The sequence below is a fragment of the Pinus tabuliformis genome, chromosome 5_2 (assembly GCF_031772625.1).
Source record: "Pinus tabuliformis cultivar Carrire ecotype Pingquan chromosome 5_2, CPIR1, whole genome shotgun sequence".
In the NCBI taxonomy this organism is placed as follows: Eukaryota; Viridiplantae; Streptophyta; class Pinopsida; order Pinales; family Pinaceae; genus Pinus; species Pinus tabuliformis.
In genome coordinates, this window is record NC_142306.1 from 798,178,443 (window position 1) to 798,250,531 (window position 72,089).

Genomic DNA, 72,089 nt, shown 5'->3' on the forward strand with positions numbered 1-72,089 from the left:
TACTTGGCATTTGAGAAATAAATATTTGCTGCAGTTGTTCTTGAATCAAGCACTACATAGAGATGGAGGAGGCATATTTACACGTGAGGTCAATTTTCTTTGTAAACTCCAGATGACATTGTCAATACTTCACTCGAGAGCTATGCTTCTTTTGCAGTGATCCGCTCAATTCGGAGATATAACGAAATACCAAGAAATTGAACCAGATCGTTATGTAGGACGGGACATGCTACCTGGTGGATCGGTCACTTACAAATATTGTGGGCACACTACTCCCATATGATGAAGTGTAGTAGTCCAAATCTCATCATTATTTTCTTCTAGAATCCTTGAAATACGGATTCAACAGAGTGGATTTGCAACACTTGATCCTATGTTTCAACCTTGCCTCATATGCTCTAGCTGTTGAGATACACCATGGAGAAATCATCACGAGACTTGATAGGGGTCGACCATTACAATTCCAAGGGCTTGCAATTGAAGTAATGATGTGTTTTCAAGTATTAGGGAGTCGATTCTCAGGTGCAAGGAAGTAATTGACAGAGACAAGATAGTATTGCAGGGTTTGTTCATTCTATGGCAGCTACCATGAAAATAAGTGGTGTTGGTCTTGTACACTACTAGATCCAAAAATAAATAGTTGTGTCGATCATCATATATGGGACAAATGAACTGGAAATTTCACCATATTGTTCAGAATATTGGCATGACTGGTGTAGTGCGTTGCAAAAAGAACTCTGGATTCAAATGCAATGAAGCTCTCAATGAGAGGTAAGAAACAATCACCTATGGCTAGCTCTGCTCACCAATCGCACTAGGCCAATGCCACTGAAAATAAGAACCCAGATCCACTATACCCAACGATTTAGGATCATAATTATAGAAGGTCTCCATCATAGTCCATAAGCGTTGTCATATTCCTTAATTTCGACTTCGCAAAAGACATTAGGATCAGTGAAGCTAAATAAATTTACCTCCTCTTTGAGCTCTCGGAGAATGTCGACATCCCGCAACCATGCACAAAATTTCATGGTTATGTGAGACATAGACTGAAGATGTAGGAGATCATCTAACAAATAATCCAATAGGGAAGGAATCACCTCCTATGATACCACTGATTCGGAGATTGGGGAGGGCCCCATGGTCTTAGTAATTGTCACACCAAGAAAAGAAAAAAAGTAAACCAAACCAAAAATAACTCATGAACTAACTTTTATTAAACCAAAAAATGATAGTTACAACTACATTGTGTTGGATAATCTATCCTCTCACAAAAAGAGGCTTGTTATTTATAACATTTTTTAGTGACATTACAATGGATATAAAAAATGGTTGGATTTCCATTTGGATCATTACCATGTTGGAAATAATACTGAGAGGGGGGGGGTGAATCCGTATTATCAAATCAATATAACTTTTCATTTCCATATTCAAATTCATAAACCGTGAATAACTAGAGTACTTATGATTCAATTAATCCATTAAATGATGATATTTAGTTAGTGCAACAGAACTTCATTAGCCATATGAGCAGTAAACAAGTGCAGTAAAGTCATCACACACAAGAAGCACACATGAACACCATGATGTAAGGTGGAAACCCAATGTGGGTGAAAACCACCTGTTGCAAGTCTTCTCAATCTTTCTTTTAATAAGAAACTTCTTTTACAATGGTTCTGTACGGGTACAGTCTTATACCAGTACGCAGGCTTCTACCTGCAGAAGGCTAAAACCTTCACTCGTTCTCTAGGTTCCCCTGGAAGGGATCTACAAACCCCTTAGCTCTTGTACTAGCTGATCCATTTACTAGTACGCAGGCTGCTACCTGCAGAAATGCTCGTTTTCCAACTGCTACTGGAAGGGAGCTACCGCCCCCTTTGCTCTTGTACTAGCTGAGATACTAGTACGTAGGTGCCGGCCTACAATCTTCTCTTCTTCGGGTACCACGTTTCATACATTTTCAGACTGGATACTCATGGAACACATCATCATAATCTGAAAGGCCACGTTTCCTCCAATTTTCATACTGGACCCATCAATATCATTGAAGCACAAAATCAATCAAACTTCTTAATCACCCAATCACCAGATCATTACATATACAAGGATAATATGTGTGTTAGCAACCAGATCTAGTCCATCAGATCACATAAAGATAAGTCATTAAGAACTTGATCCATTCAACCGTCAATACTGAAGTTAAACAAAATCATGTTATTATCAAAACTCAATACCAGTAACCAGACATCATTTCAAACCCAGAACACTGCAAAAACGTATTTCAATAACAGGTACGCAACTTCACCAATAGAAAGTTGCGGGTATCCACGCTTGTTCTTTCTTCGGATCTGCGAGTATCCGCACCTGCACACTCTGCTGATCTGCGGGTATCTGCAACTGCTGAGTCTTCTGATCTGTGGGTATCCACACCTGCTCTAGTCTCTGACTTGCGCACCTCCGCACCTGCTCCTGCGTCTCACCTGTGCACCTCCGCACTACGCCTGTCTCTGGCCTGCGCACCTCCGCACCAGCTCGTGAGGCTTACCTGCGCACCTCCACACTGCACCTGTCTCAGGCCTGCGTACCTCCGCACCTGTGGTGTGTCACGCCTGTGGACCTTCGGATATAAACAATTTATCAGTTTTCAATTATAACCCAAACTTCTAGATTTACAGATCTGATCGTGCGCCCAAGAGATCTCGACCCATTAGTAGATTTGTCTATAATACTCAGGTTTCTCCTTGATTCAGATCTAGCTATCACTCACCAACCGATCACCTGAAATTCAGATCTTTATTTTCTTTAGATATTCAAATCATTAGTGCACAGCCAAATGATCTCCTTTCCTTTTTATAGATAAGCCCTTACTCAAACCATGGACCAAAACCATAGAAAGCCAATACAAGGGACCCAATACCAGGGATCAATAATTTAGATGCAAAACCACGGACCAAAACCATAGGATCAAAAACTGTCAAACTAAATACCATGGACCAAACATAAGTTTTCCCACGTGCGTGCGCTTTTCTCTGCATGAAAGTCTGTGAACTTTAGGTCCGCACCTTTTGTTCGGAACACCTGCGAACATGTCCACAACTTTTGAACGGCGCACCTGGGGACCCAACTGAGGACCGCATCTTTGTATATAGGAACCTTTGGATCTCTCATTTTCTTCATTCTTTATAATCTGATCATCAACTCTTTGCTACTGACTTGTTGCACTATGATCTGTCATCTGTGTGAGTTGCCATCAAGGACAACACTTGAGCCATAATGCCAACAATCTCACCCTTTGGACTTGATGGAAAAGCTAACTTGTCATACTAAGGACTTGTCATTTGATTCCTTGGAGCTATCCTGCATCCCATGTATTATGTCACATCTGATATCTCTTCTGTAGATTCATCTGATTGTATATATGTGAGATGTTCTTCTATGAGTGGGTTGCCATCAAGTACAACACATGCATCATAATGCCAACAATCTCCCCCTTTGGACTTGATGGCAACAACACCAACTCACTCTCCCCCTTTGACATCAAGGGCAAAGGGCGGACCAAGATATTCTCTTTCCTTGATAAACATTCTGCTGTCCATACTCCCCTTGAGTATCTGCTGAAATCTCTGAATGAGCTCCCCCTTTGTATATGCCAAGGTGTACCAATCTGACGATGCTCCCACTAAGTACTATTGAAGTCTCTGCTATGCTGAAAAGTGTTGTTCATGCTCCCCCTGACTGTAAGAAAATTCTGCAAAAAGATGTTCTACAAGAAGAACATGACTCTATACATCATAAATGACCTTCCTATCACCAAATACTCATCCATCTCCCACCAAAATGGGGATATACCAAACTTGACTCATCCACCCAATCAAGCACAAGAGTATAACATCATCCATCCTAGGCATAGTGGGGAAACCAATATAGGTTGTTAAATGACCTTGATTACGAATGGTGAATGATCAGCTCCATAAGCATCTGCCAATAGCATCTAGACCAGCAATCCTGTATATGCCCATTAGTGTAGATAACATCATCCTATGACAAGATATGCCTGCATATAGATATCAATTCATTCTCTTGATCTAGAGCATTATAATATCATTATCATATGTGCAAGACACCATAGCCACCTCATCAATATCAAGATCTGCATGATCCAAGTATCATCACTTGGGAACATCTGCATCAATCAACATATGTAAGCATCAACCTATCATCATATAGGTAAGAACTCATCATCATCATGTCTCCAACAATGCAACTTTGAGTAATCATTCATGTATCTAGTACTAAGTATCTTGAGCGCCAAGAACTATAGGAATCCTGCATCATAACTGTATTATATGGTCTTTATGCATATGAGTGACTCATCATCAAGCAATGAAGATGTGTATTCAAGATTTTTACTTCTCCTTATCCTTATGAAGATCACCATGTAAACACCATATATATATCATCAGAGAATCAACCATAAATTTGATCAACTATGTAACCCCAAGAATCATATGAGAACAATATATAACCATCATCACCAAGGACCATAATGCCAACAATGCATTCTTAAAAGCATAAACTCCCCCTGAACTTGTGCCATCTGTTTATTATCAGATCTTGAGCATGCATATATTAGCAAGAATTATTAAGACATCATCATCATCAAGTTAGGCACAAAAACACTTCTAAACATCTTACAAGTGTCAAGACATTCCCACACAACATCAACAGATTGCAACCATTATGAAACAGAGCAAATAATGGACTGAATCATATTAGACCCCTTTTCTTGAGTCTATCCCACTAACATATACGGGACTGAGTAGTAACCAACTCGCGTATATGGCGACTTCCCTTTATGAAACTTGCATATGAGATTTAGGACACTGAAGTTTTACACTTTCAGCTCCCCCTGAGTCTATTATAACTATATATGGTGTTGTGCCACATCTTCCTGACTGTTCCTGACTGTACTTCCTTCTTCTTCCATATCTTCAAGTGTGATGAGGTTTTCTCCTTTTGGTGTGATGCCCGTACCTTGCTCTTGCATTCCTTTGCTATATGTCCAAGCTTGTTACATGCATAACATCTTACATGTTTCATATTCCTCCTGTAGCAATCAGCAGCTTTGTGACCAAACATATTGCAAGAAAAGCAATAACCATTAAAGTACCTGGAATGTGATGATCTTTCTGCATGATGGTCTTGAACCACTCTTCTTCTGCATTTGGCTGTAACATGTCCAACATTATGACATACATAACATTCAACCTTATTCATTGGAGGAGTAAAAGATTTTCCTTGAAGAATTTCTTTCCTTGGCTATTGATGGGGTTGACCTCTCATTTCCTTGTTGAGAATTTCAGATTTTGCATTAGATTCCCTTGTCTTACTAGATTCACCTTTAATAGATTCATAAAAACCAAGACCAGCTTTGATAGTAGGAGACCTTTGACTACTAAGAATATCATCAAAAATCTTAGTACTATCTCAAAATCGTAAGAGCTTATCTTTTTCTTCTAACTTATCTTTTAGCATATTTACCTCAACTTGATGTTGCTCTTCCTTTCAAGATACCACTTCTTCATGTTTTCTTCAGCTTTTATTCCTTCTTCCAACTGATGTCTTAGATTGAGAACTTCATTTTTCTTGTTTTTCATGAGCTTGGAGCAGTTCGTTATTCTGCTTCTTTGATTCTTCAAGATCTTCCTTTAGCAAGAGGATCGTAGCTTCAAGACTTTCATAGTAACTAGATCTATCTCTGAGTTTCTTGATTGTTGTGCTCTTCTCATTGACTTCATCTCTTACTGATGTTACTTCATCCTGCAACTTTTGATATTTGTCCTTGAATAACTTCCTTACCCTGTTTCCTTCCTCTAGTTGAGCTTTTAGTTTTGTAGCTTCTTCTTTGAGGCACATTCACTTTTGTTCAATAGATCTTGTTGATATCTAATTTAGTCTGTAAGCCTTTTAAATTCTACCTCTATTTGATATCTTTATTGTTCACCCATAAGAGAAAATTCAGTTGTTTCGCTATAAATTTCATCCTTGCCAAATGGATAGATACCTGTATCACCAGAGGATAACAAATTCATACTTGATAGATCATTTGCTTATTCATCTTCATCATGAATTGATTCTGAATCTGAAGTGCTTCTTCCACATATTCCCCTATCGATACTCCCACTATCATAGTTCTTCTGAGATGTCTTCTTCTTCTTAGGTGCTTTCTTCTTAAGCTTCTTTGCTAATGTTCTATGGATCTCCTTCAAGCGATCAAGCTTCTACCAAAGGACCTGCTCCGATACCAATTGTTGGAAATAATACTTGGGGGGGGGGTGAATCCATATTATCAAATCAATATAACTTTTCATTTCCATATTCAAATTCATAAACCATTAATAACCGGAGTACTTATGATTCAATTAATCCATCAAATGATGATCTTTAGTTAGTGCAATAGAACTTCATTAACCATATGAGCAGTAAACAAGTGCAGTAAAGTCATCACACACAAGAAGCACACATGAATACCATGATGTAAGGTGGAAACCCAATGTGGGTGAAAACCACCTGCTACAAGTCTTCTCAATCTTTCTTTTAATAAGAAACTTCTTTTACAATGGTTCTGTACTGGTGCAGTCTTATACCAGTACGCAGGCTTCTACCTGCAGAAGACGACAACCTTCACTCGTTCTCTAGGTTCCGCTGGAAGGGAGCTACAACCCCCTTAGCTCTTGTACTAGCCGATCCATTTACTAGTATGCAGGCTGCTACCTGCAGAAATGCTCATTTTCCAACTGCTACTGGAAGGGAGCTACCACACCCTTTGCTCTTGTACTAGCTTAGATACAAGTACGTAGGCGCCGGCCTACAATCTTCTCTTATTCGGGTACCACGTTTCATACATTTTTAGACTTGATACTCATGGAACACATCATCATAATCTGAAAGGCCACGTTTCATCCAATTTTCATACTGGACCCATCAATATCATTGAAGCACAAAATCAATCAATCTTCTTAATCACCCAATCACCAGATCATTACATATACAAGGATAATATATGTGTTAGCAACCAGATCTAGTCCATCAGATCACATAAAGATAAGTCATTAAGAACTTGATCCATTCAACCGTCAATACTGAAGCTAAACATAATCATGCTATTATCAGAACTCAATACCAGTAACCAGACATCACTTCAAACCCAGAACACTGCAAAAACATAACTTAATAACAGGTACGCAACTTCACCAATAGAAAGCTACGGGTATCCGCGCTTGTTCTTTCTTTGGATCTACGGGTATCCGCACCTGGACACTTTGTTGATCTGCGAGTATCCGCAAATACTGAGTCTTTTGATCTGCGGGTATCCGCACCTGGTCCTGTCTCTGACCTACGAACCTCCGCACCTACTCCTGCGGCTCACCTGCACACCTCCACACTATGCCTGTCTTTGGCCTGCGCACCTCCGCACCTGCTCGTGAGGCTTACCTGGGCACCTCCGCACTGCGCCTGTCTCTGGCCTGCGTACCTCTGCACCTGTAGTGTGTCACGCCTGCGGACCTTTGGGTATAAACAATTTATCATTTTTCAATTATAACCCAGACTTCCAGCATTACAGATCTGATCGTGCGCCCAAGAGATCTCGACCCATTAGTAGATTTGTCTATAATACTCAGGTTTCTCCTTGATTCAGATCTAGCTATCACTCACCAACCGATCACCTGAAATTTAGATCTTTATTTTCTTTAGCTATCCAAATCATTAGTGCATAGCCAAATGATCTCCTTTCCGTTTTATAGATAAGCCCTTACTCAAACCATGGACCAAAACCATAGAAAGCCAATACAAGGGACCCAATACCAGGGATAAATACTTTAGATGCAAAACCACAGACCAAAACCATAGGATCAAAAACTATCGAACTAAATACCATGGACCAAACATAAGTTTTCCCACGTGCGTGCGCTTTTCTCTGCATGAAAGTCAGTGAACTTTAGGTCCGCACCTTTTGTTCGGAACACCTGCGAACATGTCCGCACCTTTCGAACGGTGCACCTGCGGACCCAGCTGAGGACCACATCTTTGTGTATAGGAACCTGTAGATCTCTCATTTTCTTCATTCTTTGTAATCTGATCATCAACTCTTTGCTACTGACCTGTTGCACTATGATCTATCATCTCTGTGAGTTGCCATCAGGGACAACACTTGAGCCATAATGCCAACAATCTCCCCCTTTGGACTTGATGGAAAAGCTAACTTGTCATACTAAGGACTTGTCATTTGATTCTTTTGAGCTATCCTGCATCCCATGTATTATGTCACATCTGATATCTCTTTTGTAGATTCATCTGATTGTATATAAGTGAGATGTTCTTCTATGAGAGGGTTGCCATCAAGTACAACACATGCATCATAATGCCAAAAATCTTCCCCTTTGGACTTGATGGCAACAACACCAACTCACTCTCCCCCTTTGACATCAAGGGAAAAGGGCGGACCAAGATATTCTCTTTCCTTGGTAAACATACTGCTGTCCATACTCCCCCTGTGTATCTGCTGAAATCTCTGAATGAGCTCCCCCTTTGTATATGCCAAAGTGTACCAATTTGACCATGCTCCCTCTGAGTACTACTGAAGTCTCTTCTCAGCTGAAAAGTGTTGTTCATGCTCCCCCTAACTGTAAGCAAGGTCTGCAAAAAGATGTTCTACAAGAAGAACATGACTCTATACATCATAAATGACCTTCCTATCACCAAAGACTCATCCATCTCCCACCAAAATGGGGATATACCAAACTTGACTCATCCACCCAATCAAGCACAAGAGTATAACATCATCCATCCCAGGCATAGTGGGGAAACCAATATAGTCCGTTAAATGACCTTGATTACGAATGGTGAATGATCAGCTCCATAAGCATCTGCCAATAGCATCTAGACCAGCAATCCTGTATATGCCCATTAGTGTAGATAACATCATCCTGTGACAAGATATGCCTGCATATAGATATCAATTCATTCTCTTGATCTTGAGCATTATAAGATCATTATCATATGCGAAAGACACCATAGCCATCTCATCAACATCAAGATCTGCATGATCCAAGTATCATCACTTGGGAACATCTGCATCAATCAACATATGTAAGCATCAACCTATCATCATATAGGTAAGAACTCATCATCATCATGTCTCCAACAATGCAACTTTGAGTAATCATTCATTTATCTAGTACTAAATATCTTGAGTGCCAAGAACTATAGGAATCCTGCATCATAACTGTATTATATGATCTTTATGCATATGAGTGACTCATCATCAAGCAATGAAGATGTGTATTCAAGCTTTGTACTTCTCCTTATCCTTATGAAGATCACCATGTAAACACCATATATGTATCACCAGAGAGTCAACCATAAATCTGATCAACTATGTAACCCCAAGAATCATATGACAACAATATATAAGCATCATCACCAAGGACCATAATGCCAACAATGCATTATTAAAAGCATAAACTCCCCCTCAATTTGTGCCATTTGTTTATTTTCAGATCTTAAACATTCATATATCAGCAAGAATTATTAAGACATCATCATCATCAAGGTAGGCGCAAAAACACTTCTAAACATCTTACAAGTGTCAAGACATTCCCACACAACATCAACATATTGAAGCCATTATGAAACAGACCAAAAATTGGGTTGAATCATATTAGACCCCTTTTCTTGAGTCTATCCCACTAACATATATGCGACTGAGCAGTAACCAACTCGTGTATATACGCGACTTCCCTTTATGAAACTTGCATATGAGATTTAGGACACTGAAGTTTTACACTTTCAGCTCCCCCTGAGTCTGTTATGACTGTATATGGTGTTGTGCCACATCTTCCTAACTGTACTTCCTTCTTGTTCCATATCTTCAAGTGTGATGAAGTTTTCTCCTTTTGGTGTGATGCCCGTACCTTGCTCCTACATTCCTTTGCTATATGTCCAAGCTTGTTACATGCATAACATCTTACATGTTTCGTATTCCTCCTATAGCAATCAGCAGCTTTGTGACCAAACATATTGCAAGAAAAGCAATAACCATTAAAGTACCTAGAATGTGATGATCTTTCTGCATGATGGTCTTGAACCACTCTTCTTCTGCATCTGGCTGCAACATGTCCAAGATTATGACATACATAACATTCAACCTTATTCATTGGAGTAGTAAAAGATTTTCCTTGAAGAATTTCTTTCCTTGGATGTTCATGGGGTTGACCTCTCATTTCCTTGTTGAGCATTTCAGATTTTTCATTAGAGTCCCTTGTCTTACTAGATTCACCTTTAACAGATCCATGAAAACCAAGACCAGCTTTGATAGCAGGAGACCTTTGACTACTAAGAATATCATCTAAAATCTTAGTACTATCTTGAAATCGTAAGAGCTTATCTTTTTCTTCTAGATTATCTTTTAGCATATTTACCTCAACCTGATGTTGCTCTTCCTTTTCAAGATACCACTTCTTCATGTTTTATTCAGCTTTTATTCCTTCTTCCAACTAATGTCTTAGATTGAGAACTTAATTTTCTTGTTTTTCATGAGCTTGGAGAAGTTCGTTATTCTGCTTCTTTGATTCTTCAATATCTTCATTTAGTAAGAGGATCGTAGCTTCAAGACTTTCATAGTAACTGAATCTATCTCTGAGTTTGTTGATTGTTGTGCTCTTCTCATTGACTTCATCTCTTAGTGATGTTACTTCATCCTGCAACTTTTGATATTTGTCCTTGAATAACTTCCTTACCTTGTTTCCTTCCTCTAGTTGAGCTTTTAGTTTGGTAGCTTCTTCTTTAAAGGCACATTCCCTTTTCTTCAATAGATCTTGTTGATCTCTAATTTTGTCCATAAGCTTTTTAAATTATGCCTCTATTTGATATCTTTATTGCTCACCCATAAGAGAAAATTCAGTTGTTTTGCTATCACTTTCATCTTTTCCAAATGGATAGATACTTGTATCACCAGAGGATAACAAATTCATACCTGATAGATCATTTGCTTGTTCATCTTCATCATGAAGTGATTCTGAATCTGAAGTGCTTCTTCCACATATTCCCCAATCGATACTCCCACTGTCATAGTTCTTCTGAGATGTCTTCTTCTTCTTAGGTGCTTTCTTCTTAAGCTTCTTTCCCATTGTTCTACGAATCTCCTTCAAGTGATCAAGCTTCTACCAAAGGACCTGCTCCGATACCAATTGTTGGAAATAATACTGAGAGGGGCGGGGGGGGGGATGAATCCATATTATCAAATCAATATAACTTTTCATTTCCATATTCAAATTCATAAACCGTGAATAACCAGAGTACTTATGATTCAATTAATCCATTAAATGATGATCTTTAGGTAGTGCAACAGAACTTCATTAACCATATGAGCAGTAAACAAGTGCAGTAAAGTCATCACACACAAGAAGCACACATGAACACCATGATGTAAGGTGGAAACCCAATGTGGGTGAAAACCACCTGCTACAAGTCTTCTCAATCTTTCTTTTAATAAGAAACTTCTTTTATAATGGTTTTGTACTGGTGCAGTCTTATACCAGTACGCAGGCTTCTACCTGCAGAAGGCTAAAACCTTCACTCGTTCTCCAAACTCCCCTGGAAGGGAGCTACAAACCCCTTAGCTCTTGTACTAGCTGATCCATTTACTAGTACGCAGGCTGCTACCTGCAGAAATGCTCGTTTTCCAACTGCTACCCGAAGGGAGCTACCGCCCCCTTTGCTCTTGTACTAGCTGAGATACTAGTACGTAGGCGCCGGCCTACAATCTTCTCTTCTTCGGGTACCACATTTCATACATTTTCAGACTGGATACTCACGTAACACATCATCATAATCTGAAAGGCCACGTTTCATCCAATTTTCATACTGGACCCATCAATATCATTGAAGCACAAAATCAATCAATCTTCTGAATCACCCAATCACCAGATCATTACATATACAAGGATAATATGTGTGTTAGCATCCAGATCTAGTCCATCAGATCACATAAAGATAAGTCATTAAGAACTTGATCCATTCAACCATCAATACTAAAGCAAAACATAATCATGTTGTTATCAGAACTCAATAGCAGTAACTAGACATCACTTCAAACCCATAACACTGCCAAAACATATTTCAATAACAGGTACACAACTTCACCAATAGAAAGCTGCGAGTATTCGCACCTGCACACTCTGCTGATCTGCGGGTATTCGCAACTGCTGAGTCTTTCGATCATTGGGTATCCACACCTGCTCCGGTCTCTGACCTGCGCACCTCCGCACCTGCTCCTACGGTTCACCTCCACACCTCCGCACTGCGCCTATCTCTGGCCTACACACCTCCACACTGCACCTGTCTCTGGCCTGCATACCTCCGCACCTGAGGTGTGTCACGCCTGCAGACCTTCGGGTATAAACAATTTATCAGTTTTCAATTATAACCCTGACTTCCAGATTTAGAGATCTGATCGTGCGCCCAAGAGATCTTGACCCATTAGTAGATTGGTCTATAATGCTCAGGTTTCTCCTTGATTTAGATCTAGCTATCACTCACCAACCGATCACCTGAAATTCAGATCTTTATTTTCTTTAGATATTCAAATCATTAGTGCACAGCCAAATGATCTCCTTTCCTTTTTATAGATAAGCCCTTACTCAAACCATGGACCAAAACCATAGAAAGCCAATACAAGGGACCCAATACCAGGGATCAATACTTTAGATGCAAAACCATGGACCAAAACCATAGGATCAAAAACTATCGGACTAAATACCATGGACCAAACATAAGTTTTCCCACGTGCGTGCGCTTTTCTCTGCATGAAAGTCTGTGAACTTTAGGTCCGCACCTTTTGTTCGGAACACCTGCGAACATGTCCACACCTTTTGAACGGCGCACCTGCAGACCTAGCTGAGGACCGCATCTTTGTTTACATGAACCTACAGATCTCTCATTTTCTTCATTCTTTGTAATCTGATCATCAACTCTTTGCTACTGACCTGTTGCACTATGATCTGTCATCTGTGTGAGTTGCCATCAGGGACAACAGTTGAGCCATAATGCCAACAATCTCCCCCTTTGAACTTCATGGCAAAGCTAACTTGTCATACTAAGGACTTGTCATTTGATTCCTTTGAGCTATCCTGCATCCCATGTTTTATGTCACATCTGATTGTATATAAGTGAGATGTTATTCTATGAGTGGGTTGCCATCAAGTACAACACATGCATCATAATGCCAACAATCTCGCCCTTTGGAGTTGATGGCAACCACACCAACTCACTCTCCCCCTTTGACATCAACGACAAAGGGCGAACCAAGATATTCTCTTTCCTTGATAAACATTCTGCTGTCCATACTCCCCCTGAGTATCTACTGAAATCTCTGAATGAGCTCCCCCTTTGTATATGCCAAGGTGTACCAATCTGACCATGCTCCCTCTGAGTACTACTGAAGTCTTTGCTCTACTGAAAAGTGTTGTTCATGCTCCCCCTGACTGTAAGCAAATTCTGCAAAAAGATGTTCTACAAGAAGAACATGACTTTATACATCATAAATGACCTTCCTATCACCAAAGACTCACCCATCTCCCACCAAAATGGGGATATACCAAACTTGACTCATCCACCCAATCAAGCACAAGAGTATAACATCATCCATCCCAGGCATAGTGGGGAAACCAATATAGGCCGTTAAATGACCTTGATTACGAATGGTGAATGATCAGATCCATAAGAATCTACCAATAGCATCTAAACCAGCAATCCTGTATATGCCCATTACTGTAGATGACATCATCCTGTGACAAGATATGCCTACATATAGATATCAATTCATTATCTTGATCTTGAGCATTATAAGATCATTATCATATGCGCAAGACACCATAGCCATCTCATCAATATCAAGATCTACATGATCCAAGTATCATCACTTGGGAACATTTGCATCAATCAACATATGTAAGCATCAACCTATCATCATATAGGGAAGAACTCATCATCATCATGTCTCCAACAATGAAACTTTGAGTAATCATTCATGTATCCAGTACTAAGTATCTTGAGTGCCAAGAACTATAGGAATCCTGCATCATAACTGTATTATATGATATTTATGCATATGAGTGACTCATCATCAAGCAATGAAGATGTGTATTCAAGCTTTGTACTTCTCCTTATCCTTATGAAGATCACCATGTAAACACCATATATGTATCACTAGAGAATCAACCATAAATCTAATCAACTATGTAACCCCAAGAATCATTTGACAACAATATATAAGCATCATCACCAAGGACCATAATGCCAACAATGCATTATTAAAAGCATAAACTCCCCCTGAACTTGTGCCATCTGTTTATTGTCGGATCTTGATCATGCATATATCAGTAAGAATTATTAAGACATCATCATCATCAAGGTAGGCGCAGAAACACTTCTAAACATCTTACAAGTGTCAAGACATTCCCACACAATATCAACAGATTGCAACCATCATGAAACAGAGAAAATAATGGATTGAATCATATCAGACCCCTTTTCTTGAGTCTATCCCACTAACAAATACGCGACTGAGCAGTAACCAACTCGCGTATATACGCGACTTCCCTTTATGAAACTTGCATATGAGATTTAGGAAACTGAAGTTTTACACTTTCAGCTCCGCCTGAGTCTGTTATGACTGTATATGGTGTTGTGCCACATCTTCCTGACTGTACTCCCTTCTTCTTCCATATCTTCATAGTAACTGGATCTATCTCTAAGTTTCCTGATTGTTGTGCTCTTCTCGTTGACTTCATCTCTTAGTGATGTTACATCATCCTGCAACTTTTGATATTTTTCCTTGAATAACTTCCTTACCTTGTTTCCTTCCTCTAGTTGAGCTTTTAGTTTGGTAGCTTCTTCTTTGAAGGCACATTCCCTTTTGTTCAATAGATCTTGTTGATCTCTAATTTTCTCTGCAAGCCTTTTAAATTCTGCTTCTATTTGATATCTTTCTTGCTCACCCATAAGAGAAAATTCAGTTGTTTCGCTATCACTTTCATCTTTTCCAAATGGATAGATACCTGTATCATCAGAGGATAAAAAATTCATACCTGATAGATCATTTGCTTGTTCATCTTCATCTTGAAGTAATTCTGAATCTGAAGTGCTTCTTCCACATATTCCCCAATCGATACTCCCACTGTCACAGTTCTTCTGAGATGTATTCTTCTTCTTAGGTGCTTTCTTCTTAAGCTTCTTTCCCATTGTTCTACAGATCTCCTTCAAGCGATCAAGCTTCTACCAAAGGACCTACTCCGATACCAATTGTTGGAAATAATACTGAGTGGGGTGGGTGAATCAGTATTATCAAATCAATATAACTTTTCATTTCCATATTCAAATTCTTAAACCGTGAATAACCAGAGTACTTATGATTCAATTAATCCATTAAATGATGATCTTTAGTTAGTGCAACAGAACTTTATTAACCATATGAGCAGTAAACAAGTGTAGTAAATTCATCACACACAAGAAGCACCCATGAACACCATGATGTAAGGTGGAAACCCAATGTGGGTGAAAACCACCTGGTGCAAGTGTTCTCAATCTTTCTTTTAATAAGAAACTTCTTTTACAATGGTTCTATACTGTTGCAGTCTTATACCAGTATGCAGGCTTCTACCTGCAGAAGGCTACAACCTTCACTCGTTCTCCAGACTCCCCTGGAAGGGAGCTACAACCCCCTTAGCTCTTGTACTAGCCGATCCATTTACTAGTACGCAGGCTGCTACCTGTAGAAATGCTTGTTTCCCAACTGCTACTCGAAGGGAGCTACCGTCCCCTTTGCTCTTGTACTAGCTGAGATACTAGTACGTAGGCGCCGACCTACAATCTTCTCTTCTTCGGGTACCATGTTTTATGCATTTTCAAACTAGATACTCATGGAACACATCATCATATTCTGAAAGGCCACGTTTCATCCAATTTTCATACTGGACCCATCAATATCATTGAAGCAAAAAATCAATCAATCTTTTGAATCACCCAATCACCAGATCATTACATATACAAGGACAATATGTGTGTTAGCAACTAGATCTAGTCCACCATATCACATAAAGATAATTCATTAAGAACTTGATCCATTCAATCGTCAATACTGAAGCTCAACATAGTCATTTTGTTATCAGAACTCAATACCAGTAACCAGACATCACTTCGAACCCAGAACATTGCAAAAACGTATTTCAATAATAGGTACGCAAATTCACCAATAGAAAGTTGTGGGTATCCGCGCCTGTTCTTTCTTCAGATCTACGGGTATCTACCCCTGCACACTTTGCTGATCTGTGGGTATCCGCAACTGCTGATTATTCTAATTTGCGGGTATCTGTACTTGGTCCTGTCTCTGACCTGCGTACCTTTGTACCTGCTCCTGCGGCTCACCTACACACCTCCGCATTATGCCTGTCTCTGGCCTGCGCACCTCCGCACTTGCTCGTGAGGCTTACCTGCGCACCTCCGCACTACGCCTGTCTCTAGCCTGCGTACCTCCGCACCTGCGGTATGTCACGCCTGCGGACCTTCGGGTATAAACAATTTATCAGTTTTCAATTATAACCCAGACTTCCAGATTTGCAGATCTGATCGTGTGCCCAAGAGATCTCGACACATTAGTAGATTTGTCTATAATACTCAGGTTTCTCCTTGATTCAGATCTAGCTATCACTCACAAACCAATCACCTGAAATTCAAATCTTTATTTTCTTTAGATATTCAAATTATTAGTGCACAGCCAAATGATCTCCTTTCCTTTTTATAGATAAGCCCTTACTCAAACCATGGACCAAAACCATATAAAGCCAATACAAGGGACCCAATACCAGGGATCAATACTTTAGATGCAAAACCACGGACCAAAACCATAGGATCAAAAACTGTCGGACTAAATACCATGGACCAAACATAAGTTTTCCCACGTGCGTGTGCGTTTCTCTGCATGAAAGTCTGTGAAATTTATGTCCGCACCTTTTGTTCAGAACACCTGCGAACATGTCCGTACCTTTTGAACGGTGCACCTGCGGACCCAGCTGAGGACCGCATCTTTGTGTACAGGAACCTGCGGATCTCTCATTTTCTTCATTCTTTGTAATCTGATCATCAACTCTTTGCTACTGACCTGTTGCACTATAATCTATCATCTGTGTGAGTTGCCATCAAGGACAACACTTGAGCCATAATGCAAACATACCATGGGTGGGAAAATACCATGGGTGGATTTCCATTCGTATCATTGCATGTGATTCATGATTTTGATCTATGATGGTTGTGTTTTGAGCTAACCGGGTGTCATATGTTTATACATGATGATTTGATAAAGAGCTAGTTTGACTTGTTTTGGTAGGAAGTGAACAGAATTGCAAGTGTACCTTATTGACAAGCTATCGATGAGGTATGATGTGAATTTATTCCAATTTATTTTGAATCTAATCAAAATTATGTGCTTGGTATAGGAAAGCATGAAATTCCCAGTTGGGTGGTTTAAATTGAATACAATAATTAACATCGTCACTGAAAAGAATTGAAATAGGTAGCACTATGTTAGTAAAGCACATCAAGAGAAGGGTCATTATAGAACATTGGTACCCAATAGTGTCCATGGATTCCCATGAGCATGCTATGAATGATATGATGGTTTTGAGGCAGTGATATGCCTTCATTTTTTGACCTTCCAATGCGAGGAAAACTTTCCAAGGGAGGGGACGGCTGAAGGACTATGTAGTAGTGAAGGGGATGCCCGCGAAACTTGGAAGGTGTGTGACTACACGGAAGGGAGTGACTAGATTTCCTGAGGGACTATGTAGCAAAAAACGAAAGGTTAGGGATGGATTTTTTGGGATCATTAACATTGCTAGATGGAATCATATGCACATTGGGAGTGTTCCCTGGAACAATGAGTTGATAACTGTTTGTTGAGAGGAAAAGTACCGTAGGATTGTAGCACTGGACATTGGATGTAGTGTGACTTTGGTAGTGGATTCCAGACTTCCTGGAAAGGAAGTGAATCTGGTATTACTTTGAGGGTGGAGGTGTGAGACTATAGATTCCCTTGTTGTGGATGAACGTATTGTATCCTTTTATTTGTTGGTTGACCAATGTGAATATGTGTATATGTGTATATCATTGTAAATATTGTATCAAGTTGGATTTATAAAGCTCCATAGACAATATGGTTATTTTTTGGTTGAAGAAAATGTGCATGAGTATATGTGGTTGTTATTGTAAATACTGTAACGAGTTGTGTTATAAAGCTCCAGTAAGCTCCAATTGTGTTATAAAGATCCAGTGGTGTTTTCAGTACGATGTCATTGTAAATATTGCAATGAGATGTGCTATAAAGCTCCATAGGCAATATGTCTTTTTTCAGCGATTTGTTGGCTTATAGGTGTCATTGAACACCGAGGATGGTTTTCCCCCAAGGGGGAGGGTTCTGTAACAACTATGGTTAAAAATTCATGTAAAAATTATAAGACCAAGGTCATGAGACACATATTCCAAGATGAATGGTGGTAAAAACATCCTATTTGGGTGTCACTTCAGTTTATTAATGGATAAAGAAATTGGCAAAGGCAATGGCAAAGGCTTTGGAGAGGCAAGAGGAATTATTTGACATTTTATTTATGAAAATAATGGAAAATAGGAGAAGGAAGGTGAAAGGTCACAGGTTGCATGTGAGGAGGAAAATGAAGGGAAATAATGGAAATTGAAGAAAATAGAGTCCTCATTGATAAAAAGGCTTTAGAGGATCAGATCATAGACTTTTGTCAATTCATTTTTGGAGCTCTTCTCATACTCCTGGACACTTAGAGTTTTCTTGGAGCACTCTTGGAGGAATGTAGCATACCTCGATTTTTGGAGCAAGAAAGCAAAGGAAGAGAAGGAAAGTGGAAGAGGACATCAAGATCAACAAATACATTGTGTTTTAGTTGCAGGTACCGAGTTGCATGTATGATTTCCTTGCTAGTTTTGGCATGTGTGGCACATGCATGTGGTTTCTTGGTTGTGATCTGTCATTGGCATGGAGATCTACCAGGATTGACAATGGTTTTACCTAGCCTTTCCATTTCCTATATAGCCATGGTGTTGGGGGTTTTATCTTCTTCTTTTTTCTAGTTGGTGTTCATATTCCTTTGGTTGTGGTTTGAGTTATTAGTTCCTAGAAGCCTTGGTTGGACAAACGCTCTAAAATCCCTGTAACAACTTGGGTTGAGTTACTAGTCCTAGAAGCCTTGGTTCAAAAAATGCTTTGGAAGCCCTTGGTGGGTTAAGTTACTAGTCCTAGAAGTCCTGGTTGGACAAACACTCTAGAAGCCCAGCGATAGTCGTGGGTTGAGTTACTAGTCCCAGGAAACCTGGTTGGAATAAACGCTCTAGAGCCCTAGAAAAATTGGGTAGAGACCAATCTAGTGATACTTAGTGATGTTTGACCTTGAGGTGGAATCACTGGTTCAAGGTTGAGGTGGTTTGGCCTCTAGAAGCCCTAGTTTGGTGTTTTTGAATGTGTTCCATGAGATCCCACATTCATGCTTGGAATATGGCATGGGGGTCACTTGCTGAAAGAGATATTTGGTTAAGCTAAGTCTATGGTCGGGTGGTCTGTGGAAGCCTCATACCTGGTTGCATTTTGCATAAGTTAAGAAGAGAATCTTTCCTCTTATGTCTGATGGGTAAATATACTTGTTCATATGTCATTTTTATGGTTGTTATACCCTTGTTATTTTTTTTGGTTATATGCTGGTTATGAGCATGTTTTATGACAGTGATGATGTATGGAACTCATCATGTTTTGATTTGTAAATGAATAAACAATGAATGGATGACCTAATAGATGATAATGCATCTACTATGAGAAGGCATCAATCTTTCTTGACGATTCTTTGATAAGTATGAGACCCCTATGCGTAGGTTTGTTGTTGAAACCTATAGATTTCATATTTGTGATATGTTTGACGAAATGAGTGTCATGGTTGGGCCTAGTTAGGTCAATTCTTTGATCAAGTTTTATGTTAGAGGCTTTGTCCTGGTGTCATTTATTGTCTCGAAAGGTCTCATCAAGTTTCAGGTAGTGTTTTGAGACTAGCCCTGAAAAAGTGGCTTATATTTCACAGTCTCTGGCACAAAAATGGCTAAAAAAGACTGTAGTCTCTCCCTTGCAAGCATTGTGAGAGTGACTGGAGGGCCTAAGTCACATGCATGCCCATGTCATGGGAGCGACTTGGGGTTAAATTCATTGAAAGGCAAAGTTAACTCAAGGGTTGGGCACATGGAGTGTTGGATTAGCTTCTGGGGGTCTTGTAGTGCCTAAGGGAGGTTTGTAAGGTTTTTTTTTGTGTCTATTCCACTTCCTTAAGGTGATCTAGTAGTTTGAATCATATCATAGTAACTCTTCATCACATATCTACCCAGGTGAACTGGTAAGCTTGGGTAAGTGTGGGAGGAGGGTGTTACATATGATATTTCTCTAATCTACCAAATGCAATTGAATCAAGATTAATGAAAGGGAAAACGGAATTAGAAATGATATCTAACATAAGAGGCAAATCATTAAGACAAAATTTATAAATAACGTGATTGAATTTTGATGAAAATTTGTCCAAAGATGAATCATCCATGATTAGTAAAGCCCTTAATTCCTCACATATCTTATTTTCATTGTAGGTTTCAAAGGGGTTTAAAAAATCTTCCACAAATTGAAACCAATCAAAAATAGAATGGGGTATAAAAGTTTCAAATGATTCCTTGATTCATCCCGTAAATGTGAATGCAAATGCGAATAACCTACACAAAACATTCAAGTCAATAACATGATACTTGATGCATCTACACCAAAACCAATCAAGATATTCATTGCAAATATACTCCCTTGACCATTGAACTGGATTTTTAACAAGAGATCAGTTGTCTCATGAGCAATATATCATAACGTGAAGTTGAAATCATCCTCGCATTCAATCATCTGAGTAGGAGCCATTGTTTAGATGCAAAAATAAAAAAATAGACTCTAAATTGGTTAGCTTGTTGTTTAATCTACCCTACAATGTGTGGTGAGATGACACAAAGAAGAAGGATTAAATATGGAAAAAATAGAGGGTGAGGGATTAATGATTTAAATAATTTATTTTACCTCAGGCCCTCCTTCTAGCACTATTTTTTTGACGTGGTATTTTGGATCGTTTATCAATAAAGTGGATCTGGAACGAATTGAGGCTCTTTAGATAGCCCAAGTTGTTTAAATTAGACACTCCTTATGTGTTTAAAGACTTCGTGGGACTTTGTATCTCTTCCTCCTAGAAAGAAAAGAGTTAGAGGAATCCTAAAACTATATAATGTTATATGTACATGAAACTAAAGCTACAAGCTAGAGTAACTAATACAATGCTAAAATATAAGGAACAATATTATATACCAATTACATACATACAAAAGAGAAAATGAATAGAAACTTACGTAACTGGAAATAATCCAAAAGAATGATTTCGCTCTCTAAGAGGAGACTTTGTTCATTGCTTAGTTGAGTCTCTAAAGAGATTCAAGGCCTAAACATAAAAGAAGCTAAAACTAAAACTAATGTAAATGTGATCCAGTAACCATAAACATACAACTACATAATCATAAGAAAAGAAAAGTGAAACCCTATCCTGAAAGAGAAAAAACAATCTAAAATCCATTCAGTGTATTTGTGTAAACAAACAATCAAAAGTATAGAATTAGTTCTACATTAAGATCACTTAAGTTTTTAAAATGTATCAGATATAGATCATGACCATCACAAAATACTTTTAATGTTGTATAAATTGAATGAATTTACAACAAATATATCAAACCAAGAAGTAACAATAATCTTCAAAAAGTAGCTTTAAAAAGACTAATATCATAAAGTTTAAAAAGAGGATTGAAGTCTCAGGGGGGAAGCTCAATTGGTTAATTTTAAATTTGTGAAATCATTGAAACAAGGCAAACCGATGTTCAAATCCCCACTGAAGTGACCTGGTTTATGGCAAGGATGAAAAATTGTAAACCCACAGAGGTTTACCAGTAGTTATATGTTAGGCAGTTTGCTGGATTCCTCTATGATACGATACAAAAAGAAAATAGAGGACTCAAGGCAAGGTTACAAACTGGATTCCTCTAAGATACGATAAAAAAAAACAGAGGATTCAAGGCAAGGACAAACTTCATCCAAACTCATAGAAAATATTGATAAATAAAACTAAAAATGACAAACTCATAGAAAATATTGATAAATAAAATAAAAAATGACAAACTCATATAAAATATTGATAAATAAAACTAAAAATGACTCTGCATAAATAGTCCATACAAAGCTTATGAAAACTTCATTAAGAATGATGAACTATCAACTGTTAGTGGAGCCTGAATAAGATATTCTTATTCTTCGAAAAAAACACACTTAACTAAGGCTGTTAGTGAAGCTTATATTCTTATTCCTCTAAGAAAGCACAATTAACTAAGGAAATAAGAAAATATGAAAGAATGTTACTAGTAGTTATGTTAGTGGAGCCTATATTCTTATCCCTCTAAAATACACACTTAACTAAGGCTTTTAGTGAAGGTTATATGCTTATTCCTCTAAAAAAACACAATTAACTAAGGAAATTATAAAATATGAAAGAATGTTACTACTAGTTATGTGTCAGGCCAGATTCCTCTAGGATACGATACAAAAAAAAGATGGAGGACTCATGGCAAGGTTACAAACTAGATTCCTCTAAGATACACAATACAAAAAATGGAGGATTCAAGACAAGGTTACAAACTTCATCCAAACTCACAAACTAAAAACAACAAACTCACAGAAAATATTGATAAATAAAACTAAAAGTGACTCTGCATAAATAGTTCATACAAAGCTTATCACAACTTTGTTAAGAATAATGATCTGTCAACTGTTAGTAGAGCATAAAAAAGATATTTTTATTCCTCTAAAAAACACTTAACTAAGGCGGTTAGTGAAGCTTATATTGTTATTCCTTAAAAAAACCCAATTAACTAAGGAAATAAGAAAATATGAAAGAATGTACATCACTCTGCATTTGACCAAGACTCTCTCTCGTGTAAGACTCCCCATTCTTTTCTTTTGTTTTATAGTAGCATTATGATGTCCCAAAAATTGGTTACAAACATGATAACCAAAAACAAACAATTATTTCCAAAGACTAAGGCATCATCCAGATCTGATCAACAACTTAACTCCTCATTTCGCATAAGGGTTTCCAACGTTAGAGTAGTCAAAATGATATGGGTAAGTAACCAACTCCAACAAAAGCATCCTAGATTTGAGCATAACGGAATAGCTTATAAATATGTTGCGTTTTTCTTTAAGTCCGATACCATATGTCGTTGATGATTAGAGGATTGTATACTTATTGATTATCTTTAGACATCCATATGTAAACCACCTATCATGGTCAAACTTCACATCTTGGATACTGGCAAGTCACAAAATTAAAAGCATATCAACGACTTTGATATATTAAGAATGGTTGCAAAATCGTAGATCCTATAGTCATTCTAAATAAAGAACTTTTAAAACTAATTCGAAAATCAGATCAAGCGAATATCCATATTTTCAAAAACAACTTCACACCACCTATTAAGTGAACCTATTAATAGATTTACAGTTTAGATTGGACATTTTCTTTGCTAAGTGGTTGAAAATGAAACCATTCTAGGGATTTTATGTCTGAATTAACGCAATTTTCATTGGAAATACAGTAAAATGCTCTAGGAATTTAAGAAATGTTTAATCTTCTCTTATCGAAATTTGATACATTGATGAGGCTTTTAGCAACCAAAAAAAAATTAGTCAAACAAAATCCCAACATATCTTGAGAAGTGAGAAGTAGACATAATAAGAAAAATCCAAAACCATATCCACCTTCTAATTGTCTCAAAATTTTTCCATAGCTTTTTGAACCTGCAACAGTCACTGAATTCAAAATAAGATGACAAAACTAAGGTTTGTTATTGAATTCAGGAGCGATGATTTTGTTACTAGATCTTCCTTTGTGTTTTCATCCCACCATTAATGGTGATGATGAGTTGTATGAGCCAGGATTACAAGAATGAGGCTATGTGGTTAGGCAACTATAGAATTGGCAGTTATCTACTAAATAAAATTCAGCGTTGGTCGACCAAAAAATTTCCTCGGTGTATTTCCTCTGTGCTTTTTGTAAAATTATTTCCTTTCTCATTTTAGATATGAAAAATTTGAATTACAATTACAACGTTCAACAATTTCTGGAGGAGGTTATTATAATTTCCATGCATCATTTATTCAAACATGGTGAATTCGTGTAGAAACTCCTTTAACATTTTACGTGTCAAGGTCGTTTGCGTGCATGGCATGAATCATGAGTCGCGAGTTGGTCAATGGCAGGAAATATGGGCATTAAAAATAAACAATAGCTCATTGCGGTTGGACGTGGAAGGCGTTGATTGAAGTGTGCTAAAAAAAGTCCATAATGACTGTGTTTGACTACATGTGGAAATTGATGTTAAAATTCATACCTAGTGCAACTGTTCTGGCGGTAGTGAAACCTTAATTTGAAGTGAGTGTTGATATATATCGTATGCGTGGTGTACATAAGTTTAATTGGTGTAAGAATTTGAGTAGAAATAAAATGTGTGTTTTGTTGGTTAAGCTTTAAAACCTTAGCTTTACATTTGCATCGAATGCCCCATCAACACTTTTAATTATTGATATAATTCAAAACATGAAGTTTATTATGAGAATGATGTATTTAAAACACACTAAGTAATATGGTATTACATTGACTCATTATATTTTCCTATACATGGCCGTTCTCATGTTTATGTTTTTATTTGTTCCTTATTTTTTTATTTTTAGTACTTCTCGTTTGGTTTGGTTTGGCATGGGATTATAGTAATCAGAATGGATTTTTAGTTTTAGTTTATTTATTTTTTATTTTGAGTATGCAATTTATACACTTGATCCGGTGGATTAATTATATGATAATTTATTTCGTTTTTTTATTTGGCTTTTTCTCTAGGCGAAAAGGCTATAAACATATATTATATTCGAATTTGTCTTTTTCATATTTCCCAAATGTAAATTAATGCTATCATTATTTTCCAATTATTAAATGCTAATGAATGTTATCTTATTATAGGAAAACTAAAGAAAAATTCATTTAACGTCGTTGAAGTTGCCAGGTGGTGAACTATGAACATGTTGCGGTGTTTAGAGGAAGTGGCACTCGTGTCACCTGCCATTCCCTTGTTTCGATGTCTAGAACTTAGCTTGTTCAACCGACACGAGGTAATGAACACAGATCACAAGAAATTTGACATGAACAATCCGTCGAAGGGTGCAGGATGCAGAGCAAATAATCGGTTGAAGGTTGCAGAGTGCAAATCTAACTATTTTAGCGGCATCCCTGAGCATTATTTCATAAGATGATTTATATAAGCAATGGGTAAAAACACTCACAACTGCAACAAAAATCTCTGAAACGAAAAAAATCAATTATTAACATAACTACAACTATTGTGTGCTCGTTGAAGTTCATAAAAATTTATGGTTGACGTGTGAGAACTCGTCCATCGTTGTCGAGTAAGCCAGTTCCCAATATCCCACACCACTAGTATCATTACATGAAGAAATTTCTACAGTTCTTTGGAGTGTGAGGAACCAGTTAATGGCCTCACTGAATTTGATATTCAACACATGACTGAAGTGGATAAAGATAGCTTCTAGGTTGTTGTTGATGCGACGAGGGATAAGATGGAGGGGTTGGACATGTATGCCCAACGGTGACTTTTATGTACTTTGTTTCTAAACAGGTTGAGAAGTTCATTGAGCCCACAGGTACCACCATGGCTAATGGCCAATTTTAATAGGTAGTTTTCTTTTTTGCCTCTGTTCCAGAGAATATACCTTAAGTGATTCCCTCATTTTGTCTCGTTCCCTATCTATCCCTGAGATGAGATATCCATTGATTCACTCACTAGAAGAATTGCCCCACAACAAGACTCTTTTGAGCAATGAAAGTTGGCAGATAATCACTACTTGGAACTCAACAATTAAGGCTAAAGTAGTAGTATAAACACCATTGCTTGGGTTTTAACTACATTAAGGATATGCCATTGATCTAGTACCATACCATGTGATTAGAAGCAAGCATATGGGATGGCTACTACACAATGGACTCTATATATAATAAACATAGAGATAATTGCTCGTCAAATTGAGGTACAATATGTATACCACCTATTTATCCCTTTCAATTCAACCAATTAACTATATCTTTGGCCGGGGGGAATTACTTCTATACATCTGAAAGAATTGGGCTTCAAGAGACCCTTCTTTGTATCTATTACTTTCTATCCCTTGGCCTCCTTTCCACTGGCATTGCAAAAATTCATGTTACTTTGTTCCTTAAAATTGTTCATCTCACTTGGATAATGGAGGATTTTTTTAGACTCACATAAGAAAACTCTCTTGTTAATCACGATAGAGCCATTGATCAACTTGCTAATTTCATATACCGTATAAAAATTCCTTTACATTGTCTTGGTTTCTTCATATTTGTTGTTTTTTTTGGTATTATCAATTATTAATAAAGAATGATTCCATTTTATTTGTATTGTAGTGGTGAAGCTTCCCAATTTCATGCCAAGTTTTAAGAAATTATTGGCTTGGGCCTAAATCAAAATGTTGAACTGAAGAGTTATTATGAACAACCTTGCCTCTATCTGGTCTTGGATGTAAGCAACATATCTTCCAGATTTTTATAATAGATAGTGAAACAAAGTTTCTTATATGACTATTTGTAATAATTTTCCAAGACAAATTAAAATATACCTGACTTTCTTCTCAGTTCCAAAACAAGTTAAGCTACTTGTATGCAACAAAGAAACAATTAGAATATCAGTGATTACAGTGATTACCCTGTAAACTGCCTCTAACCCGTCAACTCTTTGTAGGTAGTTCAAATTCTCCCCTTTCACTGAGAACTCTAGAAAACACAGATCAACGGAATTTCCTAGAAAGGCACCGTGAAATCATGATGCCAAACTTTCCTCAAGACGCAAAATAGCCAAACTAGAAACCCAAGCCATATGTTGGTTTTATTTTAGTTATGATTAGACGTACGATTTTGATACTTAATAGACAACTTTATGATACTTAGTAGACTACTTTAGCCTCTGCACAAACTTTAGTTAGGGGTGCTTCAACCGAACCCACTTGGAGATTAAGGTATGTGCTGAATTTAGTTTTCTATGCAATTTATCTTCAAATTCATAGAAATCCTTTCTACGATGGTGCTATGCTAAGTGGGGGTGGGGATGAGAGTGGGAACACGTAGACCACATGCAAGTCTAGTGATCCGGATTTAAACAGGAACGCAACAAATTATAGAGATAACCATATACACAAAGATGCAGCGGAAATAATACTTCATTTCATTAATGGAAAATACTGAAATATGCTTCCAAACAGAAATGGAAATAAACTAGCTAGGGCGATGGTAGCTTATCTCTGAGAAGAGATGTGATGGCTACATGCCTCTGAACTGTGTTACAATGAGGCTCGAAGGCCTATTTATTGTTGAGAAACAATGGAAAAACCCTTAACATTCCAAAACCTAACCCTAGGAGATGAAACGCCAAACTGTGGGCCCCGTTTGGGGGTAAGTTGGTACATCAACTTCCCGGGGTCGTAACTTTGGCATATGATCTCCGTTTGATGCGTACAATAGCTCATTAGAAAGATCTATCCGAGCACTATCATTGTTGGAACGGGCAACACCAGTCCACGTGTTGCCCCCGGATTCCTCAAAAAACGTCGTTTAGGGCCTCAAAACGGCTCCGGAAGTTCAGGACCCGAAAAACTGCTAAAAATAGTAAGTTGTGCTACAATTAAGGAAACTGAAAATGCTGAGAAAGACAATGGTGGGGGTCCAGGTGGACTTGGCAGGTGGCCACCAATATCCACCTGGATCATTCCTCCCCCCTTAGGAACCAATGGTCCCCATTGCGTTGAGCTCCTCCATGAGATGAGGAAACTTCTGCTGAACTTGTTCCCTGGTGAGCCACTTGCCCTGCTGAAGGAGTTGGCCCGCTTTGACAACTCGATACAGTTGGATATTCTGTTGGCGAGTGTTCTTGATCTGTGTGTCCATGATCCGATCAGTTGCAGCTTGTTCCATGCAATCTGGATTTAATTCTGTGGGTTTCAGTTGTTCTGCAATGTCGGATGTGTCTAGCAATGGTGGAAAGTATGGCCGAAGGCGGTCCACATTGAATACTGGGTGTAGGCCAAGGAATGGGGGAATGCTGAGCTCAAATGCATTGTCTCCCATAGCCTTAGTAATGGTGTAAGGACCATATCGGAGTGGTCTCAATTTCCGATAGGCTCCAGTAAGGCGTTCCTTTTGCAAATGCAACCAGACTTTGTCGCCCACCTGAAACTTGTGTGGCACCCGATGTTGATCATGTCGCTGCTTGTACTTGGCATTTGATTTCTCAAGAATGTCATGGACCTGCTGGCGAATATGTTGGATGTGCTCAATGAAGCTGGTGGCCTTATCTGTTTCGGACTGGACATGAGTTGAAGTCATGTGAGTAGCTGCAAGTGGCATGGCCACATCAATGGGGCATAGTGGCTGGAATCCCAAACCCACTCGAAAAGGGCTATGTCCAGTGGAGATGTGAAGAGCTCGGTTGTAGCTGTGCTGAACGTAGGGGAGGCTCTCGTCCCATGTGCGTGGATGCTTTGAGTTATACATGCGCAGAATGTGCACAATCATCCTATTGACAACCTCTGTCTGGCCATCAGTTTGAGGATGGAAGGCTGTGGACTTCGTGAGTTTGGTGTCCAGCATTGACCAGAGACTGGACCAAAAGGTGCTGAGAAACCGACTGTCCCGATCTGAGATGATAGACTGTGGGATCCCAAAGTGCACCCACACTCGTTCAAAGAAGAGTTTAGCAGTGGCTTCTGCTGTGATATTCTTCTTGCAGGCCATCATAATGGCCATCTTTGAGAACCTGTCGACGACCACAAAAACACAGTCATTTCCATGCTTAGTGGAAGGAAGGCCTGACATGTAATCCATGGAGATGGATTCCCAAGGTCGACTAGGGGTAGGCAACGGGGTATAGAGGCCTTGCTTCTTAATGGTCGGTTTGGCAATGGCACAGGCAGTACATGATCGGATGTACTTCCCAACATCCTGTCGAAGATTCGGCCAATAGAAATAGTTTTACAGTACTGCCACTGTTTTCTCGACCCCGAAATGCCCAGCAGCCCGACTGTAGTGTGCTTCCCAAATCATCTTGGCACGCTCGCTTGAAGGAACACAAAGGTGACCGAGGTGGCATAATAGGGCATCGTGGAGGTGAAAATCTGCAACCTGCCGACCCTCCAAGAGTGTCTGGTATGTGTGGCCGAATTCTGGGTCGCTTTTGTAGAGAAGTGGCCAATCAGAAGTCTCGTGCCCGCAAGAGTTGAGCACGGTGGTTAGCGCCATGATCGGTGGTCGACTGAGGCAATCTGCAACATTATTGGTGCTGCCCTTTTTATACTTGATATTCAAGTGAAACTGTTGCAGGTATGTAGACCACTTCTGATGGCGATCATTCTGCAATTTCCCTTGGGTCTGTATGAACTGCAGAGATCGGTGGTCTGTGTGGATGACCATTTCCTTCCCCAAAATGTAATGCTTCCATTGTCGACAGGCCTGTACAATGGAATACATCTCTTTATCATAAGTGGGGTACTTCCGGACTGTGTCTGAAAGTGTTTCACTGTGATATGCCACTGGATGTCCATGTTGAGTAAGGACTGCCCCAATAGCATAGTCAGAGGCATCTGTCTCGACCTCAAATGGTTGTTGTAAATCTGGTAACGCGAGCACTGGTGCCGTGCAGAGGCGATCCTTCAACTCCCTGAATGCCTTCTGTTGAGATTCAGACCAAAAGAATTTTGCTTTCGCCCCGCCCTTGGTGACTTGACTCAAGGGCCAAGAAATATGAGAAAATCCCAACACAAACCTGCGGTAGAAGTTGGCAAGACCTAGAAAGCTGCGGAGCTCTGTTAGAGTGGTTGGAGAGGGCCAATCCCGAATGACTTGGACCTTGGCTGGATCGACATGCACCCCCTGTTCATCAATGATGTATCCCAGATACTGAACCTCGGTCATGCCAAAAGTGCATTTCTCCAAATTGGCACATAGCTTGTGTTGCCGCAGTGTTTGGAGAACCTGTCGGATGTGTTGGAGGTGCTCTTCCCAACTCTGGCTGAAGATCAGAATGTCATCCAAGTATACTACTACAAAGGAGTTGGTGAATGGCCGCAAGATGTCATCCATTAGCCTCATAAAGGTTGCAGGAGCATTCGTCAATCCGAAAGGCATGACCAACCATTCGAAGAGGCCCTCCTTGGATTTGAAGGTAGTCTTCCACACATCTGAGGGTTCAATTGGTACCTGGTGATATCCTGACTTCAGATCGATCTTGCTGAAATATTTCGCCCCCTTTAGTTGGTCTAGGAGGTCATCAATCCGCGGGATCGGGTACCTATTACGGACAGTGATCTTGTTCAGCGCCCGATAGTTAATACAGAGTCTCCACGTCCCATCCTTCTTCTATACCAACACTATCGGGCTCCCACAGGGCGAAGAACTCGGACGGATGTGACCTTTCTGCAGGAGCTCCTGAATCTGCCTCTTGATTTCATTGTTCTCCAGAACGGAGCGCCGATAAATTGGTCCATTGGGTAGCGGCGCACTGGGGTCAGATCGATGGAGTGCTTGACTTGACAGTGCAGAGGAACCCCTGCCAGGGAGGTGAAGATGTCTTTGTACTCCTCCACAATCTTGTCCATCTGTAGCTGCCGTGCAGAGGGACCCTGTTTGGAGGTCGCGGCCACTGTCTTCTTCTTCCCTTGAGGGCGTATCATCAGGAAAACAAATTTCCTGGTTTTGGAAATGATCTTACTGCATTGTTTTGCAGTAATCAAAGAGATGGCGGCAGGTGGTGCTACCTCTGGTATCCTGAACAACTTATTTCCCAATGTAATAATAACAGCACGGGGCCTTGATTCATACACAGCATGTCGCTTCCACAAGTATGGTTGTCCTAGTAATACATCACAGACTTCAAGGGGAGCAATGTCACACAATACCTCATCCGTGAAGGGCTTGATGTTGTATGGAAGGCGACACTGCTGGCTCACGCGAAGATCTCGCCCTTGGTGAAGCCACCCAATGGTGTATGGTTGTGGATGTGCTGTGGTCGGTAAGCCCAACCGCTTCACGACCTCTGCCGAAATGAGGTTCTTTTGACTCCCGCTATCAACAATGAACTGTATCGGGGAGCCCTTTACCCACATCTGGGAGTGGAAGAGACGCTCCTCCTCCTCTGGATCTTCGGGTTCATTTTTCTGGATCTTTGCGGTAGCAACAGTGGCGCTGGGATCCGCATCAATGATCTGCTTCCCTTTTTCATACCCCTTATCGGGTTCTGACTCAGAGTCGGAACATGCATCTGATTCTGAAACCTTTAGCTCAGCCACCAGTGACTGCTTGGCCCGACACTCACTTGTGTTGTGAGTGGAGCTCTTATGGAACTCGCACCATTTTCCAGTGTCCTTTCTCGGCTTCGCGGCATTGCTCTTTGCTTGCAGCTTTGGCTGGTTGTCTTGGGCTGTCCCGCCTTGGCTTTGTCCTTTGTTCTGTGGTTTAGGGGCACCTTTCCCCTGCTTTGGATTCGCAGATCCAAAGTCTCGCTTCTTTTGTTTAAACTTCTGCTCGACCTTGACGACATACCGGTATGCTGCGCCGAGCGAGGGGATGTTTAGGAACTGTATTTCTTCCTGGATGTACTTGTGCAGGCAGCCACGGTATTTGAGTATCAAATGTTGCTCCGAATCCTTGATACCCAACTTTGTGCGAAGGGTATGGAAAAGATTGGTGAACTCTGGCACATCTTGGTCCCTTCCCTGCCGTAGCGTAATCCACTTTATGTATTCATCCTCATAGCTTCCGACAGGGTAGTACTGCTCCTTGATGGCATCCCGGAACGAATCCCAGGTGGGTGCGGCTGAAAATAGTGAGCCAGTACTTTCATCCTTCTGCTCGCAGTAGGTTTCCCACCAGTCCTTGACGTGGGGGGCTGCTTTGAGAAGAGCAAAAACAATCTTTTCCCGACTCGAAAATTCATGAACAGAAAAATACCCCTCTAGCAGATTTAACCATTTATCTACGGCATCGGCGTCTATCTGACCCTCGAATATGGGGATTTCAAAATTAACTTGTACCTTAAAGGGTGTGGCGTTTCCAGAGGAGCTGCTGGAAGCCGATGCGCCGCTTCTGGGTAGCCGCTGAAGGATCTGCGCAAAGCTGTCCATCATCGCGTTCCGTTGTTGCTCGAGCGCTTCTTCGAGTAAGATTTTGATGGGATCTCCTGCCCCCTCGTCTTTCTTCTCGTTCGCCATGGGAGGCCGTCGGGATTTGCGAAGCTGGTCTTGCAAAGGTTCAACCAGTTCAAGCCCTAACTCCTTATATCCCGACCTTGTTGGGGACATGCAAAGAAAAACAGAGAAAAAGCAGACCGCTCTAATACCACTGATCCGGATTTAAACAGGAACGCAACAAATTACAGAGATAACCATATACACAAAGATGCAGCGGAAATAATACTTCATTTCATTAATGGAAAATACTGAAATATGCTTACAAACAGAAATGGAAATAAACTAGCTAGGGCGATGGTAGCTTATCTTTGAGAAGAGATGTGATGGCTACATGCCTCTGAACTGTGTTACAATGAGGCTCGAAGGCCTATTTATTGTTGAGAAACAATGGAAAAACCCTTAACATTCCAAAACCTAACCCTAGGAGATGAAACGCCAAACTGTGGGCCCCGTTTGGGGGTAAGTTGGTACATCAACTTCCCGGGGTCGTAACTTTGGCATATGATCTCTGTTTGACGCGTACAATAGCTCATTAGAAAGATCTATCCGAGCACTATCATTGTTGGAACGGGCAACACCAGTCACCAGTCCAATCCATGGACTTGTGTTGCCCCCGGATTCCTCAAAAAAATGTTGTTTAGGGCCTCAAAACGGCTCCGGAAGTTTAGGACCCGAAAAACTGCTAAAAATAGTAAGTTGTGCTACAATTAAGGAAACTGAAAATGCTGAGAAAGACAATGGTGGGGGTCCAGGTGGACTTGGCAGGTGGCCACCAATATCCACCTGGATCATCTAGTGTGTTTATTTTACAACTTTTATGTTTTTAAAATAGGTAGTGAAAACGTGAAGTTGGGTTACACTTTTTGCCTTTTTTGAGAAAAAAATATCATTTTTAGAATTTCATTTTACGATAAACATAAAACTTGTCACAAATTTTATTAGCTTTCTATTACTTATTTTTTGAAATTTTTTTATTCACATTTGATATGTCAACTTAACAATTGTTTGACTATGTGTTCTTTAAAAATCAAGGGATTCATAACATGGCATGTTTTGTAGCACTAGTTTATTCTTTTTTAACTTAGCATTTTTGAAAAAACAAAATGTGTTGCAACAATCTAGAGAAACTCTAATTAGATATTGGTATATTTATGAAACCAACTGATGCACATCGTAGAATTTTTTGAATTGAACCAATATGAAAAACTACACATTTTGAAGACGTTTAGCTAAGTGTCAATTTTCTCAACATATTAGTTATAAACTAAAAATCTAAAAACTAACCATTACAAAAGACAGACCAATGTAATGAACCATAATTTTTTTTTACTTTTTTATATTTTATTTTGGAAGATACATGTTTTTTATTTCACTGAATCATAATGACCTTCAGAAATGTTTTGCACACATTTTTTAGAAAATTAATTAAAATTAGAAAATTTCTATGAAATTCCATAAAGCTTATATCCACTGAATGTAGATTCAATTCTGCAAATGTTGGTATTGGTTCCAACATAAAATTCACCAAATTTTATGGAGTTTAAGCATTCCGAAGGCAGAAAAAGGTGACGAGAGCTGAGTTGTTGTAGAGTTGCACGTTAAAATAGTTCGGCCAAACTAAAACCACATTCAACCAAACTTGTGTTTGTTGTTGATGCCCATTAAAATAAAAAAATAATTCGGTCGAATTACTTCAAAAGTTCGGCCAAAAATGTGTCAACATTTTCCGTCAGCCACAAAAATGAAACGATGAAAAAATTGTTTTTCCCATAATATTTATTTTATTAGCTTTCATTAAAATTCTAATTTACAATTTCAATTGTTATGCATGTTTTATAATTTCAATTAGTATTGATCTTTCCAAAGGCTTCTAACATCCTTTCCTTCACCATGTCCCACTAACTTGTCGTTGTTGTTCTCTTTGTTAAATTTACTTCAAGGATTAAGCAACTTTGTTGTGTTGAGGTTTTTCTGCACTAATGCATAAGAACATAGAAGAAGTATATTAATGGGGAATTTGATTATGGTGTCTTATACTTCAAATTATGAGGGAAGGGTGAACTAATTTGTTGAATTACCTAGGTTATTTGTCCATCTCACATATGTCTTGGGCCTTCCAATTGGGAAGCATGTATCTTAGGGCTTCCCATTGGGCAGCATATCAACTTCTAGTAAGAAATTATTTTATTCATGTTTTTCCTAATACTTGCTGGAAATTCACTATGTAAGGTCTTATAAGATCACAAATGATGGGAGTTGATTATCATCTAGTTTTGGTAGAGTCTAATTTCGGTATGCAGGGGAAAGGATGTTGAACATGAACAAGTTATGAAACCCTACACTCCTACTACCTTGGATTCGGATGTTGGATACTTTGATATGGTTATTAAGGTAAGTGAACGTGTGACTTGATTAATAGTTGCTACAAATTTTATGTGTTGACAAAGATACACCATATTTTGGAATATTTCATGGGTTAATGTAGATATTTTATTTATGTAGATCTATCCACTACGGAGAATGTCTCACCATTTCTACAAAGTACAAGAGATAGAATAGTTGGCCATAAGAGGTACAAAGGTATACATTTGTGCTTTGCCTTTGATATTTTTTTATTACTCCTTATTCATGCCCCTTTAACTACTTACAATGAATTCCTTCATAGGCAAGTAAATAAACTCTATTTGTTTTTATCATAGATTGCAATTTTCTATTGGAGTGTCTTATGTTTTAGCTTTTATTGTGGCTGGAGTGAGAAAAAATCAATTGAACTGAAGGCTTCTCATTGCATTGCCTACTCAAATATTTTATAATAATGTTCTATGTGATTCAAGACTACCTATATTGTCATAATCTAGATTGCATTGGATGCCCCTACATAAATGAAATTAAGTGCAAAATGCATAGAATCATTCAGTCTAAATTAAGTGAAAAATGTTGTCTCCTTAACTTTCTCGTTGTAAGCGAGAAGAAAAAATGAGTACCCTAAATACAAGAAACCAAAAAGATAAACACCCTCTTTTTACAGTGAAAATCCTCTACTAGAGAGTTACTGGATGCTACCCCGAAGTGATATTTTTTAAGAGTGCAAAGGAGAAGCGAGGGTTTTAATGACTTCCCACATCGGGGAAGGGACGAGCGACTGCATCATGTATCTCGACCCGGAATAATGAATAGCCTTCCAACATGGAAATGGAAAAGATATAATTCTCACCTTGAGTTCTAATTATTCTCAATTCTTATTGAAAGGGTAAGAAAGGAGATAATTTTTTGTATTTTTAAAAACTATCATCTGTATTTCTGGTTGGAATGTGCAAATTTAGGCCGCCTCCATTTCATTTCTCAAAAAATGTTATTCAAAATAACATTATCTTGGTAAAGGAAGTCGCACATTTGAATATGGCAGGACATATATTTCAAAAATATAAAAATAAAGATTTTGACAAAAATTTATGCATGGTTGAGGTATTGAAAAATTGTTATGGTAGCTCCCTCTTTAGAAGTCTAGTATTTCGATGTGGTAGAGAAAGAGTCTAAGGCATCATAAGTCTAATATCCTACCAAATTTCATGAGAAAATAAAGACAACTGCTTTCACTGGTATTCTAATTTTTGCTTTGTAAGTTTGTTACATACAAATACGTTAACTTGCTCTAGAATAGAAAAAAGCCATTTATATTTTAATTTATCTTGAAAAAATATTACACATAACCCTATAATAAAATTCATTTGACTATCTATTACTAAAAATCTGGAAGCGATGTTTCTTACAGCCAAGCCCAAATAGGGGCATGAAAACTTGGCATCAAATTTGGAAGCTTCACCACTGCAAGTCAAATGGAAGCATTCTCTATATTACCAAATGATATTGCGGCACAAAACAATCAATATGAAGAAACCAAGAAATGAAATTTCACAAGTATACGCTTTCTTGGGAATCAGCTTGATCAACCCCTTATTAATAAACCTAAGGAAAGTGAATCAGAGGCGAATACTTTCAAGGCCATAGAACAAAAATCATTGCCAATTGTGTCCCACAAAGACTTGTAGAATTCACCATCCAGGCTAGGGGACTTGCCATTCTACATGGAATACAAGGTTGCATAGAGCTCATCCTTGTGGAGGTTTTTTCTTACATCAAAACTCGCAGGTGTTGGTAAACGTTCTAAACCAATAACTAAGATCCCCAGGGTGGAAATTATAGATTCCATAAAGGTGCGGTGATTCTTCCAACACCCGCCTAGAATCAGTAACTAAGATCCCCCGGGTGGAAATTACGAATTTCATAGAGGTGTGGTGATTCTTCCAATACCCCCCTAGGATCCTCAGGGTGGAAATTACGGATTCCATAGAGGTGCGGTGATTCTTCCAACACCCCCCCTCAAAGGAAACTCTGGGAATTAAACCTAGGTCCAAGCTCTGATACCATGTGGAGGTTTTCTGTTACACCAAAACCCGCAGGTGTTGGTAAAAGTTCCAAACCAGTAACTAAGATCCCCAGGGTGGAAATTACAAATTCCATAGAGGTGCGATGATTCTTCCAACAATATTTCGTCAGAACCTTGTCCAATCTATCCCCAGTCTAACCTGCCTCTGTCACCAACATAGACCTTGCAAGAAACAACCCCACAACAAACATCTCGAGCAGAAACCACTCCATCTGAGAAAGAATAAGGAGCGAAAATAGACTAAAAATGATAATATACTAGAATTGGATAAATTGGTAAACCACTTAGCATGTTTCGATCTAAAGGGGTTATATCTTCGTAAGATCTTGTGGTGCTTCGATCATTCAATCCATTTAATTCTATTAGCTTCCTTTCATGTGGTTCTAGTCTTAGTGGATCCACCATCATCAGTAGCATACTATTGAATAAGAAGCCAATGCTAGTTAAAGCGCTAGTTTAAGATCCTCCAAAGGCAGATCCCCGGTTCTTACAATTCCAGATTGAGAACCTATTCCAAACCTAACAGCAGTTCCAGTTGTTTACGGCATGGTTTAATAAGTAATGGTTGCAGGTGCAATTCCTTCTCTCGGATACATATTTATTTCTATGTTCTCAGTTATAGATCTATAGCCTATTCCTATAGAGATAGTTCGAGATCGAGTAGATTGAAATGAAGATTTACTTTCAAGGCTGTTGAAATCTTTCAACTCTACTCTATAAACATAATAGAGTTTAGGGTGAGAGAAGCTCCCTCATTTTCATTATGAATTCTTAGAAAAGCATAGATACTACCTCATTTCCAAACATTTGTAGTTCTTGAGTTTTCTTAAGTTTGACCCAATTATTAAGCTTTGTTCTTCATTCCTTACAAAACTCTCAGACAAGTTCCACCATGTCTCACAAGATAGTTCCTCACAATGGAGTGGTTCCACTATTTTTACTTTCCACCCTTGTATCTCGGGGCAGGCCCAATGCTATCTTCTGCCATTCTAGGTCATAAGTGCACAAAAGTCAAGGATTTATTCATTTGATTGGGCTAAATATCTAGGTAATGATCTATCACAAGAATACTTTGCATAATAAAATGCATCATCTAAATTTGTGACATCATCTAAATTTTCGGTATTAACTAGTTGGTGTTGTTCTCCTTTCCATGATTTCCTGCTAAGTTATTTGTGTCTCTCGTATTAGTTTATATGTCGTTCCGCTAGGCTACTAGTTTATTTGGCCAACAACTTGATTTAATTTAATTTCTGCAATGTACGTTTGGATTCAAACTTTCTTAGGTTTCAGTGGACATATTCTAATTTCTTTAGAATGCAATACTTATGACGCACCTATAACATAAACAAGGCAGCCTACATAACAAAATATATTTATGCCTCTTCTCTTTTTCACATTTCTTGGAGGCACTATTTCCTTATTTCCTTAATTTTTTTGCAACGTTATATTATCCATTGAACCAAATCTGTTTTTAAGAAAAGTCACGTATTACAACATGTATTTATGCCTTTTCTCTTTTTCATATTAAACATTCTTGGAGGCAGGATTTCCTCATTTCTTTAAATGTTTTTTAGACTTATATTATGTATTGATTTTAACTTTCGCTTGAATAGTTTATATTAATCTAACTATCCAGTTTCTAAACATGATGATTTTGAACCAAATATGTTTTTAAGAGAAGTATGGTATCTTTTATTTGGTTCCCTTACTGATTTTTCTTTATTTCCATATTTCATTTAGTTGATGCAAACAAGCTCAAAAATGAGTTTTTGAGTTTGCCTCTCTATTATAAAAATCATTGCAATTAGTAGCTTTATGGTATTTGGTTTCTTGCATATATGTTGCCATCGTCTCAAAAACTGAGTTTTCCTTTATATGATAAAAAAATTGCAATCAATAGCTTTATGGTCTTTAGTTTCTTGCATTCATGTTTTCATCATCTCAAGTAATAGACTTTGCCTCATTTTTGGATTTTTGTGAATTCCCTTAAAACTTTTTGTTTCTCGTTGTTCTTTACTGATACAATTGGTTGTTACACATTAAAAGTGGAAAATATTCAATTACTTGAACCAAAATCTCTGCAGGTTATATGTAAGTTATTAATCCTCGTTGCTTGGATTTCAAACATTGAATTTTGGCAGTTGGATTTAAAATGTTGAATTTTGGAAATTAGTTGTAACTTAAATTAACCAGTGGGTTTACAGGTTGGTTTGTGGTTGACTTTTGGCATATACATATATATATGATTTCCATGTATCGCTCATGAGAGTAGTTATATGAACTTAAAGAGATATTGAGCATGTTGTAGAGCCTTACATGCATGCTCATTCAAGAGATGTCAAGTTTGACCAGGATGCATGGTCCTCCAAATCTCAAGAACCTCTAGTAGAGTCTGAGGAGGTAGAGGAGCTTGCTACCCCAAGGGATAATTTAAGATAAATCAGATTAGGGTCAGGTCCTCCTCTGTGGGCTCAACTGGTATGGAATTCAAGTGCCCTTATGGATATAATCAGTTCGTCTACTGGACCACCCATCCAAAAAGATATCAGTTGTTGTCATTGGTGGGCTCCAGTATTGCAGCAATAATGCTGCAACTCTTGGGACTCCCTTCTTTACTTTTATCAACCCGGTAGTTCGTAACAAACTTGGAAGCGACGGTGATGTATGCACAAGTACTAGCTCTTGTCGCAACTGTCACTTGGTCAGCTGGCACAAGTCCGCTAGGGGCTTAAGCCAACTTCTATGAGCTCTCAGAAGAAGATTTTTAACTGATGGAAGGAAGCTAACTCAAAGGAAGCTGATCTATTTACAGAAAGAAACTGAAAGCCAAAAAGTATCGCAAACCCTAACAAACCCTAATGCTACCAGCTAGTCCTACTGATGCAAAGGAAAGAATGCAAACTACTGAGTGAGATGATTCCATTACTTCTATGAAGGGAAAATACATGTGTCTAGACTACCTCTATCTAAAGAAAAAATCTTTTTGTATTTTTGATTAAGTTATCAGAATTCGCATACATGTGCTTTTGACTGGCTTTTTACTATGCAGGGGTGGATCAAGGGGGAGAAAGGCTTGGAAAAGGTTGGGAAGGTTCAGAGAGGGTCTAAGGAGTCCCTAACACCCTTCCAGAGAGTTTCACAAAGTTTGGCTATCAAGAAACCTCATTTGTGAGCTTCTACAGGAAGTCTGCAGGGGTTCTACAGGATGTTTCAGGGATTTCTATAGGATGTTCAAGAATTTCTACAGGATGTTCGAAAATTGGATTTTGGAGGATGGGTAAGTGAGGTAAGGTGCATGAATGGATAGGGAGGTAGGGTAGGGGTCTGAAGTAACCCAGTCACTGATGGATGAAGTGATGAGAGGGTGTGGAAAGCTGACTCGACTTAAAGAAGGCTAATGGTAATGGAAGAGCAAGAACGTAGGGGTACGTGGGCAGAAGAGTAGATGCAAGACAAGGAACCTAACTTGGAGATGGAGCAGCTGGCCTGGAATAAGTGTAGGTGGATGAGAGAGAGAGGAGGAGATGCCCTGTATGGTGCACACTTGATCAAATCAACTAAGTCATGCACACAATCAAAATCTTAGCTAATCTATCCTAACTGTCAACGAAACAAATGAACAACAGCTTTATTCATAAAGAGAACCATGTACAACACTTGATCAAAGAAACATCTAAAAAGGTCTAAACGCATGACTAACTTCTACAAATGAAAACATTACACTAAAGATTGCATGGTCAAGAAAACTAGTGTTTTTGTTGAGTAGCACTGGTTCTACAATTCTAGCCCCTGATCCAATAAGGGAGAGGTGAAACTGAGAGTGCATGCAACCCTTTTCTGGAGCTTTTATCAATTCTTATCTTATTAATCTATTCTAGACATTTGAAGCAACTCTATTTATCAACAGTGACCTATTTAACCAATGCAACTAAATCTTGCTCAACAGAAACACGTTTCAAATGCATAAAAGGAAAATCACAGTGCTGAAAGGATAGATAACAATACAAAGAAGGAGGCCCTAGGCTCTCATGTTGGGCCCAACCCCGAGAGCTATGGCTCCTATAAAAAACTCAGAGCTGATGTCAAATCTGACTGCTTCCCATTATCAAAAAATAATCATAAGTCAAGAGTTATGCCAATACTGGCTACAAAAGAACAAAACAGAGCTAGCAGCCTGTAGTGCAGAATATGCAAAAGTTTTTCAAAAGTCCTTTCGAAGGCTGAAGCCTTAACATTTATACACTACGAGGCCCTAGCTGGCCTCGTAAATCTATGGGACTTGGATGCCCAAACTGTGAGTGAACAGCTCCTTTCAAGAAATATGTTTGGCTACCTTCTAGATCCGGTTTTGGTGGCCTTTGGAGCTCGGAGTTGGGGGTGAAGATCCTGAGGGAGGCTATTTAATGCCATAGACAACCCCCCTATGAATCCTCAACCCAAGTTTGGCTGTCTCTTAGCCCATGTCTGCTCGGTTTTGCTCCAACATGTGTTAAAAAATCCTGAAATGAGCACGTGTTAGCCACCTAGGAATAGTGGCTACCCTTATTCATACAAATGACATAAACATACTAAAAAATAATGCATAAGTTATGAAAAATGAAGGATTGAACAAGGGTAGTTAGGCCAAATGAGCCCAAAATGTTACCAAATTTGGGGCTCATCATCACCCCCCTGCTAAAATGATTGCTCATCCCTGAGCAACTAATCCAGCTCCTCGTCCTTCATAGCTTTAACCACCACTCTCACATCCCAGGCTTCTGAAGTAGTATCCTCCTCACTATCATGGAACTCGGCCTTCCTTTCCACCTCTTCCCATTGCTTATGCTCTTCTTTTTCTGTACTTCCTTCTACCAATCCCAAAAGTAAAGGTGGGCTTAGCTTGAGGCCGATCCAGCTGGCCTGGAGGTTCTGCATGGACTTCTTGTAGAGAGGTACCCGCACTAGGCCCTCCCTCATTCTAGTTGGAGTGTGATACTCCCTGATTTTGAGGATGTGGGACAATGTGTTCCACCTCCGGGTGCAAGCATGAACACAATTGTCCCCTAGTAGTTGCTCCATATCCTCGAAATGTGCTATAGCCTGAGCCTGCTGATCCATATATTTTAGTAAAGCCTGCGGGTTGGTTGTTAGGTGTTGGTGGGTGGATATCAATGCAGTGGGGTCCCCTGGCTCTGCTCTGATTAACAGTGGTTCATGTAATTCTCGAGTCATAACATCTTTGACCTCTGCCGCTCTCTTCTCTTCGTGGTTTAACCATGAGGTAAATGCCATCAGCTGCATATCTCCCACAACTGTGTTGGGATCCCATGAAGTTACATTAGGAAGGGCCAAATTATGGAGGTAGAACTCTGATAGCTTGGCCTTATCCTTGGTGGAGCTGTTGTTGCATAAATCTGTGAACTGCTGGGGGTTTTGGATCTGGGAGATACCCCTCTGCGCTAATGCATTAATTTGGAATTGCAGCCACTGGTCCCGTAGGTATAGGCCATAAGATTTGGCCGGCTGCCTACATTGTAGAGCATCCATGGCCCAACTGGCCATGCAGGCCAGTTGTGCCTCTTTTTCTTGCAACTGTTGTTTGAGAGCTTGTATCTCTATTTTTGCTTGCAATTCCCTTTCCTGTAGATGTTGCTTTAGTTCCTTAAGACCAGCTTGCATTCCTTCTTTGCCTTGAGGTTGTATTGTAGTGTCCTCTGATGCTGTGCCCCTTTCCTTCCTCTGTCCCTCTAGCTGCAGTTTGAGCTTCTCATTCTCTTCCTGTAGAAATATTCGCTGGCAGTTTCCCACGTGTTTTGCAATAGCTAATTCCCTTCTTGCCTCCTTGAGTTGTTCCTCCAAGGGACCTATATCTGCTACTCCTTTAGACTTAGCTATCCTCATCCATGTGTGGGTCCTCACTCGTTCTTCCTCCAGCGCAAAGAAAAGCGGCACTGTGAATTTTTGCGGAATAACTTTCCCAGCCTCCAAAAAGTTATAATAAGAGCTCAAGTTGGGCTGGGGGCTAGGCTCCATCATGTGTTCTACCTCTTCTTCCCTTTGTGGTGAGGTGGCTGCCTCCCCCTCCATTCTTTCGGTCTCCTTGAGCCTGGCTAATGCTTCTTGTAGAACTGCTTCAGCATCCTGTAAAGGGGTTTTTGAAGCTGACCTTTCCATTCTCTCCCTCCAGGTAGTTGTCTTGGGGCTCCCCCGCTCATAAGTGACTGATACTTTGGAGGGGGACTTCTCCTTTGGCAAGGTAGGGGTGTCTTCAATGGTAATTGGGTCTTTAGATGGAGGTTGGGGCCTACCAATTTTAATTCTTACACTTCTCCTCGCTTTCAAATACAGAGGAGTCTCCCTTTTGCGTTTCTCCTTTGGCTTGGGAGAGGTACCTAGGGTGGCCAACACAGCTGCTGCCTCCTAAGCAAGAATTTTGGCCGTCTTCTCCTTCTATGTTCTTTTCTCAGGACTTCCTGTAGAAAGCCCTGTAGCGGCTGATTTCTGGCTTCCTGTAGAAGCCGTTTTCAACTTTCCTGTAGAAACAGATGGCACCGTTTTAGCCTGCTTGGCTCAGGGTGCTTTTTCCTTCAATTTTGCTGAGGCTGCCTTAGAGGTGCCCTCACTGACATGGACCTTTTCAGTCATTTTCACCCTGCTCTGTAGTCATTGCTCCCGAGGTATTAGTGTGGTTTTATCACCCTCTGTTTTGGCAGCTTGGTTTTTCTCTTGTTTGCCCTTGTGCTCTTTCTTCGGTGCTTTGGCCATGGTTTCTTGGCCTTTTTCTTTCTTCTCTGTTTGAATTGGTTCCTTCTCCTCGCTGCTGGAGGAGGTGAGCTCCTCAGCCAGCACTCGGATGTCATCATCCTTAGTCAAATTTTGAAAGGTTTCCTAGGAGAGAGGGACAGTGTACGTGTGGAGTGCATCTTCCATGAGGAGCTTAATGAGCCCATGATGGGCTATCTGGTCTGGCGTCCCCTCTCTCAACTTAGTGGCACACTCAGTCATGGACTGCAGGAGGAAATAAGGAATGCTCAACTTTTTCTCTGAGGGTAGGTCCATTTGGTGCCTAAGTTCTGTGAGTAGCCGAAAATGGTATCCATACACGATGTTGAATCGCCCCTCGCACGTGATATACTTCATAATTTGGAGGCTGACCTCACTCCAGAACGGCTGTAGGTTGGCTCTTCGAACTCCATTCTTGTCTTCTGAGAATTGCTCCTCCGGCAAAAAGAACTCCTTCTTAGCCTTCTGGCCCAGTTTTCTCTCCTCCTTATCCCAAGGTACCCCCATCGGTAGATTAGTGACCCTGCTAATGAACTGCGGGGTGAGTCGGAGGGTCAAACCTCTGAATTTGACAACGGCCAACGTTTTTGACTTTGGCTGCAAAGCTCGCAGGAATTCTTCTGCAACCTCATCATCGTGACCTTGAAGCTTGTCACAGAATGACATCCACCATGCACGAGAAAACAGGTCTACCACCTCAGGGGTTTCCCGTAGCTTCTTTGAGTCTGTAGGCTCTTTCCTGATGAACCCACCCGGCATGGTAAAAGCTTGCTGTGTTGGCCTGAGCTAGCTGGCGCGTATAAAAAGATGGATCTTTGGGATTTCCTTAGACAGAGCACAGAGCTACGCCTCTATCATGCACACGGTTTATAAATTCACGAATGTCTATAGGTGAGCCTTGACAGTGGCTCAATTATGAACCAAACCCTATAGAAAATCCCGCATACACACTACGACGACAATTCTCATGCAGAAATAAGACGACGCTTGCAAATTCATGCACAGACTATAATTTACGGTTTTCTACCCCTTTAATACGTCGACTTCACCACCTTTCGAACCAATTGCATCGGAGGACTATGTTCAGGCTTACCTCGTTCCAGACCTGCCACCTTTGAGGTGAACAGTTTAATCTCCTCCGTAGCGTTGAGCTTCCTATAGCACAGCTTCCTGTAGAAGTCGTGCACGGGTTCTGGAGAGCGCTTCAGTGGTTCTGGGCCTTCTGTGCAATAACATGACGTTTGAATAGGCCGAGGACTCGGAGTAATAGCCTTCAGGAAATTGCGGATGCGTACTCGGCTGCAAAGCGGTTGAGAATAAATGAGTGTAGTGCCATACGCGATCTAGCCGGTGGATTTGAATCTCTGCGGAATTCGTGGCGCGGGGGTGAGCTGTCCCCGTCGGCCCGTTGGCCGACGTCACCTGCTATCATTCCACTGTATATTTGCCTGGCCGCCGAATCATTCCCTGCATATCTACCGCCACCACTTCTGTTAGATCGCCACTTCTCTCTAACTGGACGCTTCCCACGTGTCCATTTCCTGTCTTGTTGACACAACCAAAGCTTTTCGGATCCAACGAGGCCATTGGACTGGTTGTGGTGGCCAGTTGACTGGCTAACCGACTTGTTCAATCCATTCATTTCCATGGTTACACACATTTTAGAGCATCGTTCATGTAATTTGACGAAACAAGGTGAGGCACTTACCTATGTGGCCGTGGACGTGATTTGTCTCATGCTTCAGGACGAGAGGTGATGGATCCACTTGTTGTTGCTTCGTGCACTGGGACGGGAGCTCCTTTTCATTGACTGCTGCTGGTTGCGAGACCGGTTTCCTGGCTATAGATGGTGCATGCGCCGACTTCATGAGTTTCAGGTATCTTCATGGCGTGTGCTCTAGCCAGATCAACTGCTATAGGATTCCTGTAGGACATCCTGTAGTCGTTTCTCCTCCTCTGGTGCATGCCGAAATATTGGAGTCACGTTCATAGTTGCAGGGTCCTCGGATTGCCTTGACAGGTAGCGCATTGGGCCTCTGCATGCTCTATTTTCCATGTGAAAATTATTTCTTCCGAGGGTCCAACGTTCTGGTATGACTGTGCAGGTATTTCAATCATATGGCGGCAATGGTGGTGAAACGAGGCGACAGCAATGAGGGATGGAGAGAAAAAAAAATATTGGTTGCATGCCTCCTTATTGGACTTCGGGCTTCAAATTCTTCTACACAGTCGGTCCTGGCCTGTCCCAAGACTCTACAGGAAGTTTCCTATAGAAATACAGAACTTCCTGTAGAAAGTCCTGTAGCTTCCTGTAGAAGGCTAAATTATGACCAGATTGTGCCCAAACCTTGGAAGAGATGAGTGTTTCTGGAGGGAGTGTTGGTGAGGTCACCTAGTGACATGGTAGGGACCCTTGTCCTTGAGTTGAGAGGCCTCCTTTTCTGCATGGAATATGTGCAACCTGCATTAATTTCCAAAGCTTGAGCCTGTTTTCCTGTTTCTGCCTCTTTTTTCTTTTTCCTTGGTTTTTTCTCTTTTTTTTTTTTTTTTTTTTTTTTTTTTGAGGAGACAGCAGGGGCGCCTCAATGAGGTTTTCACCCCTACTATCTGCCTTGGGCGCCTCAGAGAGGTTTTCACCCAAGGGTCTTTTTTTTTTATTCCAATTTTTTCAGAGAGACAGCAGGGGTGCCTCAATGAGGTTTTCACCCCTACCATCTGCCTTGGGAACCCCAGAAATGTTTTCACCCAAGGATCTTTTATTTTATTTTATTTTATTTTATTTTATTTTATTTTATTTATTTAATTAATTTTTATTCTTTTTCAGGGTATGCCCAAAATAGGGGCAGAACCCTTCTCTATGACTAGCACTGATTTTTCCATAGTTTTGATGAATTCTTGCCTCGAAAGAGGTTTCCCGTAGATCTTCAGTCGATGCCCATTGACGAGCATGAGGATGGCTTCCTCATCAATGGTCCAAATAAGAACAGAACCATTGTCATTACACTTCTCCACTGCATATGGTCCTAGCCATCTTGTCCTCAGCTTCCCCTTAAAATCCTTATTTCTGGAATCATACAACAACGCCCAATCTCCCGGCTGGAATTGCTTGTCATTGAGGTGCCAGTCATGCCATATCTTCCTCTGAAGTTGAACCACTTCTAAGTGGAGAAGGGCCTACATTCGGTGTTCATCTAGCCCATTCAGCTGCAATAACCTTTCTTCTTGGGCATGGCTGAGATCTAGGTCCAGCTGAGCTGCCATCCTCAATGTGTTGTACTCAAACTCAATTGACAACAAATTTCTCTTCCCATAGACCAATTCATACAGTGTGAAACTGGTTGTGGTCTTCCAAGTGGTGTTGTAAGCCCAAGTGGCCTCAACCAGGCTATCTGCCCAATCCTTTTTGATGTTGCTCACCACCTTAGTCAAAATCCTTTCTAATGCTCTATTAGTGACTTCCACCTGCCCATTTGCTTGAGGATGATAGGGGGTGGAAGTCCTATGCTTGATCTTGTGATGAGCAAGCAAGTCTTCAATTAAGTTGGAGGTGAACTGGCTTCCTTCATCGGTGACTAGCTCTCTTAGGTAGCCAAATTTGTAGAAGATGTTTTCTCTTAAAAACTCAGCCACCTTTTCTTCTGTCGTTGCTTTGATTGCCTTGGTTTCTGCCCACTTTGTCAGATAGTCTGTGCACACAATGATGTAAGACCTTTGCCTTGAAGGATGATTGATAGGACCCACAAAATCCATGCCCCACTTCTCAAATGGTTCAAGAGTCACTTGAGGTTGGAGAGGCATTTCGTCCCTTGGGGTTGGCTTCCCCATCCTTTGGCATCGGTCACATTGGTTGATATATCTCTTGACATCTTGATGAAGCGTGGGCCAATAGTAGCTTGTCTGTAGAATTTTGAAGGCAGTCCTCTTGGTTGCAAAATGTCCTCCACAAGGCCTGTCATGACAGGTTAGGAGGATGTCAAAGACTTCCTCCTCCCTTACACAACACCTTAAGATCTGATGGGGGCCAAGTTTGAACAGGTTGCCCCCAATCCAAGTGAATGAGGCACTCTTCCTTACGATTCTGCTTTTCTCTTTGGAAGATAGATGTGGAGGGAACTGTACTGAGACCAAATAGTTTGCTATATCAGCAAACCATGGGGAGAGTACTGAGATAGCAGACAGATGTTCATCTGGCATCTGGTCGTCCACTGTTCCATCTTCACCTGCAGGTAAATCCAATCTAGACAAAAAGTCAGCAACAACATTTTCTTTACCTGGTTTGTCAACGATAGTCAAATCAAACTGCTGCAACAAAAGTAACCATCTAATAATACGAGCATTCACATCTGGTTTATTCATTAAATATCTAATTGCAGCATGATCAGTATGTACAAATGTTTGATAGCCAGTGATGTAGTGTCGGAACTTGTTCAGGGCATGGACCACGGCCAAGAACTCTTTCTCGGTTACAGTATAATTTAGTTCTGCATTGGATAAGTTTTTGCTGACAAAGTATATGGCATATGGAAGTTTTTGTTCAACTTGTCCTAAGTCTGCCCCTATGGATTTGTTCGAGGCATCAGTGTGGATGTGGAAAGGTAGGGCCCAATTTGGACCTCTCAAGATTGGGGCGGACACCAACTTATCCTTCAACTCATTCAGAGCCCTCTGACAATCGTCAGTCCAGTTAAACTCAACATCTTTTGCTAAGAGGCCAAACAATGGCGAGGCTAGCTTACTGAAGTTGTTAATGAATCTTCTGTAATACCCTGCTAAGCCCAAGAAACTTCGAACATCTCTTACCTTCTGAGGAGGTGGAACCTTTTTTATGAGAGCAATTTTGTTAGGATCCACCTGCAATCCTTGGCAAGAAATGGTATGTCCTAGCACGGTCCCTTCAGTCATCAGGAATTCACATTTTTCAGGACTGAGGGACAGGTTCATCTCAATGCACTTGGTTAAAACTTTTCCCAGATTGGACAATGCTTCCTAGAAGTTGGACCCATAAGGAGTGAAGTCATCCATATAGATTTCCACCGAGTCATGGACCAGCTCAGAAAATATGCTCAATACTGCTCTTTGGAAGGTGGCAGGAGCGTTGCATAGCCCAAAGGGAAGGGCTCGGTAAGCGAAGGTACCCCAAGGACAAGTGAAGGTGGTATTATCTTGGTCTTCCGGGCTGATTTGGATCTGGTTATACCCGTTGAACCAATCTAGGAAAGAAAAAAACTTCTTCCCCGCTAGTCCATCCAACACTTGATCTATGAAAGGTAGAAGAAATTGGTCTTTCTTGGTGGCTTTGTTCAGTTCTCGGTAGTCCACATAGATTCTCCACTTTCTATTTTTCTTGGGTACCAACACCAGAGGGGACACCCACTCGCTATCCGAGATGGGGTAGATGAATCCTGCATCCAATAGTTTTTGCAGTTCTTCTTTGACAATGTCCTTAAGGGCTGGATTCATTCTCCTCTGAGGTTGCCTGACTGGTTTACAATCTTCTTTGATGTAGATGTGATGGGTACAGATCGAAGGATGGACTCCTTTCATCTCCTTATAGCTCCAAGCAAAAGCATCTAGATGACTGGCCAACAGACTACACAGCTCCTTTTCCTGGGAAGGAGATAGGGAGGAGCTGATCTTTAACGTTCTCTCGGGGCCAAACTCCACGTTTTTTACTCTGGGAGTGATTGGATTGGTCACACAAAGGTCCACTAAGGTGCTGGCTTGAGTATCCTCCAGCAATTTCTCTAAGGACAATGCACTGGGAGGTGGATTCTGAATCAAGGTCTCAAGCAAATCATCCTCGGTTTGGGGACCTCCCCTGGTGGTTTCTAAGGTGCACAAGGGTGCAGAGTACACCTCATCCTCTTCTCCTTCTTCCAACCAAAGTGGTAAGTCATGCTCTAATAGAGGTTGGGCAGGAGGGTATAGGACTAGCTGCTTGGACATAGGACCATTTTTTATGGTCATGTTTCCTGCTCGGCAGCTTATGTAAGAATCTGCAGTGGCTAACCAAGGCCTTCCCAAAATAAGGGGGTATCCAGTAAGCTTTGCCTTTGGTTGAAGAACCAAGAAGTCCGCAGGGTACTCCCAAGAGTCAACAAAGACCAAGACATCCTCCACAATCCCTTCAGGAGTCACGGTGGAGCGATCTGCGAGCTGCAGGACTATCGAGGTCTTTCTTAAGGAACCCTGAAGGTTGAGTTTGAGCATGATATCCCTGGTCATCACATTAATGGCAGCCCATAAATCAATCAAAGTGTGGGGTATGATGGTGCCATTGATGTGGACATCAACTATAGGACTCCTAGGATCCAAGTACTTTGGACAGATTACTTGCCCCAACATAAGATCAGACAGTTGTCCTATGACATTGATGGTTGAGGCATCTCTTTTTCACCTGCCTGGGTGCCTGAAACACTTTTCCTTAACCCATTTGTTGTATATCGGTACATCTTTGATGGCTTGGAGAAGTGGTATTCTCACACACAACTATTTGAGTTCTCCCAGAAGCTCATTCTCTTCTCGGTTGGGTTGTGTGGTTACTGTTAGTCTCTCAGGAAAGGGTGGAATGGCTTTTGGTTCACTTTCCTGTTTATCTTCCTCGTCCTCTAGGGGAGGAGGTTGGCGATCTGGGAGAGTCTTCCTAGATCGTAGGTTGATCTCCTGGATCTCCACAGCATATGTAGGGCATGTTGTTTCCCCAGTATATACCTGTTGGGCCTGTCGGTTGTTGGGATTCGGGTTCGGTTGGGCAGGCATTTGGGGTTGTCTTGGAGGAGCAGGAGGTAATGGTTGTGGCTGAGATGGTGGTGGAGGCAAAATGGCGGGAGGAGTGTTGTATTGGGGCCTCCACCCTGGTTGAGGTGCATTCCACTGAGGCTGTGGCTGGACATATGAGTGAAATGAATGAGTAGTGGGCTGAGTATGGTATTGAGGTGGGTAAGACCATGGAGGAGGCACAGACCAGGGAGGATGAGCAGGGGGACCCCAAGAAGGCATGGGAGCAAATTGGTTGGGGCTATAATAAGCTTGGGATGTCCCTTGCATCCCCTACTGGTAAGGTCTAGGTCCATGTGGCATCCTTTGGTTGAGGAAGTAGAGAGGTTCAATGGGTGCCTCAGTTCCTTGGTACATGGCTTTAAGCCCAGGTAAGGTTGGGCATTGGTTTGTGGGGTGGTCCTCCTCACAAACGAAACATACCTCTACCGAATGCAATGGACACTCGTTCTTAGGGTGCTTCCTTGTACACCTAGGGCAGAAGATTGATCCAGGTGGATGTTGGTGGCCACCCACTTATCCCATTTGGACCCCCGCAACTGTCTCTTTCAGTTTTTTAGTTTCCTTAATTATAGCATAGTTTACTATTTTTAGCATTTTTTCGGGTCCTAAACTTCCGGAGCCGTTTTGAGGCCCTAAACGACGTTTTTTGGGAAATCCACCGCCACCGATGTTTCTGATAAAAATCATCTTTTTCGTCGTAGTCTTCGGAGAGATCTTTCCAACGGGCTATGATGCACGTCAAACGGAGATAATACGACCAATTCGCGACCCCGGGAAGTTGATGTACCAACTTACCCAAAAACGGGGCCCACAATTTGGCGTTTCATCTTCTAGGGTTAGGTTTTGGAATGTGAAGGGTTTTCCATTGTTTCTCAACAATAAATAGGCCCTCGAGCCTCATTGTAACACGGTTCGAAACAGTTCAAAGGCATGTAGCCGACACATCTCTTCTCAGAGATAAGCTACCATCGCCCTAGCTGGTTTATTTCTATTTCTAAACATATTTCAATATTCTCCATTAATGAAATGAAGTATTATTTCCGCTGCATCTCTGTTTTTATGGTTATCGCATCTCTGTATTTATGGTTATCTCTGTAATCTATTGCGTTCTTGCTTAAATCCGGATCAAAGATGGCCAAAGCCCTCTCAGCTTCCTCTTTCTTTTGCTGGATTCGGAATGTATCAAGTTGCATGGAAATGGTCTGTCTCACCTCACTTTTGAGGTCCTCTAGCTGATTTGCAAACTCATACTTGGAGAAAGTAGTGCTAGCTGAAAGAGGGTTTCCCCTACCTCTTTTTCGGGCTGCCCTCGAATGGTTTCTAAACACAGTCTTTATATCCTCATAAGGTAGTTGGTAAATATCTCCTCCAGCTAGCATGTGAAGGGTATCTAGAAGGTCTTCAGGGACTCCTCGGAGCAGGACCAACTTGAGAGATTCAGGGTCAAGTGTGCACCTGGCCCGTTTATAGCTAAGTTGGAACCTTTCCTCGTAATCTTCTAAAGACTCATCATTTCCCATGGTCATCCGAAAGATTTCTCCCTTGGCTTCCTTAGACCTACAGTAGTCCTGGTATTTGGTGTTGAAAGCTTGTTGCATCTGAGCCCAAGTGGTGATACTGTTTCCAGGTAAACCCATGAACTAGCGTAATGCTGCATCCTTGAGGGTAGAGGGAAAGAGTTTCAATTTCTGCTCATCTTCGGTATAGTCATAAGTTCGACAAAGGACAACAAACTCAAACAGGAAGGTATCAGGGTCTTCAGTAGTCAATCCATGGAAGTGGGGTAAAGCGGAGGGGCTTATGTTTTTCATTTTCATGTCTCCATTGGTCTCTCGGATGGGAAAGGCACCTTCTATTCTCTCATCTTCTCTTCTAGTCTCAACCATGGCTTCAGATGGAGTGTTCTCTAACTCTTCTTCTGTTATAGGATCTTCGTATATTTCAGGAGGCTCACCTATAGGTTCTTCTAGATCACTGTCACCAAAGAAGAGAGAAGGGTGACTCAGTGAAGTGGTGGGGGTGTTGGGTAAGAATTTGCCTGTTTTATCTCTGTTCCTACGAGGCATGAAATGGAAAGACTTTTGATTGCTTTTGTTTTTTTTCTTTGGTACCTGCAAAACTAAAATAGATTGAACTGCAACTAACTATCTTGCTGAAATGAGATGAAAGCAGGAAAGGACTAAGCTATGTTGCTCAAATGAAATTGCAGGAAGGAAATGCTAATCTACGCTTGCAAAATTGAAATTCTATTTTACGCTTGCAGAATTGAAAGTCTAATCTATGAAAGCAGGAAATGTCTACTTTACTTTTGCAGAAATGAAATTGCAGAATGGAAATGAAATAAACTACTTAGCAGAAGGCGAGAGTAGGAAAATAGTAGAAAAGCAACAATCACCAATACTCTGACGCTTCCCCGGCAACGGCGCGAAAAAGATGGTGGGCTCCAGTATTGCAACAATAATGCTGCAACTCCTGGGACTCCCTTCTTTACTTTTATCAACCCGATAGTTCGTAACAAACTTGGAAGCGACGGTGTTGTATGCACAAGTACTAACTCTTGCCGCAGCTGTCACTTGGTCAGCTGGCACAAGTCCGCTAGCGGCTTAAGCCAACTTCTATGAGCTCTCAGAAGAAGCTTTTTAACTAATGGAAGGAAGCTAACTCAAAGGAAGCTGATCTATTTTCAGAAAGAAACTGAAAGCCAAAAAGCATCGCAAACCCTCGCAAACCCTAATGCTACCAGCTAGTCCTACTAATGCAAAGGAAAGAATGCAAAATACTGGGTGAGATGATGCCATTACTTCTATGAAGGGAAAATACATGTGTCTAGACTACCTCTATCTAAAGAAAACATCTTTTTGTATTTTTGATTAAGTTATCAAAATTCTCATACATGTGCTTTTGACTGGCTTTTTACTATGCATGGGTGGATCAAGGAGGAGAAAGGCTTGGAAAAGGTTGGGAAGGTTCAGAGAGGGTCTAAGGAGTCCCTAACACCCTTCCAAAGAGTTTCACAAAGTTTGGCTATCAAGAAACCTCATTTGTGAGCTTCTACAGGAAGTATGCAGGGGTTCTACAGGATGTTTCAGGGATTTCTACAGGATGTTCAGGAATTTCTACAGGATGTTGGAAAATTGGATTTCAGAGGATGGGTGAGTGAGGTAAGGTGCATGAATGGATAGGGAGGTAGGATAGGGGTCTAAAGTGACCCAATGACTGATGGATGAAGTGATGAGAGGGTGTGGAAAGCTAACTCGATTTAAATAAGGCTAATGACAATGGAAGAGCAAGAAGGTAGGGGTACGTGGGCAGAAGAGTAGATGCGAGACAAGGAACCTAACTTGGAGATGGAGCAGTTGGCCAGGACTAAGCATAGGTGGATGAGAGAGAGAGGAGGAGATGCCTTGCACAGTTCACACTTGATCAAATCAACTAAGTCCTGCACACAATCAAAATCTTAGCTAATCTATCCTAACTGTCAACAAAACAAATGAACAACAACTTTATTCATAAAGAGAACCATGTACAACACTTGATCAAAGAAACATCTAAAAAGGTCTGAACGCATGACTAACTTCTACAAATGAAAACATTGCACTAAAGGTTGCATGGTCAAGCAAACTAGTGTTTTTGTTGAGCAGAACTGGTTCTACAATTCTAGCCCCTGATCCAATAAGGGAGAGGTGAAACTGAGAGTGCATGCAACCCTTTTCTGGAGCTTTTATCAATTCTTATCTTATTATTCTATTCTAGACATCTGAAGAAACTCTATTTATCAACAGTGACATATTTAACCAATGCAACTAAATCTTGCTCAACAGAAACACGTTTCAAATGCATAAAAGGAAAATCACAGTGCTGAAAAGACAGATAACAATACAAAGAAGGAGGCCCTAGGCTCTCAGGTTGGGCCCAACCCCGAGAGCTATGGCTCCTATAAGAAACTCAGAGCTGATGTCAAATCTGATTGCTTCCCATTATCAAAAAATAATCATAAGTCAAGAGTTATGCCAATACCGGCTACAAAAGAACAAAACAGAGCTAGCAGCCTGTAGTGCAGAATATGCAAAAGTTTTTCAAAAGTCCTTTTCAAAGGCTGAAGCCTTAACATTTATACACTATGAGGCCCTAGCTGGCCTCCTAAATCTATGGGACTTGCCTGCCCAAACTGTGAGTGAACAGCTCCTTTCAAGAAATCTGTTTGGCTGCCTTCTAGATCCGGTTTTGGTGGCCTTTGGAGCTTGGAATTGGGGGTGAATATCCCGAGGGAGGCTATTTAATGCCATAGACAACCCCCCTACGAATCCTCAACCCAATCTTGGCTGTCTCTTAGCCCATGTCTGCTCGGTTTTGCTCCAACATGTGTCAAAAAATCCTGAAATGAGCACGTGTTAGCCACCTAGGAATAGTGACTACCCTTATTCATACAAATGACATAAACATACTAAAAAATAATGCATAAGTTATGAAAAATGAAGGATTGAACAAGGGTAGTTAGGCCAAATGAGCCCAAAATGTTACCAAATTTGGGGCTCATTAGTCATCCTCTGAACCACCCTTTTCCAAACATGTTGGCCATCAGTGAATCACTATAAAAATCCTACACATCTATTGATTCAATACGTTACAATAACAGCTTATACAACATGGGAGAATACTTGTCCATAATCAAAGGTTGAAAACAAGAGACAAATTGCCCTGGAAACTTACCTTATTGCTAGGTGTACTTTGAGACTTGAGAGCTGGCAATGAGAATTTCATTTGTAAAGGTTATCTCTAATTATATATGAATTCTTGTGTACTATAAACATGTTGATTTGCGTTATTATAATTTCTTTATATCAGCGTTCTGTAGCAATTTATATCTCCATCCCTTTTTTTTCCTTAGCACCTATAAGAGTAATCTATGTTATGGATATGTTTAGTGTGTTTAAGATTGTTGATGGATGGAAAAATAGGTCTTTGAAAAGCTTGACCCAAGCTTATATGATTTTCTATGCAAAAACAATTACAACCCATTTCCCATTGATTTTGTATTAGCACAACCATATTTACTAATATGGTTGATAATATCAAGCATATATATAACCACATTTTCCAATGTGGTTGATATACGCCGATAGGCTTATATCAACCACACTAATAATTATTATGGGCATTTAAGATTATTAATAACTATATAAATATTAACAACCAGATCATTTATTTATATATATTACTCTATAAATATTATAATAATATTATAATAATTATATAAACTCCTAATATATATTAATTAAGAATAAGAATAGCTCATAATAATATTAGATTATCATTATATTATTTAAATAATCTAATAATATAAAATTATAAAAGAAATAATAACAATTATATTATATTATAATAATAATAATAATGATGATGGTGGATTATAATTTTATAATAATATTATATTATTATAATAATATACAAATATAATGATGATGATGATGATGATGATGGTTAATGTCCGCTGAGACCAAACAATGGTCTATCGGACCTAAAGAAACAAATTATTTATTTTGATTTAAGATTTTATTCCTATGCTCAAAAAGCTTGGAGAGAAGCCTCTGGAGCTCACTATAATTTTGACATTGTAAAAGGCTAGGAAGGTTTGTAATATAATCAATATCATTATAATATTATTAAGAGTTTATATTATTATTATAATATTTATATAATAATATATATAAATAATCTGGGTGTTAATATTTATATAGTTATTAATAATATTCAATAATAATATTATATTATTATAATAATGTACAGATATAATTATTATTATAATAATAATATAATGAATATTATTATAATAAGAACAATAAAGACCAATTATTTATTATTTATGATAATTAATAACTATACAAATAATAGCAACTATATTCTTATGTAATTATATATTTATGACTATTATATTAGTATTATTATAATAGTATAAACTCATAATAATATTAGATTATCATTATATTATTTAAAAAATCTAACAATATAAAATTATAAAAAAATAATAACAATAATAATAATAATAATAATAATAATAATAATAATAATATATTATTATAATAATATACAAATATAATTATTATTATAATAATATACAAATATAATTATTATTATAATAATAATCTAATCAATATTATTATTTATGATAATGAATAACTATACAAATAATAGCAACTATATCCTCATATATTTATATATTTATGATTATTATATGAATTTTAATATAATAATATAAACTTATAATAATATTAGTATTATTTATTATTATTATTATTAGGCTTAGGCTTTAGTATTTTTAATATTTATCTTAGGGTTTGTATACATTGGGTTTATAATATTAGTCCCTTTTGTTTATTATTACCTAAGGGTTTAATACTAAAATCCCAAGGGATTATGAACCAACGGGAATAATATTAAACAAAAAGGACTAATATTATAAACTGAAGGAACTAATAAACCCAACTCTTTAATATTATAAACCTAAGGAATTAGTGAACCCAATGGATAAATATTAAAAACCTAAGGGATCAAGAAGCACAAGGAATTGATATTACAAACACAAGAGAAACATAAAGATGATGATGATTGATATTATAAACCCAAGTTAATAATAAACCCAAAGGATTAATACTAAAACCCCAAGGGATTATGAACCGAAGGAAATAATGTTAAACCCAAGGGACTAATATTATAAACCCAACATTGGTAAACCCTAATATAAATATTAGAAAGACTAAAATAAACATGGTTTATTTTCATGGTGAGAGAATCCTTGTCACAATGTGACATTCAACCATGGTTGGCCATGGTTGTCTATGATTGACAATGGTTGACCATGATCGATATTATAAACCTAAGGGAATAATAAACCCAAGGGATTGATATTATAAATCCAAATGAACAATAAACCCAAGGGATTAATACTAAAACCCCAAGGGACTAACATTATAAACCCAATCATTGGTAAACCCTAATATAAATATTAGAAAGACTAAAATAAACATGGTTTATTTTCATGGTGAGAGAATCCTTGTCACAATGTGACATTCAACCATGGTTTCCCATGGTTGTCTATGATTGACAATGGCTGACCATGATCGATATTATAAACCTAAGGGAATAATAAACCCAAGGCATTGATATTATAAACCCCAAGGAATAATAAAACTAAGTGATTAATACGAAAACCCCAAGGGATTATCAACCCAAGGGAATAATATTAAACCCATGGGACTAATATTATAAACCCAAATGAATAATAAACCGAAGGGAGTAATACTAAAACCCCAAGCGAATACGAACCCAAAGGAACAATATTAAGCCCAAGGGACTAATATTATAAGCCCAATATTCATAAACCCAAATATAAATATTACAAACACTAAAATAAACATGTTTTATTTTCATGGTGAGACAATCTTTGTCAAAATGTGACATTCAAGCATGGGACTAAACCCAACATTAGTAAACCCAAATATAAATACTACAAACAGTAAAATAAACATGGTTTATTTTGATGGTGAGACAATTCTTGTCACAATACGACATTTAACCATGATTGACCATGTTTGGCTATGATTGACAATGGCTTACAATGATTGATATTATAAACCAAAGGGAATAATAAACCCAAGGGATTGATATTATAAACCAAAATGAACAATAAACCCAAGGGACTAATACTAAAACCCCAATGAACAAACACTAAAATAAACATCATTTATTGTCATGGTCAGAAAATCCTTGTGACGATGTGACATTCAAGCATGGTTGGCCATGGTTGGCTATTATTAACAATGGTTTACCATGATCGATATTATAAACCTAAGGGAATAATGATGTCGGGTTACCCCTGCTTTACCCACAGTATGCATGTACAATGCATAATCACATTCATCCCAGGAATTTTTAACTCTCTGCCAAGTTAAATCCTCAATACATTATATGGTTAAGGCCCCCATTAGTTAGAACTCATGTGGGAACATTCATCTATTAGCACATAGTCTAACCCTTCATATTCTTTCACTATCGAGAATTAAATCAACTCCCAAGCCTTCATTAACCCTTTTATTAAAGCCTTTCCCTAAATCCTTCCTATCGTTACTATCGGGACATATACACCCTTCTAAAGCCTTTATAAAACACTTTAACAACATATATAAACAAAACCCCCTTTTAAACTTTGCATTATAACTAGAATAAACCATAAAACCCTTCTATCAGCGCTTTAATCCTTCGTAAACCATTTACAAAGGAAAAACTTACCTTTTCGACCTTTCATAAGCCTTGTACAGTTATCGATAATTACCTTTATCGCAATCGGTCATCGCAGTTACCCATGGTCTTATCAAATATATGCTCTGTCGCGCCTCCAATTTCGATATGCGACTATCGGAATAATATTAAGAATAATAAGAATAGCTCATAATCTAAATAATTTTGGGTCTGGATCACCATCACAAATCGGAATCGACAATCATATATATATATATATATATATATATATATATATATATATATATATATATATATATATATATATATATATATAAACATTATGCTATGATCGCGAACCCACCGGGGATTTAAACATAATATATGTAATATCAGGTCCGGCCATTGCATATCGCAATGGGCGGAACCCATATATATATAAAGGCACACTATGTTATTGCGGACCCACTGGCACTTTACAACATAGTATATATATGTTTCGAGTCCGCTTATATGGTTCGGAGTGGAAATTTAATGTATTTCCTTTGTATTTCTATAAAGTGTTGTGTCGAGGGCTTTTATGCAAAAGTGTTATTCAAACGTTCTGATAGTCGCATATCGGAGTCAGAGTGGATAAAGGTATGTATGTGGTATGACCACGGTAAGTGGCGATGAGCCACTGCGATAAAGGTGATTCTTGGGAATTGTGCAAAGACCAAGGATTGGCAGAGAAAGGTATGATGTATGTGGTTTTATGTGTTATCAATTATAGAGGGTTTATAATGGATTGAAGCATGATAGAAGGGTTTTAAGGTTAAGCACAATTATAACCCAAAGTTAAAAGAGGGTTCTGCATATGGTGCGGAATAAGGATTTAATAATGGCTTAGAGGGGTTGTATGAGTCCCGATATTAAAGGGAATGAAGGTTAAGGGGTGACTAAAGTACCGATACTAAGGTTTTAGACTTTGGGTTAGTCTATTAATATGTTTCCACATGAGAGATAATGGAAAGGGCCTTAACCGTTACTATTAATGAAGTTTTGACCTGGTAGGTCATATCTATTCCCGTGAAAATGGTTTATGCATAGGTCTACATGCATACTGTGGGTAAAGCAAGGGTAACCCCACGTCAGATGTTGGACCATTATTAAAACCGCATATACAACCATTGTTAAACATGGTTTAAAATGGTTGACCATGTTTGATTTTCATATTGAGACAATATTTCCCAAATCTTGTGATGTTGTACCATGGATATGAATTGCCATGGTTGATGATGGTTGAAAATTGTTTATTTTCATATTGATACAATATTTGTCACAATGCGGCATTGGACAAAGAGAACTATCTGATTAATAAACCCGAGCGATTAATATGAAAAAAACATGGGAATAACGTTAAACCTTATGATTAACATGGTTTACCATGGTTGCCTTTTATTGACAATGGTTGACCATGATTGATATTATAAACCTAAGCGAATAGTAAACCCAAGGGATTAATACTAAAACCCCAAGGGATTTTCACTAAAACCCCAAGGGATTATGAACCCAAGGGAATAATATTAAACCCAAGGGTCTAATATTATAAACCCAACATATATAAACCCTAAAACAATTATTATAAACATTGAAATAAACATGATCGACCATCATTGATGTTCATATTGAGACAATCCGTATCACCATTCCATGTTGGACCATGGTTGACATCATAATAAACCATGTTTGACTCAGGAATAATAAACCCAAGTGATTGATATTATAAACCCAAGGGATTAATACTAAAACCCCAAGGGATTATGAACCAAAGGTTGTACGAGAGGTTGGAAGGCAAATATTGGAATCTGTAGCATGTGTGTAGAGTATACTCACACTTATATCTTTTCATTTGTAGTGGGATGAATTAAACATATAATTTAATATTATCTCACAATTTATAATAGTGGACTAAACCTTTATAAGGTCGCTAATATTACATTATATGTGATTTTCTTCTCCTAATATTACTAATATTACCAATGATCTGTGGCAGATATGCATGAGTTGAAACTCATTCACATGGATTTTACATTGTATTTGGGTACTCATGCCTCCTACTGGGTTCAATAGGATGACTGACATGGGGATGGAGAAGGCTAGCTAATAGCCTAACCAATAAAGTTCATTTTTAAGCCAAGAGAGTTCTTTCTGAAGAAATTGTATAGTTCATATTTTATGTTTTCTTAAAGCTCCCCCCTCAAGGGAGGGACTTGTTGCCATGTAGTCCTTCTTGTTTGTTTTTGTGTTTTGTATTATAAGATATATATTATATTTGTTTGAGTTTCTTGTTTCGGTGATTTCATATGTTTTTCAGTTACATTTTTATAGTTTGTATTATATATATACATATGCCCATGGATACATTAATAATACTTTTTTGTACTTTATTGATATGGTTTTCTTGTGTATATAAAATAGTAATACAAACATTCAACATATAATGTGCCATGCTTATGAAAGGAAAAATGGATAGAACATATTATGTTATGTACAAGTAGTAACATGTTTTATCCATGTACTATTAAGAGTACATAGATTAATTTTATATATGGTTTGTAATGTATATAACATGTCAAATATGAAATGTAATCTTAAATAATATAATTTATGTAATTATATATATATATATATATATATATATATATATATATATTCTTGAAAGGGCATTGGTTATCAAAATACCACGTGGAAATCAAGTCAAATCAGGATTAATCAACCAAGTTAACCTTCCACAAAATCAAGCAAAAGAGTTCTTTGAAAGGAAGCACTTGTCAAATTAGTTTTCCACAACAGTTTTCAATTCATATGCAAAGGTCAACAAAAGGTTCACAAAGAAGCATGACGAGTGGCATGATCAAAATCAATATACAAAAATAAATTACTACCAAGTAATGAAAACGTATACCCAAAGGATGAAAACAAAAGAATGTGACGACCACATCATGCTCAACCTAGGAGGATCAAGAAACATCAAAGCCAGATAATAGAGATAATAGAAACCATTGACCAACCAATTGCAAATAAAGGGGGTATTTTCCAAAATAAATAACATGTCATCATATTTAATGAGTAATTCAAATTGTTTTTTTATTTTTTTATTTATTTTCTCACTGGTTTTATTCTCTCTTCTTTCTTGTTTTGCAAGTAACTAATCTAGTATTGTTTCATATTTATACTTTTTCATTTTACTTAAAATCTAACATGGTATATAAGCATAAGTGTTTGTGAACAAAATTGATCTTTTATTGCATATTTGACAAGATTAAAACAGCCCACGTGAATAGACCAACTCACATTGAGCCTCACTCCTTTGAATTACTTTGACTAGAAGCCAAAGATATTTTTATTGTTGCACAGTAAGGGAATATACAAGATTACAAAGGATACTAAGATTGAGCCTACATTAACCACTAAGGAATACAAATAATTCAATAGGATGCATGAAGCCTATGGGATATTTTTTTCTCTATCTCCCGTGATATTTTGTTCCATGTTCAATCATGCTCAACAATATCTAAGGAAGTTTGGACAAAATTGAAGGGATTGTTTGGAAATAATGATGACTTGAGAGGATATGAGCTACAAAATGAGTTGATTTCTCTAGATCCAAACCATTTTGAGACCCTACATGACTTATTCTCAAGATTCAAGACTTTAATGACATAGGTAAAATCTTGGGGGATGGAGAATATTTTATTCATTTTGTACTTTTAAACTAGGTCCTCATTGTTATGTTTTTGTGTCTTCTTTCCATATTTTTAAACTCTCCATGGGTAATAATTGGAAGATTCCATCTTTGGATGATTTTATTGAGTCCTTGATACATGAGCATAATAAGTTCATACACATTAATCTCTTAACCTTCCAGGCCCTATGTGCTTATAGTTAAGGAGACTAATATTCTCACAGCAAAAAAACTAAGAAGGAGAGAATAAAGTGCAATTTATACAACATGGGGTACCATCTAGAGAGTTATTTTATGGTGAAGACAATTAACCTTATAGCCAAAGTACTTCAATAGCCTAATATATATGACTACACTATAGAGAATGTCAAGAATAAGGTTGAAGACCATCCTTCAGAGGATCAAGGTATAAATCATGCTCTAATTACTATTTCTTTATCATTTGATATATTTATTTTGGACATGGGTTCCTCTAATCATATGGTTGTAACACAACATTCTTCTTTGATACCTTGCACTATTCCTACTATAAAAACTTCCCCAACACCCTTTCTCGAGGTATATCTTCAAAATGAATTTGCATACCCTTTGGATCATATTTTTAGCCAGTCTAGATCCATCTTAGCACTAGATATATTAAGCACTGAGAGAGATCAAATCTATCAAGGTGCAAACCTTTCCTCAAAATTTTCACTCAAACAAGAGATTTGTACCTTGAGATTTGATCCCTCTTGGCACTTGATAGATCTAGAGTTAAAATCGATCTAGGTTGGTTTATGTGATTGGTTGTACTCCTTATTTATTTATGTGATTTTGTTAGAGTTTTAAATAACTAAGTCAATGGACTTTAAAAAGGTTTCAAAATTAAATAAAATAATTGAATTATCAAGCAGGTGGTTGTACCCCTTAGGTATGTATGCTTATTTATGTGATTTTGCTAACACTTTAAATCTATAGGTAAATGGGCTCTTTAAAAAGTTTTAGAATTAAATAAAATAATTGAAAATAAAAACATATTTCTCCTCTTAAAAATCTTGCCATCAATTTCAAGATTACAATGATTTGATTTCTACTAAAAATCTTACATCATTTTTTCTATTGATTCTCATAACATTTGGTCAAGAAATAAAGCAACTTTGTTGTGTTGAATATTTGTTTAAAAAACTAAAACAAAGCATCTTTCTCCTCTATTAATTTGATTTTTTTATATTTATATTTAAATCTAATAATTAATAGTTAAAAAATGAAATATAAACTATAGCTAATAAATATATATAATCCTAATGAAAATGTAAAATATTAAATACTTAAATTAATAGAATTTTTATATTTGTGTCAAATTTACATGGAAATTTCCCCACGACAGGTGTACATGAACAACAATGGCAAGACATGTAAGGAAGGGTACGGAGAAGGTTGTCACGAAGCCCCTCTAGTGGCTTCAAGAAATCGAGCATACGCGGCCAAATATCATCCTCGGCTTGAGTGGGCATTAATATTTGTAGCAGGCAAGTATCCCAATCATTACTTTTCCATGGCGTGGTATGATGAAAATATGATGTTCAATGCACATGTCATAAGCCTTAATTCTCCTTTCTCACAGAACTGGGCAATAGAGTTGTCACTGGGAGTTGTAGGGAGTCTGGGCTTATGTTTCATCTCCAGGGAAGAGATGATGGAAGAGTGTCAATATGGCTTAGATAGTAATTAAAGCTTCCTTGCATCCCTTTGTTGGTCTAGTGATGTGCATACTTTGGTTCTCTCCTGCTTGGGGTCTGGGTGTCTCCTATCACATGTCTTAGGATGCTCTACCTCCACTGGAGTTTCTCTAGTTAATCTGGAGCTCGATCCAGCCAACCCGATTCTCCTTTCAATTTAACATTGCTCAGACACTGAATTGCATAGTCTCTGCACGTCATTTGCTATAAATATCTTCAAAATTGACATCGTACATGCAGGAGCACTAGCTTGTTTGTGGGATTTGGGTGGTTGAAGGTCGGAATTGAACCTATCTGGTGCAATGTTCCTGGTTGCAGTATTAGCTCTCTCTTCCTGGATAGTAGCGTCCTACATGGCCCAACAACGAGGATCATGGTCATACTTTCAATGTCTTCCCGAGATGTGAGAGACACTTGGCTCAATTGTACATAGAATTATCTGCATGACAAGTGGTGCTCGACATTATCGTGGATTATGACTTTAAGGAGAGAGATGGTGGTTATCTTCACCAATGCATAGCTCGTCAGACAGTTCCGGTGTGGGTAGGCTTTGGTACGCTGTGCCTACATGGCATAGGAGAATTATGGACCCACTGGAGGTATCCCTCTGATGAGCTCTTATGGAACTATTGTGCAAACACGACAATTTGGAAGGACAAAATAACCAAGAATGATTCTTTTGGATATTTTGGGCACACTCAATTTTTAAAATTATGTCCCTGATAGAAAAAGTCTGTGTGACTACGGTTTAGCATCTAATTTTTCTAGTTCTTTTGTACGGTCTTGGGCCATGGTTAAACGATGGCAATATAATTTTAAGATTTTGAATTTGTGTTTCTGATCTAGTTTCCCTCTGGACAGACGAGTAACACGAAGCGCACGTAATGTCTTTTTTTGGAAATGAAATTTCTTTTAATCTTAAAAAAAAAAAAAAATTACCCGGAAATTATGACAATAATTTTATCATATCATTTTATGAATGAGTAGTCACAAATTATTGCTTTTAGGTTTTCTAACTTGTCAAAACAATGAGTAGCCTAGAAATATTAGTTGCAGTAGTTCCTCCTTTTATTATTCAATAAAAGAAAATCCTCTTGACATATATGAGAAACATTTCTTCAAAATGCGCATACATACATATATATATGTGTCTATGTGTCTATATATATATGAAAAATTGCTCTCACACATATTAAACAATTTTATTGTATAATAGGATCTCTCAATTTATTTGTCCATTTTATTGTATAAGAGGATCTCTCAATTTATATGTCCAACCTGTAAATATTTTTTCAAACCCTTTTTCCAATAAAAGTGTGGTCATAACCTAAACGAATCTTATTGATATTAAACAATTTTACTACAAATAATGATCTCTTATCTTGTCTATCCTTCTTGTAAATAATTTTTTAAAACCTTTTTTCCAATAAAAGTATGGCCATAACGCAAATTAATCTTTATTTTACTAAGAGGTTACCTAATATCTTCAAATATTCCTTGAAGTCCATATGAATCAGTTGGAGATCCTCAATTAGCTATACTAATATTACAAATATTGATGAAATTGAAATAAAATACAACAACTTTATGCTCACGGATTAATGTTCCAGAAAAAATACCATGAAAATTGTTAAAAAAATGGTTTTCCTACCTCTACACTATAATCTATCCTTCCTATAAATATATTTTCAAACCCTTTTTCCAATAAAATATTGCCATAACCTAAGTGATATTAAACAATTTTACTGAAAAAAGGATCTCTTAGTTTATCTTTAATTAGCTACAGTAAAACAACAAATACTAAGGAAATTCAAATAATATACAATAGCTTTAGGCTCACTTATTAAATCTTCAAACAAAATACCATGAAAATTGTTAAAAAGGTGGTTTTCCTACCTTTAGTTTATGAATTTTCCTTCATGTAAATAATTTTTCAAACCCTTTTTCCAATAAAATATGGGCATGACCTAAATGAAACTCATTAACCTCAACGAATATTTATTTTACTAGGGAAAATGATTTATGTACCTAATTTCTTGAAATAACATGATCTATTTGGAAAAAAGGAAAATAATTTGAATTTAATGCCTTTAGTTAGGGTAAACTGGAGAAGAATACTATGGGAAAAATCACTAGTTGTAAAAAAACTAAGTCAGAAAATGGATGGGAATTTGATCAAGTCAAATTATTTAGATAACATTACATAACAATAGCATAGCAAGACAACACATTACAACATATTTTCCATACTAGGTTGTAGAGCACCTCTCAGCACAAGCATATTTTACGATCTGGTTTAGAAGTCCATGGGTAGCTCATTACAAATCCATATCACATGTTATGCAGGGCACACCATATTCTTTAGTCAGCTAGTTATCTAGTGGGTGAAACTTCCAAGTCACAAGGAACTAACCTCTAATTATTTGGTACTCCATGAGCTCTCACTATTATTGTTAGCAAGTACATGGTTCAACCAATAGCGAAAGAATTATCATTTGATGGTATTGAAAATATCTGAGGATCTATTCACGACGGGGTTAATCAAGAACACCATCCTTTTTCAGGAGACTGCATAGTTGGCATAGTATGTAGTGTATTTTCTTTTTCTTGTCGGTGTGCATGGTGGGGAGTTTATTGCCACTAGGTTTCTGCTCTTTACGTCACTTTTCTAATACCGTGTCTTGTATAAGTTGTTTCATGATTACCTAACATGGTTGAAAATTTTGAGGTCTCGTTGATTTTTTTTACATAGTCGGTGCACATGAATAACTAACATGGCTAAGAATTGTCAAGACTCAATCACTAATATACTCCCCAAATGGGCTTCAAGGGGGTGTTGGGGTACATTGCACTTAATAGTTTATCAAACCCTACACTTTGGAAATCATTAGACCCTCTTCAATACATAATTAGGGGCACATATAACCACTTTTCATTCAATACTAGACACTCCCTATCATTTTGCACATTGCCTATATTTTGGGTTTTCTATTTTTAGCAAGGGTGCCACCTAGGATGAGATGTGGCATTATTTGGACTTTTTTTTGAGTATGACATGGCTACAACCACTCCATAAATTTGTACTACCTCATGCATAGGCCTTCCTAGAGTGAATATGTAGTTCCTCCCTACTTCATAGCAGTTAACCACAAATTTTCTCTCTCATCCCCTTGTTAGTTGACTTTTATTTATATTTTGGAATTTCACTAAGTTTAACAAGTGAGTATTTTTCATCTAAGAGATAATAATTAGTTCTATTTCATTCCACTTACTTTTAGTTCACTCCATTTTACAATATTTTTCCAATTTTGGGTCTCCTAGTCTAATTTCGACTTATTTCCCAACTACAAAAAGTACATTTGAGTTACATTTAATACATGCACATGAGCCCCAATATAATTGAAACTAGTTGGAGAACGTTGGACTCCTCGAGATTCTATATATTGTATTCATGTTCAACAATAGTACATCATTATATTTTATGAGTATTTTGAATTGTCTCCTTGGTTCATTGGTCAATTTCTTGGCAATTTTATTCTCTTCTTTTTTGTTTTGCACTTAGCTAATCTAGTATTATTTCTACACTTTGATCCTGTGATTGTACTTAAATACAAGAGTTTCAACTTGTGTACTTATTAATATTTATTATTCAAATCCATAAAAATGTGGAAATATAAATATTCTCTGTGACATAATAACAAACTATCCTCATAATTATTATATTTTCTTAGAGTAAATATTGTAGGTGAGAGTTGAGAATTGATAACATTTTAAAGAGTTAATTTTTTTGAACTCAAAAACACAAAGATGGAATATGGTTATAAATGTAAAAAGTATTCCTACACATGCATGATAGAGTTAGTGATACATATAATCATTGTATTGATCTTATTCTCAACACAAATAAAAGTAGATCTAATACCTTTATGCACTCTATCTCAACATTTATGAATCTCTCGAAGGGTTCTTAATGCTTTCCAATGTTTAACCCCTTGAACTCCATGATTTTTCCTTGTGCAATAGTGTTACATGACTACTCACTTGCATTATGTTTCAGTTAGTGTAAAAGTGTAGCTTGATCACATATAGTGGTTGTTCAGTTTGTTGTTTGTGAGACATATAGAAGATGTTCCACTCCCTTGCATCTTGTTTTAAGAAGCACAAAATTTGAGCTTGATCATGCTATTGACATTGCTGTGTTTTGAGGTTTTTAGGTATTTTCTCTATTCATAAAGAAAATCACATAGGTGTATTTGATTGCATGCTTAAACAACCCTAAGAAGTTATCTTTGGTAAGTTATTTCTATATACATTTCATTATTTCTTATATATATATATATATATATATATATAGAGAGAGAGAGAGAGAGAGAGAGAGAGAGAGAGAGAGAGAGAGGCTCTGAATATGATGCTATACTATGAAAAATAATTTTAGCATCATGTTTAGAGTATCTCAGAGGCTTATTTACTTATTTACTGTCACATCACTCTTTGATATATATATGATGGAAAAAGGTTTCCAAATGAAAACTTTAATATCAAATTATAGACATCAACATAGCGACATAGAAATTTTATTATAAATGATATGCCATTTTGAATCATATAACAATAAATTTCTTATAGCAAAAAGCCACTTGAAAAACCAAGTGTTGTGACCTAAGACTATTAAACTTAGAGGTCATAATCTCACTTAAAACTTCTAAACTATTCACCCTTGGTTGTGAGTCAGGTCATAATTTGATTTAAATAATACATTAATGTAATTGAATGGAGTAGTATTTTAAGTATTCTATATGGATTGTGCATGTGGTTATACCCATTCCATAATTAATCATTAACCCTTGCGACTAGTCTAATTTTAATTTCCTTCACAATTGTTTTAACACACGATCTAGGAGAGAGAGAGGGAAGGAAACTATACAAGTGATTTCATTTCAAATGCATAAACTTAGAAGTAAATGGGCCCACTAGTATGATCTCATTGTTAATGGCCTAAATATTTAAAAAATTAAATTAAATTTCTATATGTACAAAAAATGAAAGGTAGATCAAATGAAAAAGAAAAATCCAAGTAGAGAAAATCGATTATAGGAAATATGAAAGCTACCCCAAGGTGTTTTGTTTCCACATGTTCTTGGGTTCAATGAGTATAGAATTGTTTTTATAATCGTGGTTGGTGAATTGATCAATTATGGTGCATTTTCAAAGAGATAACTAATGAATATGATCCAAGGATACCAATTTCTCTACCAAAAGTAGAGATTCCATCTTCATTATTAACATCATCTCATGGGTTTACAATTATATCTTTTTACACAAATGTTGTTACGTTTAGCCTATTTCCTGCTATAATAATCATTTTTCTCGCATAACTACATCGTAGTGTTGTAAATGTAAAAATATGGTTTGACTTGATGTCCACTATATCCTTGTTGTTGTGGTTGTCAAAATGATAAAGTAATAACATGTTGGAATAATTGGTATTGTTGGGTTGAAGTTAGATAACTTATGTGTTGAAGGAGTAGTCTATTCATGTTGCTTTCAACTCTCCTTGAATTCAACCACCTAACATTAAATTTTTGGTCAATTTGGAATATTGATTGATTTAGAAGCGGTTGGTTGAAAATTGTGAAAACCCCCAAGGAACAAGGTTTTAAAAAGAATGGAGCTACCATCATGTGAAACTCTTGGTTGAGTGTTCAATTAGATAGAATATATGATTGTGTATGAATGTAATGAAACTAAATTTGTGAAGTGAATGAATGGTAAGTTTATTATAATAATAATAATATGTATTCATATATCGTCAAATTTCTTTATGACATCATGGTTTTCAACTCAAATACTAAGATGTGGGTCAATCTCAAGATGAAAATCATATAGATTCTTTATTATTAATTCCATCCCTTGTTATGTTATTTCCACTTTATGATGATTTGGGCACTAGTAATGAATCATACCTGAAATATCCCAGTAATTTCTAGAAAGGATATCAAGATTTTTTTGCAAGAAATTCACGAAGGTTATAATAGTCCCCACACACAAATGTATAGAGATTTTATGAGAACAAAATATTTATATGCACCACTTTTACTAAAATGGGTTGAAGAAGATTACACGAACCAATGGTTTAGGTAGACAAGTATTGGAATGACCACATTATTAATTAAAGGAAAAGTGTATTATTTTATAATGGTGATAAAAAAATGTCGTATGCATTTTTTTAAAATCTACCTTTTTTATTTTCCACAATATTCTTATGCTTTTTAGTTCTTTGTACTATAAGGTTTTGGGTACCCCCATTTACACAGTGTACAACATTTCTTGATTTGTTCTTTTTTTTTAATCTATTGAGGAAAGGAAATAAACCCTTCTAGGGTTTCAAGTACATATTTAGCCCAAAATATTGGAATTTTGAATTGGGAATGCGTTGTATTGGATAAAAAAATTTGTTACCACAACATGATACAAGTTTGAAAAAATTATTTCTTATTAGTGTTAGAGGTCATAATTGTACCTCTCTTTAGCCATATTTTGTTTCCTCACATTTCAGCTCTATTAATACCTTTAGTGGTAGATGTTTTTATAGTGGTTCACATCTTACAAACCTTTGCTTCTCTATTATTTTTTGTAACACCCTCCTCCCACATCTACCCAAGTAACCATCCAACCAGGCTAAACATTTGACGAGAAGTTACTATGATATGATTCGATTCCCTATGTGTCAATTAAGAAAATGGAACCGGTGGAACATATCACACAGACCTTCCACATTAGTAACAGAACTCCCAGTATCCATCCCAACCAGTCAGGTAACCAACCCTTGATACCAACTAAAGTTTTAATGCATCAAACCCCTAAGCGCTCCCTTGACATGGACTAGCATACATCCAGGAGGATCCAGACACTCCCACAGTAAGCGTAAGCGAGCGTCTGCAGAATTTTTTCCCTTGTGTTGTGCCTACGATTCTGGGATTTGTGCCACGTTTTTAGGCCCATAGCCCAGGCCACTACCTAGAACTCAATGACCTCTTGAGAAATGAAATTTCACAATGGAAAAATGATACATCTATAAAAAAACTGACATGGACTAGACTAGACCCCTACTAGCCGTGACAAGCATTTCATCAAAAATATCACAAATATGAAATCTACAGGTCTTAACAGCATAACTGAGCATAGGGGTCTCATACTTATCTGAAAATTTCTAAGAAGCATTGGTGCCTCAACACATTAGCTTCAATTTCATATATTAGGCCATATATACATTGTTCATTCATTCTCAAGTAAAAACATGATGAGAGTCATGCATAGCCACTGTCATAATACATGTTCATAACCAAGATAATAACAATAGAAATACAAAGGAAAAAAGCCATATCATCCACATATAAACCAGTATAATACTCATGAATTAAAAAGGAGAAATAACCTTATATTAATGATGCAAAGTCTAACCGAGTTCAGGAATTCCATGAACCACCCATCCGTAGACATGGCTGAGCCAAATCTCTCTTCTGCCAATCACCCCCGTACCATATTCTAAGCATGAATGTGCGATCTCATAAAAAAAATCAAACAAAACCATCAACTGCTTCCAGAGGCCAAACCACCTCAACCCATCAAATAGTGATTCCACCTCATAGTCAGACATCACAAACCATCACCAAATTGGTCTCTACACAATCCTTCCAAGACTCCAGAGAATTTGTTCCAGTAAAGGCTCCAGGACTACTAAGTCAACCTACAGCCGCCTCCGAGCTCTAGAGTGTTTGTTCAACCAAGGTTCTAGGACTAGTAACTCAACCCAAGTTGTTACAGGGCTCCAAAGCATTTGTCCAACCAAGGCTC